The 72,089-nt window shown below is 43.6% G+C and overlaps 1 protein-coding gene across 13 annotated transcripts; it reads left to right on the top strand.

Annotated features, from left to right (window-relative positions):
* The first annotated feature begins 13,581 nt into the window (after positions 1–13,581).
* Positions 13,582–18,592, top strand: LOC148033113 (uncharacterized). Of its 13 annotated transcripts, none has more exons than XM_087680832.1 (8): positions 13,583–14,450; positions 14,926–14,969; positions 15,135–15,298; positions 15,380–15,485; positions 15,558–15,727; positions 15,825–16,092; positions 16,328–16,413; positions 17,231–18,499. In XM_087680832.1, exons 1-7 carry the CDS (start codon positions 13,921–13,923, stop codon positions 16,375–16,377), a joined length of 1,332 nt encoding a protein of 443 aa, XP_087536958.1. In that variant the 5' UTR covers positions 13,583–13,920; the 3' UTR covers positions 16,378–16,413; positions 17,231–18,499. The 13 variants fall into 13 exon arrangements, 10 of the variants coding, with proteins under 10 accessions (XP_087536965.1, XP_087536964.1, XP_087536966.1 ...); XM_087680835.1 differs by lacking the exon at positions 16,328–16,413 and having other exon boundaries at positions 17,231–17,321; positions 17,462–17,731; XM_087680834.1 differs by lacking the exon at positions 16,328–16,413 and having other exon boundaries at positions 17,231–17,321; positions 17,404–17,731.
* Positions 18,593–72,089: the final 53,497 nt, after the last annotated feature.

Genomic DNA, 72,089 nt, shown 5'->3' with positions numbered 1-72,089 from the left:
AGTGGAAGTGACATACTAAAGCATGAAAGGGAGCTCAGAATGAAAATCTAGGTGAGGGTAAGCTTGGATCATCTATTAAAAGATTGCTAAAGGCAATCCAAAGTTTAAGGTTGTGAAGGAGAAGGTGATTGAGTCCACATTAGAAGATATGTCAAACGAGTTCTCAGCTGTGGATGCACAATTCATTTGTGGCAGGCCGGTATTAGTACAATGACTTGCTCAAAAATATTCAAGGGTGTGAAGGTTGGTTTGGTTGTGTATTGAAGAAAAATAGAATCATACCTCTTTCTAGGCCTTCAAAGTTAATAGAGACCCAACATCAACTTAATGCAAGGGTTTTGGAGTTGATAGGAGATCCCATGCATGTTCAAGGCGTGGAAACACTAAAGGTTGGGACCAAAAATGCATATGAGCTAAAGTTCGTTGATCTCAACAATTATTATATAGATCTATACAAGGTGCAAACGATAAGAGTAATATACTATAATATGTCTATTGAGGAATGTAATGGTAAACTGTAGTTTGTCATAAAATTAGATGAAAGTGAGGTCATCAAAGGAGTAAAGCATGAAGGAGTTAGTGTAACTTTGATTAACATAACTTTACAATTTGACAATAACAACTAGGAAACTTTATTGTTTAATCAGAGCACATGTATGGTGGCTCACTGCATTTGAGGTTCCTAAGGAAACGTTTAAGCTGCTACAAGTGTTCTTTATGCACACAAGCATTCCAAACATCATCCATTGTTAAGAACATGGCAAGATGCTCTCAATTGAAGGATATGGTCAATACTTGGTGGAATGGCATCTTGTAAGAGACTTAAAAACTTTAAAATGCATGTTTGAAATCTCCAATGGTGCAAATGCAAAGTATACATGCCTATATTGCTTGATAGAGAGGGTGGAAGGAAAGGACAAGAAGAAGAACTAGCAAAGGGTAACAACTATTACACTGATATGAAATAAAGAAGATCCCACTTGGAAGCCCACCTTCAGTATTCCATTAGATTACATTCATATTTTTTGTTGCATGCTTTTGTCACAATTATAGAGAAAATTGTGTATCAGTATATTTGCTTTGCTTATAGGATGCAACCGAAAAAGGAAGCTATTGCAAAGTGTAGGAATGTGGAGCAAGTACTATAAGAAATTTGGCTATACTTCTTTCAACACCCATCAATGAGGAAGGGAATGTCACAATTCACAGTATATGGGAGGTACCCTACTCGAGGCTTGGCTCTCCTTGGTGGCGACATGGCATGGGGCTGTTGCACGTCACGCTTGGGCATGGTTAAGTGGCTGGGGCATCCCATCGGAAAATATAGGAGGGAAGGTGAGTGACTTGAGTGAAAAGTGAGAGGGGGGGTTTAGTTTCTTCTTGGGTTGAGAGGTGAGGGGGTTATAGGGAAGGGCCGGGGTTTCCACCCTTGGCTCTTGCGTGAGCACCAAAAACTTTCGTGTTACCTTCAAAAAGGCTCCTTGCACGTTTGGGGGAGTTTGAAAAGCTTGTCTTTTGGCTCGAAGTTGAGTTGTGAGCTTGTTCCATCTTAACACTTGGTATCAGAGCATACCTCATGAGAAGCAAATTTCATCACACATGAGGGCGGCAAGATGCTGAAGGTCCGGGACCGAGATAGAGAAAAAGGAAAGGAAGTGGAAGGGACGTCAAGACCGTATGATGATGAGGAAGTAGAACAGAAACCACCATACTTGGATGCACCTACGGATGATGAAGATGATGAAGGAAGCATGGCGGGTGGAATAGGATTGACAAACATGGATTTTCAAGTTGCGTTTGTGCAAATGACCCAATTGTTGATGAATATGAACCGAGAGCAACAAAGGAAGAGTAAAGGGAAGAAAAAAGAGGTAAGATATGAAACTGAAGATTCAGACTCAGAATATGGAAAATACAAATCAACGCCTCTAGAGAAGTATAAAGGGGAAAGAGATTCTTTGGTTCTTGAGAGATGGTTGAACCTCATGCAACAATACATGAACATTCTAAAAGTGCCTACAAGAAGACGGGGGGAAGTGGCATCTCAACATTTAGGCGATCAAGCATATGATTGGTGGCTGGCAAAGGAAAAAGATAGAATAGAGCAAGGAAAAACACGGGTGATGGGTTGGGAAGAGTTAGGTACAGAACTCAGAAATTACTTTATCCCCAAGAATGAAAAATTCAAAGTGAGAGATGAGTGGCGTGCTTTGAGGCAACAAACGGGTAAGATGAGGGAGTACATAGTGAAATATAGAGCATACATGCTTCAACTACAGGATATGGACGCAGTGACCAAGTTACATGGATTTTTGTATGGATTGCAAGAGTGGGCTCGCAGAGAGATAGAAAAGCACGTAACTCCATGTCTGCCAACCTCTCCGTCATCTCAAAAGCCGCCTTGATGCATCATTCAACATGGCAAATCAAGCTCATGCCAATTCGTGGAGAACACCATCAGTGGGTCGAGGTGGAGAAATGAATCGAGGCGCAGAAAGTGTAGCTTCATCACCATTAGTGTATAGGCCTCCCAACATGCAGTATCCAAGACTGGGGAGTATTTCATCACAATGGAATAATGAAAGGAGTGGGTTTAATCAAGGAAGAGGCTTCTCAAACTGGAATGCAGCACCAAGGGGATGTTTTACATGTGGGGGATCGCATTTTGCTAGAGAATGTCCGCAGATGCAAGGAATGGGCAGAATGAGGGTGGCAGCAACTAGTGCAATGGATCAAGACTATAGGAGTGCATCAAATCAGGGAGTGAGAATCACAAAAGTAGAAGAGGACGAGTCTAAGGGGTCAGGAGGAGAGGCAGAGTGCCCCAAAGTGGGAGTGCTACAAGTTCAAGCAAGTTTATTGGCAGCTAAGTTACCAGCAATACAACATTTATATGTGGATGGGATAGTGAATGCTCACAAGCAAAGATTGATGATAGACACAGGGGCAACTCATAATTTCATGATGCTATAGTTGGCAAAGAAGGTTGGGGTAGAGAAGTGGTCAAATCTGGAGATTTGCACTGTAAGTTTTGGACAAGGAAAAGATTCAAATGTACGCATAGTCTATGGAGTATTGATACAGTTAGGAGATTGGAAAGCCAAGATGGACTTTGTGATTATGTCGATGGATGAGTTTGAGGCAATTTTGGGGTTGACATGGTATGACAAGTATGTTTTGGCTATGTTTGGGAAGGGATCAAATCAGATTGTACTAGACATGAATGGGTCGACAGTGATGATAAACTACTATAAACCAAAACCGCAGTTGAATTCAAAGCGAGTAGAGGCAACAAGTGGAGAAAAAGGGAAGATGGCACAGATGGAGGCTAAAACAACTAAGGGGGAGAGTAGTGGGAGCAAGCAGAATGTCAGTAGTGGGAGCAAGCAGAATGTCATGACTACACTAGTGGAGACAAACAAGGACAAAGGCAAGATGCCACAATGGTGCAGTGCTAAGCAAGTAAAGAAGGAGTTGAAGAGAGGAAGTTCAGTGCACCTATGCATCATGAGAGCAACGGATCAATTAGAAGATGAAGAAAAAGAACCTGTAGTAGGAGATGACAGGGTTAGGGAACTTTTGGAGGAGTTCAAGGATGTCATGCCGAAGAAGTTACCTCCGGGGTTACCCCCGAAACGCTCAGTAGATCACAGGATAGAATTGGTGCCGGGGGCTACCCCGTCGGCGCGCCCACCTTATCATATGACAAATGAAGAATTGGTGGAGTTGAAAAGGCAACTCAATGAACTATTGGAAGCAGGGTTTATTAGGAGAAGTCGTTCACCCTATGGGGCACCAGTGTTGTTCGTTAGGAAGAAGGATGGGATGATGAGGCTGTGTGTGGATTACCGTACACTCAACAAGATCACCATTCGCAACAGGTATCCGATGCCTCTAGTAGATGATTTGTTGGATAGGCTGGTTGGAGCAAAATACTTCACGAAGATTTATCTATGCTCCGGGTATCACCAAATACGCATAGCAGATGGAGATATTGAGAAGACAGCTTTCCGTACTCGTTATGGCAGTTTTGAGTGGCTAGTGTTGGGATTTGGAACGACCAATGCACTGCTGACATTTTGCACATTGGTAGATAACTCGTTTGGTGATTTTCTGGATGTGTTTCTTGTGGTATACATTGACGACCTCTTGATTTTTAGCAAGACCCTCGAAGAGCATAAGGAGCATGTGAGGAAAGTACTGGAAAGACTTCAAGAACACAAGCTATATGCCAAACCAGAAAAGTGTGAATTTGCAATGAAAGCGGTGGAGTTTCTAGGCTTCATTGTAAAGGAGGGAAAAGTAGCCATGGATCCCAAAAAGGTAGAGGCAATATAGAATTTTCAGCCACCGACAACACCGCGGCAAGTCAGAGAGTTCTTGGGTTTCACAGTCTTCTGCTGCAAGTTTATCAAAGGGTATAGTGGAATCACTTGGCCATTGGCGGCACTGATGGGAAGCAACACTAAGTTCTCATGGGGAGAGAGAGAGTAAGAGGCTTTCGAGACACTCAAGAGGGCTATGAGCTCAACGCCAACGCTGAAGATGCCAGATTTTACCAAACCATTTGAAATTCATACGGATGCTTCAAATTATGCTGTGGGAGGAGTCTTGATTCAGGATGGTCACCCTGTATGCTATGAGTCCAAAAAGTTTACTCCCATTGAGCGAAGATGGTCTACCCATGAAAAGGAAATGTTGGCAGTGGTTCATTGCTTACGGAAGTGGAGGTACTATGTACAGGATAAGCACACCAAGGTGCACACTGATAATATCTCTTTGAAATATTTTCAGACACAGCCAAAGTTGTCACCCAAGCAAGCTAGGTGGCAAGATTTCTTGGCTGACTTTGATGTGGAAATCTTGCACAAACCGGGCTGGGCCAACAAGATGGCGGATGCATTAAGCCGGAAGGCTGAGCTACAAGTGATGACTTTCTCAACACGCAGTGAATTCTTAACTGCAGCAGTAAAGTAGTCCACTCAAGCTGATAATGAGATGCAGAAGCTAATGGAAGATGTGCTTGAGGGCAAAACACCGTGGGGAATGTATGAGATCAAGGATGGATTGCTATATACACATGAGAGACTCTACATTCCAGATGACATTGAGCTCAAAAAGACTTTGCTTAAAGAAGCGCATGATTGTAAGCTGGCAGGGCACACAAGATAGACAAGAACACTAGAAAGATTACAACGACATCTGTTCTGGCCAAAGATGCGGAAGGAGGTGATAGAATATGTTAGAACATGCCCAACTTGCCAGCTAGTGAAGGTGCAATGGTTGAAACCGGCCGGTCTACTACAACCTATGCCAGTACCGTCACGCCCATGGGATGTGATCAATATGGACTTCATCTTGGAGTTGCCAAAGTCCCATGGGCACAATGTGATTTTCGTTGTAGTGGATTACTTCTCGAAGCAAGCCCATTTTGTGCCCACATCCATTCCACTCACAGCAGCAACAGTGGCACAGCTCTTCTTCAGTCGGGTCTTCAAATATCACGGGTTGCCTCTCGCCATAGTCTCTGACTGGGATGTTCGGTTCATGAGCAACATGTGGAAGGAGTTGTTCAAATTGTTAGACACTCAACTTAGGTTCTCCTCCGCATATCACCCGCAGACCAATGGGCAAATGGAGCGGGTGAATCAGGGTCTGGAAGATTATATCCGCGCCTATGTTTGTGCTGATCAAAAGGATTGGGCCTTGTTCCTAGATGTGTTGGAGTATCATTACAACTCCTCACTTCATAGTGCAACAGGTTTCACACCCTTTGAGCTCGCGACTGGGAAGGAGGTAATCACACCCTTGGCACTGGCAACGGAACAAGTTCCATGCGTGGAAGACCCGGATGCAGAAGAGTTTTTGAACAGGTGGAGGGATAGGCTGAAGGTGGCCCAAGAAAGCCTAAAGGGAAGCAAGGTCATCATGGCAAGACGTTTCAACATGAAACGGCATCAACTTGAGTTCTTCCCATGCAACTTGGTGCTAGTGAGCTCACAAAATATGGCTCTACCCAAAAACCTAACACCGAAGTTCAATCACAGATATTACGGGCCGTATAAGGTGGTGGAGCAACTCAATGATGTCACTTAGAAGCTCCAGCTACCTAGAGGAGTATGCATTCACGATGCATTTCATGTCTCTCTGTTGAGGCACTTTCATGGTGATACAAAGTTTGGACGGCAACTTCCCCTTCTTGCTTCGCATGCCAACTTGCCCTTTGAAGCTGAGGCAATCCTCCAATCCAGGTTTGTCTCCAGGTGGCCTGAATTTCTAGTTAAGTGGAAGGGCAGACCCCTGAAAGAGGTGACATGGGTCAAGGAACCGAATGTGTTGGAGAAGGCGTGGGATTTGCTGCTCGAATTTTTCAACAGAGATTGATGACACGCTCCTTGGCCCGTTTGTACAAAATGTACATACCTTTGAGAGCATAACTAAGTAGGGGCATTCTTATATGTATATTCAACTTCCTTCAAATTTTGCTAAGAGTATGGGGAATACGAGTGTAAATATTATCAATCCTTAGCCCACCAACTCAAAGTGGGCTTCGAGTTTTTTGTAGGGGGGGAGTGTATATGGGAGGTATCCTACTCGAGGCTTGGCTCTCCTTGGTGGCGACAAGGCACGGGGCTGTTGCACGTCACGCTTGTGCATGGTTAAGTGGCTGGGGCATCCCATCGGAAAATATAGGAGGGAAGGTGAGTGACTTGAGTGAAAAGTGAGAGGGGGGGTTTAGTTTCTTCTTGGGTTGAGAGGTGAGGGGGTTATAGGGAAGGGCCGGGGTTTCCACCCTTGGCTCTTGCGTGAGCACCAAAAACTTTCGTGTTACCTTCAAAAAGGCTCCTTGCACATTTGGGGGAGTTTGAAAAGCTTGTCTTTTGGCCCGAAGTTGAGTTGTGAGCTTGTTCCATCTTAACACACAGGCTGCAAGATTACAATGGGTAAAAAAATTTACATTGTGTCGTTTTTAATCAATTTAATGGAGGTAAACTAAGGTTTACGAAATTAGTCTCAATAAATTGACTCCCTTACTTTGAAAGATGGTGTTTGACAATAGAGATAAGTAAAAGCTTATCAATGTTGTGTATAGCTTCTATGAAAACATGGTGGAAGCATGGGGCAAAAGTTCTATCACGCATCACATGGTGTATACTAAGTTAATATTTTAAAAGTGTATGAATTATATAAATTGTTAAGCATATATTTACTTGTGTGTTACATGTGCCTTTGTATCATATCCTTGAGGCCCATGGGGCATAATCTATAGAAAAGGGAAGCATTGGAGTTTCCTCCACACAAAGGGTGGAAAATTCACATGGGATAGTGCGTGGTGCATACCAAAGAAAAATCGATCATGGTGGAGGGGTGAATGGCAGCAAACCAATGATCCAATTGCTATCTTGGTGATAGATGATCATAGTAGCAGATGAAGCTCAACTCTTGTAGAAGAGAGCAAGTGAAAATATTGATGAATCAGTTGTAGATGTGATTGAATCACTTTCTGTTACTAAAAGAATGTGTTATAATGCCTCAAGTTCCAAAGAAAACCATGCCAGGTGGCTAGAGGCAAGGCTTTGAGAAGGCAGCAAATGGGTTCAAAAATAGCTAAGATAATAAGATAAAGAATATATCTAGTATGAAATCAGTTCATTGTTTAAGAGAGAAAGAGAGAGTGTATCTATGCGAATGAGTCTTAAAGTTTAAGCACCATATAAGAGGGTTTCACTTTCTATCTTATTCATTGAGATTTCAAGTTTCTTGCTATGTAGGAAATATGGCTAGGTCTAAGGTAGCCACGAAGAAGCTTCCCCTCAAAGCCCCATATCATGTTCATCTCTATGGAGTATTTACTAACTTAGATATAGTCTTAGACAATGACACTTTATAGTCTATGAACGGACCACCCCCTTCTCAACCTAACCCAGCTTTCTCAAGCTACTCGAGAGGGGTCCTCCTTAGCATCCCCACAAGAAATGCGAGTGGAAGCTAGGTACAATGGCCCTGAGAGAAATTAAGAACGATCAATACTCTTTTGATCTCATCATTTGAAGGCAAGTTTCTCAAGACATGTTTCCAAGATTGTGCAAGACTTCTACCACATAGAAAGCACGATGTGGTTTTTGGCACAGGGTCAGGATATACCTAATTGGTTCATAAAAGAATGTATTCATGCTCTGTAGTGTTCTAAAGAGGCCTTTTTGGTAAACTTGATAATGACTGATGCTTAATGTTGTGCAATATATATGAAGCACATCACTATAACTCCCAAGGACTTTCAACTTGTAAGAAATTTTCAAGTAGTGAGGCATGCGTTTGTTCCAATGGAATGTATATAGTTTGTAATGCTTTCTTTTTTGAATACTTTTCTCCTTGTACATTAGACACGTGACTATATCCCAATGCAAAACTATTGTACTCGCCTAAAAATATTAATTAAGTTTTTACTTTGATCTTTCACTCTCAACTTTACAGTTTTTGCTAGCAATGTCAATTTCAATAGGAAAAACATGTGAAAATTTGCTATTTCTCATTGCATACTTTACTCTTGATACCTCTGTATAGTCTGTGTAATGCAAAGTTTCTAAGGGCTAGTAATCGCAATATTCATTTCTTGATTATCAATCCATCCATAATTTTGGTATAAGATAATTTTAAAAATACCAAAATATATCGAAATGTGACAAAAATTCACATGTACACTCGTAGATGGCCAAGAGCCCTCTTTTTTGGGCAAAAAATAAGCCAAGAGATCCCTTGTCCGAAGTTTGTCTGTAGCTAGCTATAATTCATTATTCTTCTCATTTTCACACATCTTGCTTTCATTACTTCCTCCATTCTCACATCCCCAATCTTTGTCTCTCCTCCATCCCGCTCTCCTCAAGCTTGCATGGCACACACCAAGCAAGCCGCTCATCGTTTGTCCGGAGATGAAGCCAACAAGAACTCCCATTCATTCCTTAGCTTTTTCATTGGCGAACACTAGGAACCAACTTCTATTAAAAATAAAAGTTCATTCTTTGCTTCAAAATTGATACGCTTTCCCTTCAGCTCTTCCTCCAAGAGAAGTAGATGTGACACTTTTGCAAGCTCACCTAATGTAACGAGCACAACATTGCTCCCCCATGTGCTTGGTCGAATAGGTAGAGAAGCTTTGATCACTTCACTAGGACCACCTTCTCCAAGCTAGATATCGAAGGTATTGCTTGAAAAGGTTCAAATTTGGTCAGGGCCCTAATTTTCATGATTATTTCCTCTTCTCATGGTGATCACTCCTTGTGGAACTCTAGCAAGTTGGCAACAATGCTGCCAATGTACTCATTTAGAGCTAAATCCTTATGTTGATTTGTATGCCTAGATCCTCCTTGCCTCAATGCAAAGTCATCTAAAACATAATATATTGAATGACGTGGGTAAATCAAACAACATGATTCATAATTGACCTAGAGTTATTGGAATGTGGCAATAGATATAAATGAGTATGTACTAAATCCTAAATAATAACCATCTTAGGTCTTGACAAGTGATCATCAATATGTTGTACAAATCAACATGGCATTAAGAGATGTTTATACTTTTGTAAACATACACAAACATTGATATCGAAACACATATAGGTATGTACATTGATAGAAAGATTTGCATTATAATAAATAGGAGTCTGATCTGACTCAATACACTACATAAAAATGTAAGTATTAAAGAGTAGTCAATACAAGGATGGCAACCACATGTCATGCAAATCTAAATAGGCACATTGGATTTACACCTAAGATATTCTATGACTTAGTATATTATGAATTATATAGATGATATGATACAAGAGTTTCATGGATCATAGCTAATTGGCATGGAGATTTAAATGGATACATTGGACCAACAAATCAAAGGATTTTTGAACCTCAAATTCCATCCATATCTTCCAACACAAAGGAACCACTCACCACAACAAAATAGTTGATTGAGAGTTATGTTTTTCACTTAAACCTTGCATAATACTTGCATGTCACAAAAACATAGCACTTTAATAACAACCAAAATAACTAATTATTCATGATTTCTTGCAATATAAAAGAGAATTTACCTATAAGGTAGAATATTTGCACTACTTTGTTGATTGCAATACCAACAATAGATTTGAACCTTATGATTATCAAAACTTGTTGAAATCATAGATATGAGAAAACTATCAGTAAATTATTCAATTGATGAATCCCTTTTTACAAAAAATATCTAAATAGTTGCACAAATAAAAGTAACACAAAATTGGGTGGATTTGCTTATAAGTTGATTTGTTAAAGATAAGATTGAATAATTACTAATCAAAACCTAGGGCTACAAAATCTTTGCTCTACCTTGTGTTAAGTATTGCAACAACAATCAATATGAAAGTTAGAAGTAGCACCAAACCCTATTGTAAAGATAATAGAAAATGAAAATATAGAGAGGAAGAAAGAGAGTGTGTATGAGTGAGTGGGAGAGAGAAAGTAATGAGCATCTATCCAATCTTGCCCAAATTGATATTTACAAAAAGACAATAGGAAGAGCTGGTATTTAATGAAGGTATACTAAAAAAATAGTAGAAAGAGGAAACACAGAGAGAGACAAAGAGAGAGGAAGAGAAAGATGAGAACTTATGCAAACTCATCCTTCATAGAGAGATCAACACCTTCATCTCTTGCTCCAAATGAACTCTATAAGGAAACAACAACAATTAGAACTAGTGTCAGACACTAGTCTCCAAATTGAACCATGGAAAAAAGATGGGAAAGTCCCCATGCACAGGCCCACCGCATGAGGATTGACATTAAGGTCTATTGAAAACACAATAGAAAAGAGAAACAGCACACACACACACACACACACACACACACACACACACACAGATGAGCATTTGTGCCTCCTGCCCAAAACAACAATAATAGTATGAAACGATATCAAACCCTATTGAAAAAATAGCAAATAAGAGAAAACTCAAAGAGAGATGGGTACTTGTGTTTTGCCTAGATTTTGGAGGTGCAAAAAGAAGAAAGTGTAAAGGTAAGTAGAACCCTCAAAATCCTAATTACTCTTGCTAGAGAGCTTTAATGGAGATGAAAATTCACCAAAATGGAGAAGAGAGAGAAAGTAGGCTATTGCAAAACTTTTGGGTATTGATTTTGTGAGAAGAAAAAAAAGAAAAATTGAAAGTTGAAAATTTTTTCAAAAAAGGGGGTGTGGGAGAATACAAGGTGAGAGAAACTCAAATTTTGTGTACTATTCATTTTCCCTTTTTAAAATCTCATGCTACCCCTTTTTTTAAATCAAAAACCTAAGATTTGGAGAGAGAAAATTCACCCTCCATGGATGTCAACGTCTAGCCTTCCTATCCAAAGGTCCACATCTTAAACTATGTTATTTTTAAGGGCTCATTTTTTAGTCTAAATTTTTCATAATGTAGGGGATATATTACTCCTCAGTAGCTCTTCGACTAGCTTATCATTAGAGAAAGATTCCTAAACTCTCAAATAAATCCCCCATACTATAGAGTGTTTCCCTAAATTTCCATAGTATATAGAAATTTCCAAATTTTCCATGTTATACAGAGTTGGTCATCATAGTCAATAGAGGCACACTGAGTTGTCACAACACTACATTTAGATATGCATTGTAAAGGCCTATCATATCATTGATCCTCCTTTGGTGATGATGGAATCCATCTATAGTGTCTCGCACTCTTCTACAAGTGATCACATCAAATATGGATAATGACAATATGCCCGATATTGGTCACTATTGTGGCCAACTATGTGTGTAGTATCTTACACTCTCTTATAGGTGATCATCAAACATGAATAAGGACAATGCAGTTGCCATTAATCATTGTTGTGGCTAATTATATGTGTAGATTCTTGCACCATCTTATAAATTTCCATGGCCAATATACGATAATTGAAGGCATTTGAAAAAGTGGTAAAGCTTCAATTGTAAACAAGGATGCTTACCATACGCATAGGATAGGAAGTTTTGGGGGGGGGGGGGGGGGGGGGGCGGGGGGGGAATGCGAAACACATGCCACCAACAATGAGCCAAAGTTCCCCATGCTCCACAATATATGGTGAAAAGATCAAACCCAACTACCCTATGTTTTGCAATAGTAAAATCTAAAGTCATTGTTTTAAGTGTCAATATGCCAAAGTTGTGCCTAGTACATTGAAAATGCTAGGTGATTAAAAGAAAATAAGTGATTTTGAACCTCAACTTGGATAAGGAGAAAAAGAACCTTAGAAAATGGGTGGACTGAAATAATCCCACAAATGTAAGGATTGTATGCATGTTGAAGATACACCCAAAGAAGAGATCATGCATGAGGAGCAAAAAGAATGAAGCAAAGAAGTTGAGATAATGAATAAGAGAAGAGAGGATGTAGTCAAAAGCTATTATGAGATGTGGCAAGGCAAGCGGGTATTGCAATGATTACTTCAAAATATAGCTAGAAGTCGGAACTTGGGAGGAGTTAGTTAGGATAACTTTCCCTTCTCTGAAAGCTTTTGGGCTTTTATTTGTGGTTGGGACAATGTGTGTGTGTGTGTGTGTGTGTGTGTGTGTGTGAGAGAGAGAGAGAGAGAGAGAGAGAGAGAGAGAGAGAGAGAGAGAGAGAGAGAGAGAGAGAGAGAGAGAGAGAGAGAGAGAGAGAGTCACTAGTTTGTCTTGAAACTAATATGGACACATGAGATTAGCTCACGTGAACTTTGTGAAAGATTTAATGTACAATATCATGTAGAGAGGGGTCTTTTTGGTAAGGCCCATCTTCACTAAAAGGCACCACAAGAACTGCAATGTATGTTATCTTCTTTTCCTTGCAATGAAAATAGAAGTTTTCACTTCTTCTTTATTGAATGTAGTATTGAATATTCAGCTTGTTATTGTATGCAATTCCCCAAAAAGGAACATAACATGCATGATACATGTCAACTATTGAAAGAAAGAAATAATGTAAGCAAAAAATAAGGGCATAATAACTAGTACTTACCTTGATTTGAATGTTTTGAGAAACTCTCAATATCTCTAACCATACTATAACATATGCCTTAAAATTGACCCATAGATTTTTATGATAGTGCAAGGCCTTCAAGAAAGATCAAACATGGATGGTTATTATGATAGATCAAGAGCCTCCTGCCAATAGAGGAGAACATGTCATTGATAGGCCCAACATGCTTTGCTTTGTTCTTAAATTGGGGAAGTCCTAAAACAAACTAACATCACTCAAAAGGGGCCAATCTCTTTTTCAGCCCCCTTACCCTAGTAGGTGGGTGGGGTGGAAGGGTTGGAGCGACAAGCAGTACATAGGCATGGACATGGTGAGTTACTAGTAGGTAGGCATTGGTATTGTGGGTAGGTTGGAGGTGTTAGTGTGGTAGGTGTAGGCAACACTGTGTGGGTGTGGTGGGTTGACAATGGTTGCAAATGGATGACTAACAGACACAAATGAGTGGGTGGCCTAGGTGACAGATGTGCGTGTGCACACACACACACAAAATTGGGAGAGTGAAAAAGGGGAGGGGGAATCCTAACATCTTAAACTCCAATTTGCGGGGAAGGAAGAAGCAAGAGTGGCTTGATAACCTTCATTCTCTTAGCAGCTTTCATGCGTCTATGGAGGAAGTACAGCCTTCAAACATCCAACCGGATAAGGCTCTCCGAAAGCTTAATCGTGACATTTTTGTTCGTTTGGTTTAAAAACCTTCTTTTGAAGTAGGTGAGACCGCGTTGAACCTCGTATCACGCAAGGTGCGACGGGTCTCCAACGTTCCCCAAATCTAAGGCGTGGCGGGCTAAGTATGGTGTGAACGGACGAATGAATCATTGTGAATTGGCAGACCACAGCGCACACTACAGAACAGAGCGTATCGAGCGTCTCTTTTGATCGAAAAAATCATGTCCCCCGCAACGCGCAGGACAAGAAAGGCTGCGGCTGAGGCGGCCGCCGCTAACAAGCAGGAAGAGGAGGAGAAGCAGCCCTTAGTAGCAGCAACTCCTACTGGTATGATGGATGCAAACATCCCACAGGAAGCACACCATCAGGTCGATTCTGACGATAAGAACGGCGCACAGGAAGAGTTAGAAGCAGCAATAGGCATGGAAACAGAGGCGGATGCGGTTCAGTTGGACCTCGAAGAAGAAGATGATGACGAAGAAGGAGGAGGAGGAGGAGAAGAGGACGAAGAAGAAGAAGAAAAAGAAGAAGTAGAAAAACAGGACGAGGAACAAAAGCTAGACGAAGATGCAATGGAAGTCCAAGCAGCCGCAGCATCAGGAGAAGAACTAGAGCACGAAGAAGAAAGGCAGGAAGGTGGACCCAACGTCAATTCTGGTACAGAGGCGCAGGCGGAACTTGGGAACGAGACAGAGGCAGTTGGAGGCAAGGATGAAAGGACTGGAGATATGGCTGCAACGAGCCCCACTGGGTCAGTCTTTGTGTGTGTGTGTGTGATATATGTATATATATATACACACGTATTTAAAGAGGCCAAAATGGCCTGTGAAACCCAACGGATACATTGTGATGATTCTAATATATACGCCACCTAGTTGGAGCTAAAATGCTCAAACCGATAAAACCATGCTGGACTACTCTAGATCTACAATCGTGATAGTCAATTTGCCAGGTACATGCACAAATAACTCAGGAGAGAGCATGACTGCTTTTTTTTTTTGTGTGCGTGTTTTTTTGGCTAGCGGGTGCATGCGTTAATATTTGGGTAGATAGATTTTACCGATGCTCATCAGATGGGAGTGATTGTTGAGAAGCACTTGGGAGTTCTATCCCACTGTTTTTAACTCTGGTCTCTACACTTGGGTGCTAAGTTTATAAATTCAGTCTATCAAATTGACTCTGGTTTCATTAAAAGTTGGTGTGACAGAAACTAACTTTTCTCTCAGGGGCAAGATTTTTATTGGTGGTCTTACATGGGACACTACCACAGGTATACCTTGAGGCTTTTTGTTAGTTTCTTTTGTGTTATGGTTTTCCCTGTCACCAATGCATCTACACAATTCCATACAAACCCAAACTTGAGTAATTGGCCATGTATATGGATTGTCCAAATTTTAGTCCAGTGATTCAAGTGCTTCTATTTCTACTACTTTAGAGATGCTTCTGGATCACTTCAAGAAGTATGGAGATATTACTGATTCGGTAATAATGAAGAATCGGAAGACTGGTCATCCGAGGGGCTTTGGCTTTGTTACATTTGCAGACCCGTCTGTCTGCGACCAGGTCTTGGCAGATACCCATGTCATTGATGGTAGGACGGTAAGAACATCTGCAAGGTTATAACTTTACAAGCTGGAAGAGTTGTATATCATTTGGCTTGTTGCTGAGTATGTGTAGCAGGTCGAGGCCAAGCAAACTGTACCCCGAGAGAACATGCCTGCAGTTAGCAAGGGTCCAAAGACCAAGAAAATCTTTGTTGGAGGTCTGACAACCTCAATGACAGAAGGTAAGTCTTATTTAGTGGTATCTGAGCTGGTCAAATCATATGTATAAATCCTGTTGTTGTGATATTGTACAGAGGAGCTCAAAGGTTATTTCTCCAAGTTTGGAAAGGTTATTGAACACCAGATAATGCAAGATCACAGCACAGGACGCTCTCGAGGCTTTGGGTTTGTGACCTTTGAGAGTGAGCAAGTCGTTGAAGGAATTTTGACAGAAGGGCATATGCATGAGCTCGGTGGGAAGCAGGTATTGTATTATTGGGTTGCTAGGTTGAGATTGTGTCTGCTTAAGTTGGACATGAGAAATTCTTGTAAAATGCCATGAATTGTGCTTTTATGTTCAGGTTGAGATTGAAAAAGCAGAACCCAAAAGGGCCACTCAGGAACCTCTCACTCGGCGGGGTGTTAAGGGTAATAGTGGCTATTCCTTTGGCAGAGGAGATGGTTATAGCCCCAACATGGGCTTTTATGGGTCTTTTAATGGAGGCTATAACAGCAGGGCTGGTGGTAGGGCTGGAGGCTATCCCTACAGTGGTGCATATAGTTATGGTGGTGTGTATGCGGGAGGCCCATATGGCTATGGCGACTTTGATGATGCTTATGGTCGTTCAGGTTATGGTTACCCCAGCTATGATTCCAGTTATGGTTATGGTTATGCTAGCAGCTATGGTAGTGCTAGTGGTCGAGGTTATGGCGGTAGTAGTGTTCGTTATCATCCATATGGAAGATAATCTGTTTAGAGTCTCTTTGCACATTCCATCTGTGCCTTGTATGAGAGACGAGTGAATGGAGTTCTTTCAAGTTTAGGTCTTCAATAGCTTCAAAACACTTGGTCTTCTTTTTGCAGCAAATGTGTTTCAAGAGCGATTATGTCAAGTTGGGCAAGTTGGGCAGTAATGAGATTTTACACACATCTAGTGTTCTACTTATCAGGTGGGTAGAGTTGTAGTTACTAAAACTCATGGAGTACTCATTTATAGAGGTTCGTTTCATATCATCTTAATGTGGATTGTTGGCTAGGGTTGATTGTTTCATATGTTGGAGCTTGAGATATTAGTCAGGTCATTAAGCTCAGAGTACCATGGAACTGTTTGTGGATGAATTTAACCTGGTTCAATTCTTTCCAAAATTCAGCGGTTTTAAGTCCTTACGAACTGCTGAGTAGTAGGTATAAAGGAGTAGAGTACATTGTACCACTATATTGGTGGTGGTTGTAATTCCGATGGTGTTTGAAGCTTGAAAGTTTAGGCTCTATGACATCATTTATTTAGAGTCCCGTTTGTAGCATTTTGTTTTTTTGGAAATTGGTGTTGCCAAGTGCATGGCCTCCTGTAGCAGTTTTCATACTTCAAACAATTTGGGTGAGATTTGGTTGGTTGAGAGAGAGTTTCAGCTTGTAGTGAGTGTGTGTTTTCAAGCAGTCCTTTTCTTGGGTTCTTTCATATCATGGAATGTGTATGGTTGTTATTATGGTCAGAAAATGTACCCCCCTTGGCTTGATACACGTAACTAGCAACTATATTGCCAACTCCCACCAGATAGAGCTACCCTTGAAAGTGGCATCATCAGGTAATTTGTGAACCAAACTTTGTCATTTGAATGTGGCAAAATCTTGCATTTTTAAACTTAATTAGTTTCAAGCAGTTATGCTTTTTTAAAAATCACTTAGCCAGGATCATGATACTTGACATTTGTAAACAGATAACTTTACATGGTACTTGTTCGCATTCATGACCAATTTGTTAAACAGGTAGTTGGGAACTGCACGCATTATTGGTTGGCATTCCTGATTGATCAAGATGGTTGATGTCCTCTGAAGTCAGAGCCATCCATTAACCAAGGTAAAGTACTTATTTGGGGATTTGTTTTGAAGGAATTATTTAGACGTATGAGCAAAAGAGGTGACATGCCATAAATTTACAGATGTGGAATTTGTAGAATTTATTCTCACTGGCCTACATAGTTATGGGTGTAGCTGCAGACTCCTGCCTTGGGTACCCAGATATTCCTGTCATTTGAGAAGTGATAGAAGCATTATCTCAGCTTTAGCTAGTTCATGAAGTTCGCCATTCCTCTTGCTAGCCGAATGTGTTCTCTAATCAATGTAAAGACTTTTGCTGTAAGCTTGGAACCCATGCATGAAGCTACTGCTAGTTCATGCATCTAGCGTCCGGGCTTCAATTTACTATAGCATGCTCTCCTTAAAGCTTCTATCATTGATGTGTGGTTTTAGATCTGTTGATAAGTCATCAAAGTAAAAGACTGTCCAGTTTTGTTGTCATTAAAACTAAGTTTGGGTGTGTATATTCAGATTCAGAAACAGTGAAATGAATTAAAAGTAGTATGTTTGTTGAGGTGCACGAAAGGCTCTGCAAAATGAGGGTTACTTGGAAGATATATTAAGTTGGCAGTGGTAGGACGGCTGATTTATAATGTATGGGTTGTCAGACATACCGATACGTGTGTAGTGCTGCTGTGCATGGACGCTAGTAGTAGTGTTTAAGCATAGTGAGAGAAGAGCATGTGGTATGTGGTGTCCAGGCATCCCAGTACTTATGGTGCTGTTGCATAATGGAGGCAAGTAGTAATGTTGAGGTATACTGAGAGGAGAGAGTATGCTGCTAGTTGTCAAGGCTGTGAATTGTGCTGTTGTAGCTATGCGAGGATGAACTGCAGCGGCAGTTCAGCTGAAAGATAATGCAATCAAACTGACCTTAACTTCTTATAGCCTTTTTCTGATTGTGTTTTGAGATACCTGATTGCTGATCTTTGGTTGTGTTTTAATCGTTGTGGGAGAAAAGCTTGGTGATAGTAACCAAGGTTGTAGTATTTCTAGATGAAGGTGATGTACTTCTGTAGAGACAATGCCTGAAGCATTTTTAGCAGATTCCAAGGCGTTTTCAATGAAAATTGAATATTTAAATCTTCAAAGTGGTTGCTTGTGCAAAGTATTCAAGGCACAAGATATGGAATATGTGAAAGTAAGAGGTGTAATGGAGGGCTTACTCAAGTTTACAAGGAGTGTAAAAGGGTAGCTATCAGTTGCTCATCCTTTTCATGTATTTGAGGTGCCATTTTAAGCTTCAAGACCTTAATTAATGTGGGAACATGGAATAGGGATATGTTTTTGGCCAAAAAAGGTTTCAAAATCATGAGGGCATGTCCAATTTGAATGGGCACTTGTGGTAGGGTTAAAAGGGGTGCTTTTTAACAATGTCTTCTCATTACAAAGAGAGAAAGAAAAGAAAAAAACATAGAGAGGATGAAGAATGCCTTTATAGGGTTCTTGTGATGATCTCCTTCTCTTGAATCATCACCAGATACTTTTGATTATATATTCAGGGTCTACTCTCCTTTCTCTTTGTGATGATACTATTCACGTGGGTTGTTTTGAAGGAATGAGAAATTAACAAATTTAGGCTCTCTTTCCTCTCATGTCCCACATACATAATGTTAATTCTTATGAGAGAAGGGGAAAGGGGAGTAAGGGTGAGATAGGGAAGTGATGCGACAAAGGATGATTGCGAGTCGATGTTGGAGCATTGTGGAGTTCTATGAAGTGCGTTAGTAGTCATTGTAGGTGGTAGTGGTATTGGTATGCACACAAGGCGACAAGTAGGTCACGATATATAAACGATTTTTAGATAAGGTTGTTAGTTTTCATAGCAAATGAAATGAAATTGAAAAGTTTTAGGAGAAATAGGAATATGGATACTTAATTTTTAGTACATTATATTTGTTTTTCATTTTTGAACTTTTATTGAATAAATGGTAAAAATTTAAGAAAAATGAAACAAAGAAAAATAAAAAATAAAAGTATAAAAAATAAAATGAAAATGAAAATATAATAGTATTTTATATATGAAACAAAAAATTATTAAAACAAGCATTTGCGTGCTTAAAGAAGGCATTTTGATGGTACATGAGTAGTTTTGTTGTTGTTCGTAGTAGTATGTTAAAGAAATTTGTGTTAAAAATCAAAGGATAGTTATTGAAAGCATTGATTCTTTGTTGCATATCATGAATAGGTTGATCTTATGTCATCATTTTCGTGTATTTAAGGTGTCATTTTATGTTTCAAGTCCTTAATTTATGTGGAAATTTGGAATAGGGATATGTTTATGGCCAAAAAAGGTTTCAAAATCATGAGAATATTTCAATTTGAATGGGCACTTGTGGTAGGGTTAAAAGGGGTGCTTTTTAAAAATGTGTCTTATCGCTATAAAGAGGGAGAGAAAAGAAAAAAACATATAAAAGATGAAAAATGCCTTTATAGGCTTCTTATGATGATCGCCTCTTGAATCATCATAATCAGACACTTTTGATCATATATTCAGAGTCTACTCTCCTTTCTCTTCGTGATGATACTATTCACGTGGGTGGTTTTGAAGAAATGAGAAATCAAAAAATTTAGGCTCTCTCTCCTAGTGTCCCACCTACATAATTCTTATGAGAGAAGGGGAAAGGGGAGTAAGGGTGAGACATGGAAGTAATGTGATAAAGGATGATTGTGAAGCGATGGAGGAGCATTGTGGAGTTCTATTAAGTGCACTAGCAGTCATTGATGCACACGAGGCAACAAGTAGGTCATGATATATAAGCGATTTTTAGATAATGTCATTACTTTTTATAGCAAATGAAATGAAATTGAAAAATTGTTTTAGGAGAAAAAAAAATATGAAAACTTAATTTTATATTTGTTGTTTTTTACTTTTTAAAATTTTACTAAATAAATGGTAAAAGCTTAAAAAAAATATGATTAAAAAATAAAAATAAAAACATAATCATATTTTAAATATGAATTTGAAAATTATAAAACCAAGCATCTTTGTGTTTAGAGAAGGAAAATTTGGTAGGATGGGAGTAGTTTTTATGTCATTCGTAGTGTGTTAAAGAAATTTGTGTTAAAAATTAGAGAATAGTTGTTGAAAGCATTGATTCTTTGTTGCATATCATGAATAGGTTGATCTTATGTCGTCATTTTCATGTATTTAAGGTGGCATTTTATGCTTCAATACCTTAATTTATGTGGGAATACGAAATATGGATATGTTTTTGGCCAAAAAAGGTTTCAAAATCATTAGGGTATGTCCAATTTGAATGGGTACTTGTGGTAGGGTTAAAATTGTGTCTTTTAAAAATTTAGGCTCTCTTTTCCCTCTTGTCCCACATACATTATGTTAATTCTTATGAGAGAAGGGAAAAGGGAAGTAAGGGTGAGAGATGGATGTGATGCAACAAAGGATGATTGCAAGGTGATGTTGCAGCATTGTGGAGTCTTATCAAGTGCGTTAGCGGTCATTGGAGGTATCAATGGTATTAGTATGCACATGAGGCGACAAGTAGGTCATGATATATAAGCGATTTTTAGATAAGGTCATTAATTTTCATAACAAATAAAATGAAATTGAAAAGTTATTTTAGGAGAAAAAGGAATATGAATTCTTAATTTTTAGTGTTTATATTTGTTGTTTTTTAAAAATAAATGGTAAAAATTTAAGAAAAAGAAAAAATGATAAAAAATAAAATATTATAAATAACTAAAAAACTAAAAATAACTATATTTTAAATATGAATTTAAAAATTATAAAAATAAGCATCTTAGTGTCTAAAGAAGGCATTTTGATAGCACGGGAGTAGTTTTATTGATGTTCGTAGTGTGTTAAAAGTCAGAGAATAGTTGTTGAAAGCATTAATTCTTTTGTTGCATATCATGAATAGGTTGATCTTATGTCAACTATGTTCTCAAAAGTAGTATGAGTCAGGGCTCAACGTCTTTAGGGTGTAACTAGCAATGGTGTGATGAGTAGAAAATTCATGAGATATAAATATATATTTATTGTATATGCACATCTTGTTTACTAATTAAATATGGTTGTGCACGTTCATCCATACTTTGCATTCAAGTATGTACTCCACACATCAATGCATAACATATGATTTTTCCATGATTGAGTATATGAGATAATAATCCCATTCCATGATTGAGTATATGAGATAGTAAACCCATTCCATTGTGGAGTGTATGTAGTAGTATATTGATGTGCAATGCCTTTTTGCTTCAAAAAATTATTTAGCAAAGAAGACATGTATTCCTCCCTTCGATCCCAATCGGAGAGTCTTAGTCTTATGGTCAGATTGATTTTTTTAAAGTGCATTGAAATACAAAAATGCATCATACACTTCCAATCTTTTCACCAACGAATAGACCTAACAAAAGCGTGTAAAGTCATCAATGAAGGTGATAAAATAATAACATCCATTCAATGACTCTGTCTGCATAGGTCTATATATATTTGAATGCACAGTTTGCAACCTAACCGTTGCCTTAAAAGCAACATCACAAGGAAAACAAAACTAATGCATTTTTTCCAAAATGCATCCCTCACAAATATGCTTAGGAGGTTTCTTCACCAACATAGGTAAACCATCCAATATTTAAGTGTGTTGCATAAGCATCAAACTACCATCGTTAACATGTCTTATACAAACATGTCATAACTCAACTTGTGACATAGCAGGAGTAATAGTAGATCTCAAATAGACTGACTAATCAATCAAATGAGCATCTAAATCATAGAGTCCATGATATAATGTGCCACTCAATACCAAAGTTAAGAATTTCTTATCTTTGACCATGCATATGTCATCATCAAATTTGACTTGCATTTTATATTTTGTTAAAGAAGAAATGAACAACAAATTCTTCTTTATCCTTGGTACATATAATGCATCCTGCAAACGGAGAGGAAAGCCATCAATGGCTTTGAAGACAATCTCTCCAACATCTCTAATAGGATAAGATGCATTGTTGGCACATTACATAGATTTACCAAATAGGAGCTGTAACAATAAAGATAAACAAATCCCTGTGGGATGTAATGTGCTTAGAAGCACCACTATCAAAGAACCAAGTGCTAGCATCCTTAGTAGAGCTTAATGCTCTATCTTCCCAAGAAGAATCATAACTACAAATGTAAAAATAACAATCACGGTCAACAACAAACAACGTAGACTCTATAAGAGCAGTAGTAGAAGGTGCATTGGAAACAAACATCCCAAGCTCCTTTTTCTCCTTGGCAATGCGTTTCTTGTATTCTGTGATATAGTGACCTGATGTTTTACAATAATGGCACTTATCCTTGGCTTGCATGGCCCCTTTGATTGTGTGATGTAGTGACTTGGCTTTTTACAATAATGACACTTGCCTCTAACCACATTCTCCTCAGGGTGGAGTTGCAGGAGCCGCAACTTTAGGATGGACTTCGTCACCACTAACATACTCCCAAAGATTTTTAGCAATGAGCACATTCTTCATTGTGAAGGATCATAGAGAATAGCAAGGATCATAGAGAATTTTTAACAACATTGTCTTTGATTGACCATGATAAATGTCACTCTTCCAAAAGGCACAAGAGTAATAACCAAAGCTGGAATATCCTAGAAATTTGTATTCTAGAAATTACAGTAAGCACCAAGTTGTAATTAACAAAAGTGTATCACATTTGATCTCACTACTGTCCCAATGTGCTAAAATTTCCATGGATTTTAGCAAATAGCATGCGTTGTTCAATGCACAAACAATACTCAACGATTTAAAAAATATGCAAAAGTCCTAAAATTTATTTGTCCAATGTGTAAAATTTTAGTCAATTTTAGACTAAATCCTTAGTACACGTGCCATTGTTTTCCAAACATATAAAAAATTCACTTTTTTGACTCGAATTTCAAGAAATTCTTGCAATTTGTATCCAAAAGCACTTACTAAAGCAAAACTTGCATCTTTCTTTATTGCAATTTTGATTTTTCAAATAAAATAATGAGATATACCTATGATTGTAAAAAATAAGCCAAATATGAGCTAAACATGAGTTGTTATTATAAAAAATATAGGTAAGATTGTTCGATCTGGCAGGCAACGACCTGGATGAGCTGAAAGAGCTAGTAGTAGACTAGTGAACAGGTGACAGGTTGGCAAATAAGGCATCTAAAGCTATTGGTGGAGGTAGAGGAGGTGCTACACAAGTAGCACAACAACATAGGTAAAGTAAGGAGTAGCGATGTTGGACATGAAGGTGGTGGTTGTTGGGTGGTGCGGCCACTGCAAGACAACGGCCACATGGCAGGTGTGGCACAACACTGTTGACTAGTTGGGGGGAGGGGGGGTAGTAGCACTAGTTGAGGGTGTTATGGGAGCGCTAGATTGTACGTGAGAGACTAAACTAGATGCGAGATTTTTTACACACATTCTAATTACAAGATAATCCCACATTGGGGCACAAGGTACAATGACAACTTAGCAAGATACGAAAAATCCCACAACTCAGGACTGTAGGAATAGACATTGTAGGAATAGACAATGAGACTTGATAGGATATGAAAGAACCCACAACCTAGGAAGGTATGTATGGATACAAGATATCAGAATTACAAGATCTCCCTCAACGGGGATGAACAAGATGCAAGACAGTACAAGACAAGATCTTGTACTATGAGATTACAAGCTAACGAGACAATAGGAGTATAAAGACAAGACTAGATACCATGACTAGACAAGAATTAGAACTGGAACTCAAAGTTACTTACTTGGAGGTCTCAACTCCTTGAGCTCCCAAGATTGGCAGCAAGACTGAGGAGCTCTATGGTGAGCCCTCCTTTTATAGGTATTGGAGGGAACCTAAAGATATTCTAGAATCTTCCATGATCATATCATCGATGATGCAAGCAATGACATGGCATATCTTCCAGAAGGTTCTAGATGACATGGTAAGCGTGCATTCGCATGGGGTGTCGATTCATATCTACTAGAAGGTTCTATGATGGCATGGTAAGGGTGCATTCGCATGGGATGTGGATTTATATGGCATGAGCAAGAATTAATCCGTACACTTGATCATGGCATGTTTGTGACATCACCCCCTCCTCTAGCGACGCGTTGTTCCACGAGGAGCATCTTGGTGGTTTGGTCCAAGTTTCATTGGATTCCTCTTGTGAAGTTCTTTTAACTTTGAGAGGTGCTCTTTAGAGATATTATGTAAATTCCCGAGTGCGATCATTGATGCCATATCTTTTCTAGTGAATAAGGTATTCCAATCGACCCTTGAGGGATCCTTGAGTCTAAGACATGCTCGACCTTAGATTCTTCATGATCTTCAATCTGGATAGGTAGTGGGGGATTAGATCTCTCTCTCCTTAGCGGTGAGCTATGGTACGGCTCGAGCAAGGAAACATGGAAGACTAGGTGGATCTTTATGGTGCTAAGGAGTTGGATTCGGTAAGTGTTAGCTATGATCAGTCCCTGACCGTGCAGGCAGCCGCCACATGGCAGTCTGGTCAGACTGTACCAGTCGGCCAGCCACGTGGCAATATAGTCAGACTGTGATGCACCTGCCTTTTCTGATCACATTATTTTTGGCTATTTATAGCCGACATTCTGCACAGTCTTCCACAGTTCTGTTTTGCAGATTTCAGGCTGGAGATTTGTGCAGACTACATCGTACTTCGAGGTGAACAGCAGGTTGCATCGTCGAGGTGGAGACACGCAGTCTTGCGCACTGCGCCCGTGTACATATCTGCATATCTTTGTATACAGCACACTTTATACTGCAGATCTTCATCTTCCACTGTCTCTTTCTCTCTCTCTCTCTTCTCTCTGCGTTAGGCATTGCAGAAGGAAGGCTCTTGGAATGTGCAAGTTGGGACAACATTTGTGGATGTGTAGTTTCAGGAGGAGGTGAAAAGTGGGAAACTTTCTTCATTGAAGGTGGTCTCTCTGACATTCAACAAGTCTATCGAGGGGGCTTTTTCCCCGTGAGGTGACATGCCACTCGAGCTCCATAACGTGGAGCTTCTAATCAGCCAGGCTATCAAGGAGGCGAAGAAAGATTTCAAGAAAGATGCGGATAATGCCTTGAACCAAGAAACCCGCCGGCTCCATGAGAGGATCCGGCGACTGGAGGAGATGGTGAAGACACTCACGGAAGAGAAGAGGGATCTCAAAACCGACCTGGACAAGCTACAAACAGAAGTGTCACATCTATGGGAGGCAAGAGAGGACGTGGATTTCAAAGCGGACCTCCGAGAGGCTATCACGAAGGAATGCCGAGAGGACCTCCAGGTATGCATTAAAACCGAAGTTGAGGCTTCGAGAGAGGGATGGGAGGAAATAATCAAAGCAAACAAGAAGGAAGAATTAGAAGGGAATAATGAGGGGTGGATTGAGGTAGTGAAGAAGAACATTAAGAAGGAGGTCCATGAAGAAAATAAAAAGGAGGAGGTAGTCCGGGCTCAGGAGACCTTAGAGGAGGAGAGGCTGAGGAACGCGCGTAGATTGAACGTGCGTATTACCAGGCTCCCCGAAGGGGCCTCTCTGGAGGAGGACGCACGCGGGCTATGCACCCGACTAGGGTATACAAGCATGCCCTTTACTCAGGTATGGCGTGCAGGACGAGATACTACCAGGGTCAGAGCTCTGATATTACATATGAGCACACTGGAGGACAGAGCCGCTTTCTTTCGAAAGCGGATTTCGCTCCGAGGGATGACTGGGGCTCCCATCTTCATGGATGAGGACCTGACTCAGATGCAGATTGCACACAGAGCATGCATGCCACAGATACTCCAAGCACGTAGAGAAGGCCGTAAGGCCTTCTATCGAGATGGTCGGATTTTTATAGATGGACGCCCCACCAAATAGGGGTGTGTGGCCTATGAGACGAGGCAGAGGACTGTACAGGAGACCCCGATACGTGTGGCAGTTTGGAACTGCAACGGCTCCCTATGGTCACGACCGGACAGACTTGAGGAGATTTTACCCGACCATGATATTATATGCCTCACAGAGACACATGAGAGCCCAGAGAGAGGGCTTCCACACATTACAGGATTTGAGTGGGTATCTGCATACCGGGCTACTACTAGGCAGAGCACATCTAGGGGCTCAGGAGGGGTGGCAGTTCTATTCCGTCAGGGGATACAGATACATATCCAATTAGTGAGACGAGATGAGGAGACCAGTTACATATGGATCAGAGTGCAGATATCAGATGAGAGATGGATCTATATGGCAGTATGCTACTTTTCACCACGAGGGTCCAGATATGCTACTATGCAGGGTGATATTCAGGCCAGAGATTCCCACTTTCCTTATTCACAACTCTCAGACGACATTATTCCCTATTCTAGTTTGGGTGAGGTCTTCCTTATGGGGGACTTCAACGGGCGCACACAGAGCCGACAGTGTGAGAGTTTTGATATGGAGCAGCTAGAGATCATGAGAGCATTAGACCCTGAGGAGTTGGGGATCAGTAGGGAGTCAGCAGATACTGGGCCAGACGCCACAGGGTATGGAGGGCATTTACTTGAGCTTGGTACTAACAGGATGGCATGATGGCCATATTCAGGAGGTCTTACATGCTTCCCACATGGGGGGAGGCGAGAGTACTGTAGATTATCTGCTCGGACCGATCGATGGGATGCATACTATCGAGTCCTTCGGCCTTGGGAGACTTCCACTTGGTGCCGATCACACCTTTCTCAGTTTCTCACTCCTCACCTCATTACCATCACCACCTGTGCAGATATCATACCCCACATGCATACTACCATACACTTCACTCATGAGCTCTCACATGTTTACTCACAACATCTGGAGGAGCCAATCACGTCACTTGATCCATACGCACCCCTTGATACACTGACCATTGATGTCACACGCATTCTGCATGATTCTGCTACACTCAGTTTTCCACATCACACATACACCCACCCCCCTCGGACCGGTACCATGCCACAGAATAGGTGGTATGATGATGAGTGCAGAGATCTACGTCGACAGCTACGCGATTTGGAGGCCAGAGGAGAGATCACACACAGACAGACGCAGAGACGCATGCACCGCTTGACCCGCCGTAAAAAGTGGGAATGGGAGGAGGAGAGATATTGGGATATATACCACCTTCTTATGAGCAGAGATTGTGCAGAGGCATGGAGGCAGATCAGAGAACCATGCTTACCCACACCGATACATGACCCTGCAGTATGGCATGGATACGCACAGAGTTTATATCATGTACCTGCACAGCCGCTGATACCCACACCATGTACACCGAGACCGGGTATTTCATCATTTTTCACCACTAGTATGGTGAAACATGCTATCTCACGGTTACAGCATGGCCGCGCTCGAGACCAGTTTGATCTTCAGGCAGAGCATATTATATATGGCAGAGACACATTGGCTCCACTCATTGCTCACCTCTTCAACCGTGCATTGTCTGAGGGGTTCCCTGACTCGTGGACAGAGCACACCATTGTACCTATCCACAAGTCAGGGGATCCTATGGATCCTAACACATATAGGACCATCATGATTGGGCTAGTTTTGTCCAAACTTTATGGCACGGTGATGGAGGAGGAGCTCAGCACGCTGGCAGAGAGAGAGTGCATGCGCACACCCGGACAGGCAGGGTTCAGACGTGCATTTTCTACCATAGACCACATCTTCACTCTCCGTTGTCTGATCGACCAGACACGAGTGAAGAAACAAAGATTGTACTGTTGCTTTGTGGATTTCCGCAAAGCCTTTGACACGGTTCCGAGAGAGAGGCTTTTCAGACGCCTACTTGATGTGGGGGTGGATGATGACATGATGTGGGGTATTTATGCACTATATGAGCGGGTTACTGGCAGAGTTAGATGTCCGGGAGGTATATCAGATCCCCTTGTGAGCACCATTGGTGTGAAGCAAGGATGCCCACTCTCACCAACTCTATTTGGGCTATACATTGATGAGATAGCAGAGTTTATTCAACAGCGAGCCAATGGAGGTATAGATCTCAGTGGAGCCACAGTTCATATCTTACTATATGCAGATGACATTGTGTTGGTCTCAGACTCAGCTCAGGGATTACAGCAGCATTTATTAGCATTGGATGATTTTTGCATACAGAGAGGCATGACAGTGAACCTTGGTAAAACCAAGGTTCTTATATTCCATACATCAGCTCAGATACGCAGACAGAGTATTTTCATGGCAGCAGGAGGGAGTATTGAGGTCACTGGATCATATGTATATTTGGGAGTCACCTTTACAGCAGCTCGTGACCGCCTCACTAGAGGATACTCAGCATTGGCTCTTATGGAGCGAAAGTGTCATCAGGCACATTTCTAGGAGCCCCGCACCAAGGGGTGGCTCTTTGATACTCTAGTCACTCCAGCACTGATGTATAGAGCACCTATATGGGGGCCAAGACTTGCCGATTATGTATGGACATTGATGGAGAGACCTCAGGTGATCATGATATCTAGATTGATTCGCAGCAAGGCCTCAGTCCCACATGACATTGTGCGAGCAGAGCTTGCCACACCGCCCATGCTAGTCGAGGCATTATTTCAGACAGTCTGCTTCCTACACAGATTTCAGGATATGGACAGAGATCGCATTGCATATAGAGCATATATAGCATCTTAGGAGATGGCTCGAGCGGGGGATACCACATCATGGTATGCACAGACTAGAGCTTGGTTTGACAGACATGGGCTGGACATTGATAGACTCCCACCTCTTCTATATGATACTCAGGCTCCCACTTACACCCTCTCTCTCTCTAAGAGGAACAGAGTCATCACATAGGAGATATGGCATATTTATATACAGAGGACATGGGTCAGCCCTGCACAACCATTGCCATCGAAGATGGCACGTTATTATACACAGTTCTTGAGTATATCAGAGCAGGGATTCATAGAGATTCCGAGATATATGCAGATCTATATGCCACATCGATTGAGAGTTCTTATTGGACAGCTCAGGGTATCATCACATCAGCTTATGATTGAGAGTGGCAGAGCTAGTGGCATCCCACGGGAGGAGAGGATATGCCCCCTTTGCAGATCAGAGATGGAGAGTGAGGAGCATTTTGTTCTCAGATGCTCGGCATACTCAAAGTTGAGATCTAGATACACATTGAGCAGCTCACTTCAGGGATGTATGACTGATATGGATCAGAGATCATTTGGCCGTTTTCTGGGAGAGGCATGGCACATCAGAGAGCAGAGCACACAGCGGGTCCCAGTCAGAGAGGGGCCCACCCAGACGACTATTACACAGTTCTTTCAGACAGATAAAGTGAGAGCTACTGTACCAGCTGTTAGAAGATGGGCATAGAAACCCACTATAAGCAAGGGAGTATAAGGGTAGATGGGTGTGAATAGCCCTAAGGGCAGGGGAAACCCTAACCCTAGCTGGAAAAGGGCTATATAACAGCCTATGGGTCACTATCACTTGTGAGAGAGTGTACCCAAGTTGTACTCTAAGCAACTTAGTAAGCAAGATTTCATTCTTGTACTTTGAGCTCTTCTCTCCCTCTTGTGCACACATTCTACTGCTGCAAACTCTGATTTTCCACATGGTATCAGAGCCATCTCTGATCTCCTCAGCTTCCCTCAGCATCAGTCATCACTAAGTGCACACTAGCTGTCATTTTTCTTCACTCTATCCTTCTTTCCTCCATAGCTGCCTGCAACCTACCTCCATTGGAGGACTTGAGGAGGACAAAGGAGGCCATATCAGCCTGAGATTTCTTCTGGAGACTTCTTCCCCACATCAGGGCGTAGCTCTCTGTAAGCTCAAGCACTGACATAGTCCACGCGTGAGGCCAGCATTGCCAACATTGGAAAAACGGCGCAGTTTTTGACAGCGCAGAATTCGGGCTGCTGTACACGCAGCAGGCGGCGCAATCCATACGGCTATCTTGGGGCTTTGATAGCCCCCCAAGTGGGCTACCCTCAGCTAAGAGGGCTCTGAGAAATTCTCCCTGTGCTGGCTGCTACAAGCCAAACCCTAACTGTGTTTTTTGGGCAGCCATAGCCAACAAGCTCCAAGCTTGACATTTTGGGATTTTTACACTCTGAGCTTCATTAACAGTGATTCTAATCACTGAAGCAGAGTCTCTGAATCCTATTCCAGAGTCGAAAGCTCTTGGGCATGATTAACGGACATCACCAAGCATCGAGAAGCCGACTTCAAACCGGGTTCCATTCAAGCACTTCACTAAGCTTGACAATAGTGGTCTCTTAACACTAATCATAAATCATCAGTTGAATAGCTTGCTGGACATTCACTAAAACCAGTGAGTTTTTTTATTCCTCTTCATACATTGTTGTAAGGTTATGTGTAAAATAAACACATAAACCATTATGCACAAGAAGTGTATTGCATACCGTAAGTGACATTGTCTCAAGTACTTTAGTCAGTAAAATCAATAGCATGAGTGTTATCATACTCTCCTCAGAGTCATCAGCAACAAGCATTGAGATCATAGACAAACCGTGTCCAACACAAGCCTCATCCACTAAGCCGTACCACAAGGAGGAGCCTGAAGTCCAGTCTAGGTTTACTTCATTAAAACCTAAAAAGACTATTAAACCACGGAAGAAGTTTGCACATAAGAAAGGACCACCAAAGTCATACCTGGAAATATTACACTTATATGATTTTCAGCCTTTCTCTTCATTACAACTTTGACTTCACTTTGTCTAAATTGCTTCCGCATTCAGTAAAAGGTTTGTAAGGGACTAGACACTGCCCTTGTCCCAACAAGTGGTAAGACCTTCCCAATGACTACAACATATGCTGATGTCCGTCCTCAAATTCGAAAGTTCGATGGTAAGGATTTCCATCCATGGCAAGTACTTATAAAATACAAAATGATGGAGAGAGGGTATTGGCCTCTTATTCAAGGCAATAGAGTTGTAAACTCTGCAAATATGATTGATATAGAGGATGACCAACGGGCTCAAGCAATCATAATGCTACACTTAGATGAATCCTTGATTCATCATGTTGATCAACTAAACACTGCTAAAGAAAAATGGGATGAGCTTGAAAAGCTCTATGGAGCCACTGGGAAGAATACTAAAATCTTCCTTAAAATTGAATTCTTCAGCTTGGAATACCGTTCAGGAGAAGATTTGGGAAAATTCATTTCTCATATGAAGGGACTTATGGCACAACTTGCTTCTGTACAAGCTCCAATACTTGAAGAAGATGCTATTGCTATTCTCCTAAAAGCTGTAAAACAGGTGTTCCCTACTCTTGTAACCACTCTCACAAACATTCCAGATCCTACTTTGGCAAGTACCATTCAATCCTGTTTGGATGAAGAAAAGAGGAACCACAAAGAAAGCAGCAACAGTCAGGCAACTTCAAATTCCCGTGAACAAGTATTGGTTAATACAGTTCTCACTAAATGTTCTTTCTGCAAGAAAAAAGGACATCTTGTAAACAACTGCTGGAAGAAGTATCCCGAGAAGATGAAATGTAACAAATGCAAGAAGACAGGGGATATAACAAGTAAATGCCCCAACACTCCTGAAATACCCAAAGAATTGGTGGCCAACTATGTCTCCAATTCATCTGAAGATCGACTGTTTTGACTATTTAAATCATCTATCTAGAACAACCTTGTAAGCCTGATTTATAAAGGCATCCAAAAAGGGGGGGATCTTTTACATGTCTTGTAATCCAATGCCACCCTGGCATTGAGGGGGGGTGTTAGAAGATGGGCATAGAAACCCACTGTAAGCAAGGGAGTATAAGGGTAGATGGGTGTGAATAGCCCTAAGGGCAGGGGAAACCCTAACCCTAGCTGGAAAAGGGCTATATAACAGCCTATGGGTCACTATCACTTGTGAGAGAGTGTACCCAAGTTGTACTCTAAGCAACTTAGTAAGCAAGATTTCATTCTTGTACTTTGAGCTCTTCTCTCCCTCTTGTGCATACATTCTACTGCTGCAAACTCTGATTTTCCACACCAGCCTCCAGCCAGACCCCCGGGCTCACACTACAGCAGACTGAGGACCAACGTACCCGATGCCGCACGAGGATCCGTGGGTTTCGGACCCCACAGCCACACCGACAGGAAATCCGGAGGATTCTTGATCTACATCGATAGCAGACCGAGATCCGACGACACTCGACACATTGGATCTCAGATATTCAATTTGCTCTTTCTCCACCGCCGATGTACCACATCCTGCATCCTGGAGGGATCACCTGCTATTAGCGACTTCGACGACTGCTACTGCATCCCAGGATAGTATATCTCCCTGCATCTGTTACATATACAAATCGCACCACTTTATCACAGCCGACAGTTATTCCCCTATCACAACCGACATTTGTTCCCCTTTTGTAGCCATTATCTGGAGTACCAGAGCTACATACGCACATACACATACACGACACTTATCACACTCACAGCACCGTATTTTCAGTTTCCAGTTTTTAGCTTTTCGTTCAGCACTTTTATTTTGGATAGCTGGACCTCATCAGTTGTATCACAGTTTGTCTCATAGGCCAGTTTTGGTCTTTAGATAATATAACTTTCTTTCTTTCTTTCTTTTCTCTCAGTCTTGGTCCATGCTTCCGCATCATTGCACTCTGACATGGTATCAGAGCAGTGAAGAAGGGCTGACTGAGTGAAGAACCTGCCTGTAGAGGAGATTCCATCGCGACACAAGGTTGCGTTTCCAGCGTTTGAGGGCGAGCGGGAGGGCTGCACATCAGAACAAGGCTGAAGCGAGCATGGGCGCGCGGGAAAGGAGTCTAGTTGGTGGATTTGCTGCTGTTTGCTGCTGTTTGAAGAGGAGGAAGGCTGTATTTTCAGCTTTCAAGTGTAGGTTTTACTTTTTCATCACCTCCGGCGGGTGAAGAAGGTTCAAGATGCGGAAGAAAGAGCCCTAACATGCTGCGTTTTCACACTCAGAGGGGGACTGCTTTTGCCTTTGTGCAGGCATTACAGGTGAAGATATATACAGAGATTGACTTGGAGTTCAAGACGATCATGGATCGGAAGGTGCTTGTCTTATCGGCTCTTCCCTCAGATCAAAAGCTCGATGGCGACAATTACCGCATCTGGCGTGTGATGATGTTGGCCATCCTTGAGTCTTACGATTTGGCAGAGCTTGTACAAGAGGAGATCGATCGGTCCTCGGTGAGAGATGAGTCCAAACTCTCTTCCGATGCTCATGCGAAGTTGGCCAAGGTACAGTCTCATTGGGACAAACTGAATGCTCGGATTCGTTCTTTTCTTTTTCTGCCTTGTACTACAGCCGTGATAGCCCACATCGAGCACTTGACGGTGGCTCGGGAGATATGGCTAGAGCTTGACTAGATGTATAACCGGATGACCCTTATGAAGAGGGTTTCTTTGGAGGTGCAGATGCAGACCTTGTCCGTGAACAAGTCTTCTTCGTTGCGAGAGCACATCAACAAGCTTAGACAGCTTTAGATGCAAGTTCAGAATGCGGGGAAGCCGATTTCCTCCGAAGACATGGCGATCACACTTCTGTCCCAGTTGCTACCATGATTCGGTGCTTTTTACTACGCCTTTATTGCTTCGGGGCATGAGTCTACTCTTCGGTGGGAAGAGTTGGTTCCTATGGTCTTGGACCGAGAGGAACAACTGAAGGGACAGCATGCTTCCAAGTCCGAAGCTTTGACAGGTCAAGCCTCTCAGAAGAAGGGGAAGGACCAAAAGAAGAAGAAGGAGGACAACAAGTCAAAGAAGGACAAGGACAAAGAATCCACATGCCATATTTGTGGTAAGACCGGCCATTGGAAGAAGGATTGCCTCGACAAGGACAAGAAGGACACCAACAAGAACTCGAAGGATTCTGGAGCGGTGGCTGCACCCTCATCAGCTGCGTTTCTTCATCTAGCAGTCATTAAGGACTCTACATCGACGGCTTCTGATGCTGCAATGACAGCTCTCCAGGCTCGAGAGTGGATCGTTGACAGTGGTGCCTCCCGGCACATGACTCCTTCATCAGTTGGTGTTGCCCAGTTGCGACCTTCGCATGGGCAGATTCTCATTGGAGATAGCTCTTCGATGTCTATTGCAGGACGGGGTGAGATGTAGCTTATTCCAAATGGACTTGGTGGTACTCATACCTCGGAGGTCTTGCATGTGCCATGTCTAGGGTATCATCTACTTTTGGTTCATAAGATTTGTTCACTTGGACTTTTGGTGGAGTTTGATAGTCATTCGGTGCGAGTCCTTGATCGAGGGTCAAGGAAGGTTCTCTCATCAGGATATGAGGAGAACGGCATCTACAAATTGACATCCTCTACCACTCTCCCTACTCTTCTTCTTACCTCTCAGACACAATCAAAGCTATGGCATGCTCGATTTGGTCACCTAAACTATGATTATCTTCGGAGGGCGTCACGTGGACAGCTTGTTCGAGGGTTGCCGGACATAGTGGTGAGCCAACAGCCATGCGTCTCCTGCATTCGTGGGAAGCAACATAGGGATGCGATTCCTAAGAAAGCTTCACGGCGTTTGACTTCACCGATGGAGCTTGTATCTACGGATCTTTGTGGCCCTATGCGGAACGAGTCATTGAAAGGGAGCTCGTACTTCATGTTGATCGTAGATGACTACAACAGGATGACTTGGGCCTACTTCTTGGCGTTGAAGTCGGAGGCTTTCTCCCACTTCAAGGATTGGCTTCTCTTTGAGGAGAACCAATCGGGCCGGCGATTGAAGACCTTGTGATTCGACAAGGGTGGTGAATTTGTTTCTAATGAGTTTGCTCGTTTTTGTGCAGATAAAGGCATTCACCAGGAGTTTGCTAACAGCAACACTCCTCAAGAAAATGGCATTCTTGAATGGAAGAACCGAAGTGTGATCGAGATGGTGTGCACCATGATGGAGCACCGACAGACACCTCAATTTCTGTGGGCCGAGGCTGTGGCTATTGCAGTTCACATCCTCAATCGATCCCCCACTTCGACTGTTGATGGGATGACACCTTTTGAGGCTTACTTTGGGACTAAGTCCGATGTTTCTTATTTTAGGGTTTTTGGGTGTGATGCCTATGTTCACATTCCCAAGAATCATCGTGATAAATTTGAAGCGGCTTCCCGAAGACAGGTGTTCGTTGGCTACAGCTCTCAGTCCCAAAGCTATCGGTTTTATGATCTCGTAAAGCGGGATGTGTACACCAGTCGAGGTGTGCGGTTCATGGAGGTTACGGCCATAGCAACGGGTGAGGAGCATCCCGTTCTTGGAGATCCAAGGGAGAGTTGGGCTCCCGAGACAGTTCCTTTGGATCCCGTGCCTTTTGATTCCGATTCTATTTCCGATACAGAGTCTACTGTTCCACCGGTCACCCTTGAGGACTTACCACCGGTGGATATCCCAGAGTCTTCAGCTGATGGAGAACAACAAGGAGAGGTCCGGCCTCCTCCTCGTTGGGCCCGTGACACACTTCGAGATTCAGGGATCGAGGGGGTCCTTGAGGAGTGGGGACCGCAGGATGGCCCGCAGCTGTCACGGAGGCACCATGCACATTCTACGGAGCTTGTTTGCTCTAACTATTGTTTGATGACTCGTGTTATGCAGGATCGAGAGCCCACCTCCGTGAAGGAGGCTTTACAATTCGCACCATGGAAGAAAGCTATGGAAGCCGAGTTGGAGGCTATTGAGAGGAATGGCACTTGGTCCCTCGTGCCTCGCCCCTCTCATAAGAAGGTGATTGGCGTCAAATGGGTCTTCAAGACCAAGTACCTTAGCGATGGTTCTTTGGACAAGCACAAGGCTCGCCTTGTTGCTAAAGGTTTTGCACAGCACCCAGGGATTGAGTGTCACGATACTTTTGCCCCCACTGCTCGTATGGCAACTATTTGAGCTGTTCTTGCCTTGGTTGGCCATAGGAGATGGCCTGTCTACCAGTTGGATGTGAAGTCGACCTTCCTCAATGGTGATTTGAAGGACAAGATCTATGTAGAGCAGCCTCCTAGCTTTGGATATTCAGATAGGCAAGTCTACAGGTTAAAGAAGGCCTTGTATGGCCTCAAGCAGGCTCCGCGTGCATGGAACGAGAAGATTGACTCGTTTCTTCAGTCACAGTTGGGATATCGGCGTTCCAAGGCTGATCCGCAGCTTTATGCACATACTTCTAAGGCTGGTTGTGTGCTTTTTGTGTTGTATGTTGACGATTTGATTGTCATAGGTGATCATGCATAGAAGGTCAACGAGACGAAGGCAGCTTTACATCAGACATTCGAGATGACGGACTTGGGTCTACTCCACTTCTTCTTGGGCCATGAGATTTATCAGTCTCAGAGGGGGATTTTCATCTCTCAGCAGAGATATGTACAGGAGCTCTTGGTTTCTTTTGCGATGGAGAATTGTCGGACCATTTCTACTCCTATGGATCTGAACTGGAAGACCATTTCACATTCAGATTCTCCCTTGGCGGATGCTTCCCGCTACCGTCAGTTGATTGGCTCATTGATTTGGCTCCTCAACACTCGTGTTGACCTTTGTTTTACTGTTGGTCTCCTGGCAGGGTTCATGAGTGAACCTCAGATGGTGCATTGGCAGGTTGCTCAGCGGATACTTCGGTATTTGAGGGGGACCTTTGACTTAGGGATTCATTATCGAGCAGGCACAGGTGGTTCAGATCTTGTACTTGCAAGTTGGAGTGACTCGGATTGGGCTGGCGATGTGGACCACAGGCGGTCTACTATAGGCCTACTGTTTTACCTTGGGTGCAGGTGTTATCTCATGGAGTAGCAAGAAGCAACCCACGGTAGCCCTTTCGTCTACTGAGGTGGAGTATCGGGCCGCATCTTCCACCACATGTGAGGCTGTGTGGCTTTGGAGATTGTTGGAGGAGCTTGGATACCCCCAGACTCGTCCTACTTTTCTGTGATGCGACAATGAGAGTTGCATTGCCTTGGCACGGAATCCTGTTTTCCATGCCCGGATGAAGCACATTGAGATCCAGTACCACTTCATCAGGGAGAAACTTTTGGATGAGACCATAGCTGTGGAGTATTGCAAGACGGAGGACAATCTTGCAGATTTGTTCACGAAGGCACTTCCCCAGGCTCTACTTCAGAGACATGCCCCGATCCCTCAGGCTTTTGCCCCGTCCAGGCTCTGAGAGGGGGTATTAGCTATGATCAGTCCTTGGCCGTGCAGGCAGCCGCCACGTGGCAATTTGGTCGGACTATACCAGTCGGCCAGCCACGTGGCAGTACAGTCAGACTGTACCAGTCGGCTGCATTTAATGCAGCCGACCTGCCTTTTCTGATAACATTATTTTTAGCTATTTATAGCCGACATTCTGCACAATCTTCCACAGTTTTGTTTTGCAGATTTTAGGTTGGAGATTTGTGCAGACTGTAGCGTACTTCGAGGTGAACAGCAGGTTGCATCGTCGAGGTGGAGACACGCAGTCCTATGCATTGCGCCCGTGTACATATCTACATATCTTTGTATACAGCACACTTTATACTGCAGATCTTCATCTTCCACTGTCTCTTTCTCTGTCTCTCTCCTCTCTGCGTTCACTCTCTCTCTCAGTCTTGGTCCCACGCTTCCGCATCGCTGCACTCTGACAGTAAGCAACTAGGTTGATCTAGGCTATGATAGTGAAGGGCCGGTGATCTAGCTTGGTGGAGGGCCTTGTTGTGTAGAGGTTATGCTTGAGTAACCATTCTATCACTGACTTTGTATGCTAGATGTTGAAGACAATGCTGATCCACATAGTGCTTGTACTGATTCTGAGTCTTTTGGATTTATTGCTTGAGTTCTTGGTGTATATCTGCTAGGTATTGACCTTTATCTTGGGCGATAGGGTTCTTTACTTGACTGGAGAGATGTATATCCATCCTTGGATGCTAGCCATAGTGTACAAAGAAATGAGTTTTCTTGGTAGATGCACGGATATTATTATTATAAGCAAACTTTGCAAAGCACAAGAGCTCGAACCAATCACTCTGATGGTAGTTGAAAACATATTTGAGGAAGAGTCTAGTGGTAGTTGTGCCTATGATGGTCTTGGTGGTAGGGATGAAACCTGTCTACTACCACAACAAGAATAGTGTTATATTTTTCTAGGGTCATGCTAGAATGGGCAAGGGTTGCAAGAGGCCATGTAGTTTGTGATGAGATACCTTGGCCATGTTGCAAGTATCACATGATTTTTTCTTAACTTTTTCCATATCTGGGGCCACTAAAAATCTCTTGAAATAAGCTCTAATGTCTTATTAACTCCAAAGTGTCTTGTTACTAGGGTGCCATGGTGTTGTTGGATGTACCTGGAGTCTTGGCTTTCTTGGAGGGATGTAAAGTAGATCCTTATAGTATAACAATCAATTAGTTTCTTGAAACTCACAAACTTCATTTCCTTTTCCCTCTTGATTTTTTCTCTTAACATTGTTGGCCAAATCATCATGCGGCATGGCTTCATGGATTAATTGGATCAAGATAGGGTTATCTTGGTGATAATTGGAGATGTTTGCTAGCTAGAGGTGATCTAGATTGAGTAGTATTGCTCGTTGATCAAAAGCTTCTTTTCCCTTCTTAGATGCCAGGTAGGATCTTCTTGATAATGCGTCTGATTGGCATTGTTGGTGTCCTGGGCGATAGGTGATGACAAAGTCAAACCTAGATAAGAAGTTACTCCAACAGGATTGTCTTCGATTGAGGATGTAGGTTGTCATAAAATATTCTAGATTTTTGTGATATGTATAGATGATAACTTTATTGGCTGCACCCTCTAGATGATGATGCTAAGTATCAAAGGCACCTACAATGGCAATGAATTCTTTGTCTTGATCTCACAGTTTATCTCTAGAGAGGAGAACTTCCTTGAGTGGAATGCCACTAGATGCATATGAGCATCATCTCCATGCTGGGAGAAGATGGCTCCTAAGGCATAAACTAATGCATCGGTCTCCAATTAAAATGGCTTGGTAGGATCTAGGTGGACCAAGTTTGAGGCAATGTCGAAAGCGGTCTTCAGGGTTTGGAAGGCCTTCTCAGCTTCTAGTGGCCATGAGAACTTTGAGTTTCCTGTGAGTTTGGAGAGTAGTGGTGACTATCTTTGGATAATCCTTGATAAATATCTTGTAGAAGTTGGCAAAGCCAAGGAAACATTGGACATTGAGGATACATGTGGGTATTTGCCAATTAAGAATAGTCTTGATCTTCTTGGGGTCCATGAAGATTCCTCTCTGGGAGACATTGTACCCCAAGAATTTCACTTCTATCTCATGGAAAAAATACTTCTCAAGTTTTTCATATATTCCTTTTTGTCTGAGATTTTCTAAAACTAATTTTACATGGTGCTCATGCTCCTTTGGATCTTTTGAGAATATCAAGATATCATTCAAGTATATAACTACGAAATTATCTAGATGCTCTCTCAAAAGATATCATTCATCATATGTTGAAACACTACAAGAGTATTGGTGAGACTGAATGACATAACAACATACTCGAAGTGACCATACCTTGTGCAAGAGGTTGTCTTCCATTTGTCTCCTTCTTTGTTCTGTACAAGATTGTAAGCCTCTCATAGATCAATCTTTGTGAAGGCCTTGGCTTTTTCAAGGCATTCCAAGAGCTGTAGTAATGGCAAAGGGTGCCGATTCTTAATTGTTATATTGTTGAATCCTCGATAATCCACACACATTCAAAGTAACCCGTCTTTCTTCTTCATAAACAGAATTGGGGCTCTAGCAGGAGACTTCGAGCATCTGATGAACTAGTGCGTAGATCGGGTACATTATACACACGTAGTGAATGTCGGAAGGTTCGCAAGAACAAAGAACTCTACAATTCTTCATAAAAGCTAAAAGAGAATTTGCATGACATGAGACAAAAATACAAATTGCCCATAATCTCCCCCCATGCCTTGTGTGAGCGCTTCATAAGGCATGTATTTATAGATTTATTAATCTCCAAGCTAAAAAATAGCCCACTTTACAATTAGCATGCTTTTTGTTTGCTTTTGCCCAAATATAAAGTAAGGTGTTTGGGCGTCCGAAAGTCGGGCTGTGCCCAAATACAAATACCAAATAATGGAATATTTAACCAAGCACCTATACGCATACAAAACAATGAATGTTTGTTAAGCACTTTAATAAATAAGTGCGCTTAAATAAATATTGGCACCATGCCTTAAGTGATAAGGCACGCACCCATCAAGAATAGTAATGCTTCTAGGCATTTTAAATTCACGCCATCAATCACTGCTACCTAGTAGCCGCCTACTCTGCACGTCAACTGAAGCATTCACAATTGTTAGAAAATAATAAGATAAAATCCACAAAAGTGAATACCTAGTAGTCTTTAGCTACAAAATAATTAAATAGGTTGGAACTCTGTTGTCCTAACCTTAATTTAATTCGAGTGTGTACTCTAAACTCATAAATGCCCATTAATTTGATATGTATTTTATGAACTCACCCGATGTGGAATCACCCATGTGCACATTAAATTAATCTAATAGCCGAAAAGGACAGGTGTCCCCATCAACTTCTCGCACAAGGAATCCACCTTGTGTGTATGAGCCCCACTAAATAAATATAGTTTTACAAAATCCAACGAAAAGACCTCACAGAACCCGCCATGGAATAAAAATCTCCTGGAATCCACCCTGGTATGCAGATCGGGTGTTGTATGCGCATGTAGTAAATGCTGGAAGGTCCCCAAGAACAAATAACTCTACAAAAGCTTCATAAAATCAAAAAGAGAATATGCATGATATGAGACAAAAAGATAAATTGGGTGCAATCTCCCCCCATGCCTTGTGTGAGCGCTTCACAAGGCATGTATTTATAGATTTATTAATCTCCAAGCTAAAAAATGTTGGGGGTAAAGGCGCCTCCGCCTAGCCGCCCGTGTATTACTACACTGACAATCACCGCCACTGCACACTGCAGGTGGTGGGCGCCCGTCATTGTCACTTTATTTTTTATTCTTTTAGTGACAGTTTGAATAAAGGAAGGCCCGGTCACACATTGTGACTGTTAGAGTTCCCATTTCTTGTCTCCCTCTTTCTTGCTCTTGCTCTCCCACTATAGCTCTCGCGTGCAAGCTTCGATCCTTCTCACCTTTCAACTGGTATCACAACTCGGTTTCCCGACTCTTGAACTTGGCTCGTGGCATTCTCAGCTTTCCATCGACTCCCCACTCACATTGGGTCTCCTTCTAGGCAGCCATATTCGACTCCTTCGAGCTCTCGTCATCACTCCCCGGCTTCCTGAGCACTTTCCCGGCCCATTTGGGCATCCTCAAGGCATTCACACAGAGGTATCGCTTCACTCTTTACAGGGTTTACCTTAGTTTTTAGGTCTCTTGAAATAGGGGCAGCCATAGCCCAAAACCCTTGAAGCTTCTTTGCTTCATATCTTGGCATAGACCTCTTATGGCTACTTGAGGCTTCTTGTGTGCCTTCCACAGGCCCTCCTTGAGCTCTCTTTGGCCTCAATCTACAAAATGTTGATCAGCATGAAGCCCTTTTAACATCAATAAATTTGCACCAGTTTTGGCTAGTTTTGGAATGCACACACACTCCAACAATCTACCACTTCTTGGGTAGCCATTGGCACGTGGAAAGGCTCCACTTCAGGCATATGAACATGCTTTGATGCTTGGTTTTGATGGTTGATGTGTTGACATAGCATTTGGACTGATTTAACACTGTTTTGGGACTGTTATAACAGTCCACAGGCAGTTTATGACAGTGTTACACTGACATTTGATGCTACAGCTTGTTTGGCATTGTCATTTGATGCCCGGTTGGTCCTGTTTGATGCCCGAATGTTAGGGGAATGTATGCCTATTGTTTGACAACCATTTGGAGCTGATTTTGGTGCTGAAATTCTCAGTTTTGAATAGTAAATCACTGCTGTACACAGTTGAGCTGAAGTCATTTCACTCATGTATACTTATGCCTATGCTTTTCGGGCTATGTTTTGGGCATATATGGTGATGTATTGACACTTGGGGCTCGACATAGAGCTTGGTTTTGATTCGGGATCATTGGTTGAGCTTGAGCTTGCTTTGCAAAGCATTTGGATTCTCCGTCTTGGATGTACTTATGGCATGCATGTTGCTTATGTCTGACCGGTCTTGACATGCTTAGCCTATGCCATTACTACATGCTAGTTACATTGTTTGGAGCCTATTGCTACTCTGGAGCTTGATCTTGGCTTGACCTTGGATTCTCGGAGCTTACATGAGCTATTTATTGGCTTGCCAGAGTTGTATCTTGGGATGTACTTGATGTCTTACATGCTTATGGATGCTACATACGGATGCTCTACTACCTATATGTCCGGGATGTACCATTGATACCTAATCTTGGACACTGGTCACTGGTGCCTGTACATGCTTTGTTCGAGCTTTGTTGCTTGATATTTACGGCTTTTGTGCCAGTGGGAGCGTCTTTGGATTGAGCAGGCTGTCTATGCACTTTGAGCTTTTGAGACTATTTGGAATCTTTTACCCTTCAGGATGATGCATGGTTCACATGTCTTGGATCCTCTGATGCTTATGAGCTGACTCTTTGCTTTGGGTCCCTCTCTTTGTGAGATGATACCTACTTGTGTTGGTAGTGGCAGGAACACTTTGCCCCGTTGACTGGAGGGTGTGCCTACTCACTGTCAGATGTTTGTATGACATGTTTGGGTATTGGATTCATGCTTATCGACTGTCATATACCTATGTTATGCCCGCATGATGTTGGCTTTGGTCTTGGCAGTATCTGATTGACATGGGATCCAATTTTGGTACTGTTAGCTTTCATTTACTAAAATCTGTAATTTATTACATCAAGCATATATGTATGGATTGACATAGACTTTTCATGCTGAAATATTCTAAAATGATGTACTTTCACTAGTACTTGGTGGGTAGCAGCTTTGGTTACACTTTTCTCACCATTTTCTCTCGATTTTGGTGACTTTTTGGTCATTTTCTCAGTAAACAGCAAGCAATTTTGAATTGTCTACAATTTTCTAGCCTGCATTATGGCGAGTTCGTCCACTGAACATGCTATTTTCAACATCACTAAGCTTGATGGTACGAATTACTCTTATTGGAAGAGCCAGATTTGGCAGGTGTTGGTGCAGAAATCGTAGATCAAACCTTTGAGGTTGAGCGGGCATCCGCCTACAACTATGCCAGATGAGGAATGGCTTGAGCTTGATGAGTTATACAAGTCCACTATTGTATTATCTCTCACAGAACAGGTTCATTACAATGTATTTGAGTGTAGAGGGAGCTCATGCTCAACTGCCAAGACCCATGGACCGCTTATTGCTTCAAGAGTTTCAAGTGAGCTCTAATGGCTATCTCTCACCTAGCCGATGCGCCGTCGATTCTACGAGTGTAGTGAGCTTACCTTGATGTCGATGTGAGTAGCCTCCTCCCTCACACACCTTGGTAGCTCCATGATTCTTGATGCAAGCTCAAGCATCCTCAAGCCTCCTCCATCGCTAAGCTCCATCCTCCATAGCCATGCGCGCGAGAAAAGAGAAGAGAAGAAGAGAAGAGGAGATGGTGAAGAGCTTCACCCTCTTGATCCCTCACTCCCACACACTCACTCTCTCACACTCACACTCCCTCTCTCAAGAGCACACACAAGCAAGAAGGAAGAGAAGAAGAGAAGAGCTCTTGTTAGCCACACATCAAAGAATGAGCTTCCATTCATTTTTTTGAACTTTATATACAAGCCCTAAAATCCCATGGGCACCCATCCCCTTTTTTACATGACCGGCCATTGTGGCAAGGTCCTTTTTTCATTTTACTCTTCTAGCATTATGCCTTTAGCCTACATCCGTCTAATATTTTACAATTGGCATAGGAGGGAGCCTGGCGCTCTTTTACAAGAGTTTTTCAAGTTTTTGAGGTGCCTTTCATTTAAAATTGCGCTTTTTGTCCCGGCTTAGCTTTAGTGATCGCCTGCGTGTCTTTGCTCCTTTTCAGTGCTTTTTCTGCTTTTTCCTTCATTTTCCACCATCTTGACTCGGGGTTAACATTACCCCCTTCTAGACGGGTACCAGTCCCATGGCACTTCTGTGCTGTTGCAGAGTGGTGGGTAGTTGGACAAATGATGATGTAAAGGGGAGGGCCACGTGGAGATTCAGGTGCTCGTGAAAGCTGAGGAATGATGGTTGTCGGAGAAGTTAAATGGATAGCGAGTGGTTGACGAGGCCTCCGAAGTTGGTGGTTTATTGCTTTCTGTGATGCCTGACAGGAGAAGGTGCTGTGCTCTACCTAAGGGGAGTGTCTACCGTACCGTGTTAGTGTACTGTGTTTGTGTTAGTGGAATGGGGAGGTGGGTCCTAACTGCAAGCAAGCGTGGGTGATGTCCCATACTTGAGGACCCTATTTGTGCCAAGGGAGGTACGGTGCAAGTGGCTTAGGGTGACAGGTCTAACCATAGGCGAGTGTTACCTCCCTAGGTATGTCCTGCCCTTGATGTGCCCTAAGGGTGAAGTGGGGGAGCAAAAGGGGCTAGGGGGTTAGGAGCGGAGCCGGCCGACCGAAGCCATTGGGAACGCCTAACTTGAGAACCCCTAGGTGCAGTGATAGTGCTTATGTGGTGATTGAGTGCTTCTACAAGTGAGTGCTTGTGTTGTCATGCTTTCTGCTTTGCCTTTCTTTCTTAGCTTTTCTCTTTTTGTACGTTCTTTGCTTTTCTTTTCTTTTCTTCTCTTTTTTTTGGTTGTTGTTAATAAGGGAAGAAGTTATTGTTGAGATATCGAGCTCCACTCGTGATATGCCAGGGTGACCGTTGTGTATTTATGTCACCGACTTGTCAGTTGCAGACGCGGTTGGTACACCGCCCATGAATAATAGCTACATGACAACTATCCTTATCTACTCTAGTTCGTGGCTCAGTTAGTATGCCACCTTAGTTAGTTGAGTTTGGTTTAAGACCCATATATAGGGTTCTTCTATTTCTTTGTATGAGAGTTCTTTTTGGCTTACACAACTAAGAGAAGAGGAAAATTGTTTTCAGCCTCCACCCTTGTGTGTCTTCCCCCATTGTGCAAGCAAGAAAGGTACAAGTGAGACTCCTTCCTTCTCTCCCACAATCTTGACATGGTATCAGAGCCTTGTTCGTGGTAAGGAGCTCAAGAAAGCAAGCCAAGCTCACAGTGTTCTGGTTGAGATGCCCTTCGTGGTGAAGCAAGAGGGTAGTATATGCTGCGAGAGGGGTTTAGCCCTTGGCGACCTTGTTTTTTTGATTTGAGGCCATTTCGGGGCTTGTTTTGGAGGCGGAAGTTTTCTGCACGCACTCAGGAAAAGGCCCAGTTTTATGCTGTGCAGCCACTGTTCTACAGGTCGGTGAAAAGTTACTGTAGAAATTGCATCGTATGCTTGTGCGCAGAGACATTGGGAGTTACAGAATCATCCCTGTTGCCTGTTGATGAAAAATCATCACTAGGAAGTGACTGTGTGGTCAAATACCACTTTCGTTAGTTTTGCAGATTTGCCTTTGTGAGGCTGAAGCTGTGTTCTTTGCAGTGACAAAATTTTTTGCAGTGTTATGTAATGGCGTCTGATTCTCTCTCACAGATTGTCACTGAAAAGCTTGACAAGAACAACTTCCAAGCATGGAAGTTTAGAATGACGAATTTCCTTATGGGAAAAGGATATTGGGAATTTGTTGCAGGAAATGAAGAAGAACTAGTTCTTCCTGATGTTCCCAATCAACAGCAAATGCAGGCATTTAAAGCATGGCATGAGAGAGACAGGAAAGTTATGTACTGGCTATCTATCAACATTTCAGACTCTATGATTGTGCATATTCAGGATGCAAGTACGCCAAAGGAGGCATGGGATACTTTGTCAAAAATGTATAGCACAAATACGCAAGCCAGGAAAATGCAGCTCAAGCAAGAGTTGCACAATGTGCAAAGAGAAAGTATGAGCATCAATGACTACCACATGAAGGTGAAGAAGATTGCAGATGCACTTGCTTCCATTGGGTCTCCAGTGGAAGATGATGATTTAGTTTATGTGACCTTGAATGGTCTAGGAAAGGATTATTCACAGTTTCGGACATCCATTTCAGTTCGTGAAAGATTTCCTGATTTTGAGGAGTTGATTGCTCTTCTAATTTCTGAGGAGCAGAGAAATGGTGGTGCATCTTCTTCAGGAGGAACTTCAAAAGAAGCTGTCTTCTACTCAAATGCTGGAAGAGGTAGAGGCAGAGGTAGAGGAGGCCGATTTGGAGGCCATGGTAGAAATCAGAATATGCAGCAAACTCAAGAAAACCAGTCCTATGGAGGAGGACGTGGTAACTCTAGAGGCAGGGGGAGCCAAAGAGGTCGTGGTGGATGGCAAAGAGGCCAAAATGCAAACAGTAATGTTGAATGCTACTACTGTGGTAAAATGGCTCATATGGCTAAAGACTGCTATAAAAAGTAGAATGACATCATGAATGGGAAATTGCAACAAGGGAATTATGCATCTTCTAGTAGACAGGGTGATGACAAAAATGAGCATCTGTTTATGGTGCAGCACATGAACAATTCTGTGACAAGTGCAGAAGAAAGCAATGATGTATGGTATGTTGACTCAGGTGCATCAAACCACATGACAGGTCATGCAGAATGGATGGAGGATGCAAGAAAAATGAAAAAACCAGGATTTGTGGAGACTGGTGATGATACTGCACATCCTATTGTGCAGATTGGAAAAATTCCTTTGTCTATGCAGGATGGGAAAAAGAAATACCTGTCCGATGTATTTCATGTTCCCAATATCACCAAGAATCTGGTTTCTGTTAGTCAAATGGTTAAGCAGGGCTTGCAGGTCAGATTTAATCCTCATGGATGCTTTGTTGAGGATATGAAAAATAAAGGTCACTTGATAGCAAAAGGAAAGAAGAAGGGTAGAATGTTTACATTGGATGCAGACATGTCTGAATTGAGTGCAGCAATGTTTGCACATGGGACCGGTGTAGTTGCAGATATTGATATCTGACATAAATGCATTGGTCATGTTAATGTACAGTGGCTTAAATCAATGCAGGCCCAAAATATTGTTGCAGGTTTGCCTAAATTCAAGGTTGTAGAAATGCATAAGGTTTGTGAAGCTTGTCAGTTTGGAAAATAGGCAAGGAAACCATTTCCTAGACATGTTCAAGAGAGTGAGAAGCCATTGGAATTAATCCACTCTGATGTGTGGACTACTAAAGCTGCATCTCTTGGAGGCTCTCATTAATTTGTCACTTTTATTGATGACTATAGCAGAAAAGTTTGGGTGCATTTTATGAAAAAGAAAAGTGAAGTTTTTGGGCATTTCAAAACTCTTAAAGCTATGGTTGAAAAAGAAACAGATCTACAGATAAAATGCCTAAGGTCAGATGGAGGGGGAGAGTACCTCTCAAATGAGTTTGCAAGGTTTCTGCAGGAGCATGGCATAAAGCAGCAATATTCATGCAGTCATACCCCACAACAAAATGGAATTGTAGAAAGAAAAACAGGCATATTGGAGAGGTATCTCGTGCCATGCTCAACAAAAAAGACTTGCAAGATTTTTACTGGGCTGAAGCAGTTGCTACAGCAGTCTATATAATGAAGAGGACTCCCACTGCAGCAATACATGGGATGACTCTAGAGGAGAGGTATACTGGTAGGAAACCAGATATCTCTCATTTGAAGATTTTTTGTTTGCATTGCCTATGTTCATGTGCCAGATGAGTTGAGATCCAAGTTGGATCCAAAAGCTGAGAAGTGCATCTTTATTGGTTACTCTCTGCAGCAAAAAGGGTATAGATGCTATAACCCTTCTACTCGTAAGTTTATAGTGAGCAGAGATGTTGTTTTTGATGAGATGAGTAGCTGGTATAAACCAGTAAATGTGATTGATGATGTAGATGCACAAAATGGTAATGCTGCACAGAATTCACAGCAGTAGTCACAAAATATTAGTGGACCTGGAGCGTCCTCTAGCAGTGGTTCACATTCTTCGCCATGGACACGCAGACTGAGATCAGGAGAATCTTCTCAAAGCAATGCAGATAGTGGTATGTAGGTATCACAAAAAGGAAAAGAGAAGGTTGATTAGCCCATGTTTGATGTGAATACAGGTCACTCTTATGTTGATGGTGAATCCAGTGGCTCAGAACAGAGCATTGATGATGAGTTGGGTATTCCTTCTATTGTTACACCTGGAGTAAGGAAGACCAAGGATGTTTTGAGAGCACCTGGGAGTGAATCTACTTTGCGCAGGTCTACGAGAGCTAGGTATCCTGTGGATACGCTGAAATATGATGGATTTACAGCCATTCACTATGCATATATGGTTAAAGTGATACATGAACAAGAACCCACTTCTTTTGAGGAAGCCATGGGAAAAGAAAAATGGGAGAAAGCCACGGATGAAGAAATGGATGCCTTGGAAGCAAATGCTACATGGGAATTGATACCTTTGCCTAAAGGTAAAAATGTAATTGGCTGTAAGTGGGTTTATAAGGTGAAGCACAATGCAGATGGTTGTGTGAACAGATACAAGGCAAGATTAGTAGTCAAGGGGTATGCACAAACATATGGTATTGACTATGAAGAAACATTCAGTCCGGTTGCAAGGATGGCAACCGTAAGAGCAGTCATTGCTATGGCTGCATCAAAGGGATGGTCTTTACATCAGATGGATGTAAAGAATGCCTTCTTGCATGGTGATTTGCAAGAAGAGGTCTATATGGAGCAGCCACCAGGTTATGTGCATGCTGTTCATCCTGAGTTTGTTTGCAGGTTGAAGAAAGCCTTGTATGGCTTGAAACAAGCACTTAGAGCATGGTCACAAGATAGGACAGTATCTTGTCACTATTGGCTTTCAGATTTCCAAGGCAGATTTCTCACTTTATGTGAGAAAAACAGAGAAGGATATTATGCTACTTGTCATTTATGTTGATGATTTGATTATGACAGGTGACAGTGATGAATATATCCTTCATGTGAAAATGCTATTGAAGTAGAAGTTTGAGATGAAGGATTTGGGAGAGCTGCGTTATTTCTTGGGCATTGAGGTGATTAGATCACCAAGTGGGATACAGCTCTTGCAGAGGTAGTATGGATTGGACATGCTGTCCAAATATGGGATGATAGGCTATAAGCCTATTTCAGTTCCTTTGTAGCAGAATGTGAAGCTGAGCACAGATGCAGGTGAGCTTCTAGAAGACCCTACTATGTACAGACGCATAGTAGGAAGCTTGATTTATATGACTATTACCAGGCCAGATTTGAGCTATGTTGTTGGATTGATAAGTCAGTTTATGCAGGCTCCAAGGAAACCACATTTGGATGCGGCTAGATGCATACTCAGATATGTGAAGTCCACATTGCAGTATGGACTATTTTATGAGACTGGGGTTCAGATACAGTTGCATGGATACACTGATGCTGATTGGGCTAGTAGTATTTCTGATAGACGATCTACCAGTGGATATGTGTTCTCTTCTGGGAGTGCTGCAGTCACTTGGAGTAGCAAGAAACAGCCTACAGTTGCCTTGTCGAGCACAGAGGCTGAGTACAGGGGTGCAGCAATGGCTGCATGTGAGGTAGCTTGGTTGCATAAGCTACTTTATGATATGCATAAGTCTACAGATGGGCGAGTTGTTATTTATTGTGACAACATGAGTAGTATACACTTGGCAAATAACCCAGTCTATCATGCTAGAACAAAGCACATTGAGGTGCATTATCACTATGTGCGAGAGAGGGTTTTACTAGGTCTTATTGATCTAGTTTATGTCAGCACAGAGGATCAGGTAGCTGACATATTGACGAAGGCATTGGGCGCAGAGAAGTTGCGCAAGTTCAGAGACCTGCTTGGTGTGCAGGAATTGGGATTGAGCTCGAGGGGGAGTGTTGAGATATCGAGCTCCACTCGTGATATGCCAGGGTGACCGTTGTGTATTTATGTCACCGACTTGTCAGTTGCAAATGCGGTTGGTACACCGCCCATGAATAATAGCTACATGACAGCTATCCTTATCTACTCTAGTTCGTGGCTCAGTGAGTATGCCACCTTAGTTAGTTGAGTTTGGTTTAAGACCCATATATAGGGTTCTTCTATTTCTTTGTATGAGAGTTCTTTTTGGCTTACACAACTAAGAGAAGAGGAAAACTGTTTTCAGCCTCCACCCTTGTGTGTCTTCCCCCATTGTGCAAGCAAGAAAGGTACAAGTGAGACTCCTTCCTTCTCTCCCACAATCTTGACAGTTATAGAGGAGGATATGGCTACTGTTACTCACTCTGATCATGTTGGGAAGGAGGTTGGGGTTTGCGGGATCTATTAAGGAAGGGTCGGCTTTGCAGATACCTACATAGATCGAGGCAGGTTTGGAGTGTGGTGGTGGAGAGGAAGGGATGATTACAAGTTGAAAATCGGCTGTCGCTCATATCCTTTAAAAGGGCTAGGCAAAACGAGGGTAGGAGCGTGGCTCGCATCATGAGACGGCCATGGCACAGCTATCAATCATGTTAGGATCGAAGAAGAGAGGGGGTAAGTTGCGCTTTTGCAGAGTGGGATCTATCCTAAGGAGAATTCTAAGTAGGCGAAGGTAATTACAAGTGGTGATAAATGCTGGGTCAGGGCAAGAGGAGAATGTGTCTAGGCAGTGTACAATGGCATTACATAGATCGCTAGGGGTGAAGATAAGAGCATCCTCGTAATTTGTACAACTAGGGTTGTAGATGATTGGGAAATCATACCTTCCATGGACACTTGGGTCAGGCATGTGAGTGGGATCATTAGGCTCGGAGGGGAGTGCGTTGCAAAATGTCATCCAAGTGTCCATATTCATCAGATATAGCCTTCTCCTCCATAGAGGCTGGCTTTTGAATCCTGGCACAGATCTTGGCGGTTTGAATACCTTGTTTTGCCAGTATTCGCTGTCTACATTGCTCCATGCAGTCGGATGCTGCTCTCTTTCTAGCAACCACCTGTCTCTTAGCCTTCCAGTGACACCTATGACTTCGTCCACCACTTTAATGGGTAAAACTCTTCTTAAGTTTGTGGGGAAGTTGAAAGCGAAGTCATAGGGTTGTCTATTCAGCTCCTGCTGCTCCCAGGCGATGATGTCTGCTTGGCGGAATTGGCACTGCAGCCGCTATCACTGGCCGAGCCCTGACCTCTTCAATAAGCTTTCTCTGCCTTTCTTCTTGAGCGGTTGCTCTCTTTGCGGATGGGTCAGTGGGCGGCTCGTCTTCTGGTGGTGGCAAAGGGGGTGGACGGACCAACTCCTCCTCTTGAGGCCCCATTTCGAAATTGAAGTCGGTCTCATCCCCCTCTTGCCGTTGCTCTTGCTGCACTGCCTCTGTTGTGAAGCCCAATGAGTCTATCTCTTGGGGAGATAGCCCTGCCTCTAGTAGTGAATTACGCTGTTCTTCTAGGCTTGGGTTGGCTCTTGTCATTCGAGCTGGCAGTTATAGTCCTGCTTTTAGTGCTCTGTGTGCCATGCCTAGTTTCTTGCAGGCTATTTCCACGGTCTCGTTGTCTTTTGGCACTGTTACGTCTAGCAAGGTGGTCATGAAAGCACGTTCTTGAGCATTGAAGCTCATGGAGATGGCACCTTCATTGTTTTCCACCATCAGTTTATCTTTCTCCAGCTGTCCTAGGCGTTGGGCGAGAGTTTTCACCCGCCTTTCATTGTGAGTGGCCCACTCCTCGGCCCTCTTTCTCATATCCTCCAGACTCTTGCCTTGCCTTTGAGCCAACACTGTCAGTCGCTGCTCTTGGTCTTGCATGTCCTTCTTCAGCTGTACCAGTTTTTCTTGCTCCGCACTCAGCTCCTGTTTTAACTTTTCTATCTCTTGCTCATACCTACGAGCTCTCTCTTCTCGTACCACTTCCAGGTCATTCGCAGCCTTCTGGATCTTCTCCCCCCTGGGCATGCAGATCCTCGCAAAATCCTACAAGTTCATCATTTTGCTGTCTTAAAGATGCCATGACCTCGGCGTCTTCACCGGCCTTGGTCTCATACTCGGCTTCCGCATCCTCCTTTTCCTGGAGCTTCCCTTTTAGCTCATGTAGTTCTCTCTGAGTTGCGGCTAGCTGCCTCGTTGTTTCCACCTGGAAGGCAGCTCTAGCCTCTTTCTCAGCTTCCAGCTCAGCAGCTTGCTTTCTTCTCTTCCTTCGCCTTTTCCAGCTGAGCTAGTAGCTGCTTCACGTATTCATCATATTCTTGTGCTGGCATGCCTGTTGTGGGGACGGAGGTGGTGGAAGTTTCTGTTTTTTGTCTCTTTGGGTCCCTTTGTGACTCTACATCAGCACCTATAGGTCTCTTAGTTTCGGGTGCAGAGGGCGTGACCTCTCCTCCTCCTTGGCCCATCTGCTTGTCAACCAAAAACTGCAACCACTCCAAGACATTGCTGAGATCGACCTTGGAAGTGGAGCCTTGGGTGGTGGTGGTAATGGGCATTGTCGTGATAAGAGTGGCTGCTGTGGTAGGTACAAAGAGAGGGGGAATTGGCGCCATTGGTTCTTTGCCTTTTCCTTCTGCTCTGAGGGCAAGGGTCTGATTTTTGGCACACTGGTACTGGAACCAGGTGCTTCTGTTTTGCGTGGGCTCTTTGCGCCCTCCTCATCTCTTTTGTGCTGCTCCTCAATGGAGCAACGGGTGGCCAGCACTATTTCTTCCTCTTCCTTTCTTCTCAACTCCTCTTCAGTCTTCTTCCTCTCCTCCTCTGCCTTCTTTGATTCCATCTCAGCTAATCTTGCCTCCTCTTGCTTATTTTTTCTCTCCTCCTTATCCCTAAGCGACTCCCTTCAAGCCCTCTCCAAATGTTCTTTTTCTTTTTTCTTGTGCTCTTCTTTCCTCTTTCCATGCAGGGCTTTCGTTCTTTGTTCTGTATGCCTCTATGGGCTGCCCTGGGACTCTCCCTCTTCGTCTTTGTTAGTCTCTGTTTCATCTGAAGATCTGTGCTGTTCTTCTATGTGAGGTGGGGGTTGTGACGGTGACTCATCACTTCCTTCTTCGTCTCCCTTCTTATCTTTTTCTTCCCGTCCTTGCTCTAGTGCTTCTCGGATTATGGCAGTAAGGACACCTCCAAACCCTATGGTTGAGGCCTTGGAGGACGATGGCTTGCGTTTTGATCTGGACGATGGGGATTCTCCTCCAACGGCTCTTCCTTCCGTTGTCAGAGCCTTAGCTGAAGCCTCTATGGTTCTCCTTAGAAACCCGTTTAGGTTTACGTCATCTAGTGATTGTGCCGCAATGCTGTCGAGCAGAGGCAGTTGATCCGGCTCATTATGGTGTTGTACCTCTGGCTCAAGAACAAAGTGTGCACTATTTTTGCTTGCAGCTGGATATCTGGGTTTGGGATGTCTGCCAAGCTAATCCCATCATTGGTATGGACCTTCACCTTATCCATTCCCAACATGGCGTAGACGTCCCTCTTCGACTTTCTTTCCACTTTAGTTGGCAGCCCCAGTGTCCTCTCCACCAATTCCGGGGTTAGCTCAATTTGTACTTGCCGGGTGGCTTTATTCTCGCGCACCGTGATGGTGCCTCTGTTTTTGTTAAAGGTGCGCAAAAAGTCGGCGCACTGGGTGTAGTCCACCCCCTGGCCCACTGCTTCTAGGTATTTCTGTAGATGGCACTGGTCTATAATTTGGCGCACTGCCGGCTCTTAGATGGCCACATCTTCAAGGTTGAAGATGTGACGGAACTTCAACTGGCTAAAGGCTCTAGTCTCCACCGTGAGCCCGTACTTCGCTTGCTCCTCCTCCAAGAAGGAGAGCTTGCCAGCCTTGTCCTGGCTTGCCATGATAGATGCCTGCAAGTATAGCCATTTTCACTATTAGTGCTTTTTGACAAGTAACTTGCTGAAAGAAGAAGAGCGTAGCAGATTTTATTGATCTGAAATATTTTGAGTATAGCCTTAACTTTTCTTTTCCGACTTTTACCATTACATTTTACCATTGCATTTCAACTTTTATTGACATTTCATACTTGGTTCACTTTTTAAATTCCACCTTATTCCCTCCCCCTTTGGAACAAGAAGAATCCATCCCAAGATTGGAGGTTGAGAGGACAAGGGCATTCAGCATACAGAGCGTCAGTCTATTTGCGCAGGAGCCAAGCATAGAAGTTGGGGTTGTACTCTAGCTGAGCTTCACGGTCTAAATCGAATGGACGGATACCCACGTGTGTGATGTATATCAGAACATCGGTTAGGAGATCTCCAGAATTGACGTGACTAGCAATGTGGAGTTATTCCTCTGTTAAGAGGCGGTCAAGGTAGGGATGCCCCTTGATGTGCTCTTCCATGGGTCGGCCATGAAGAGTAGTTAATACTCGATACGAGGTTGGCGTGGCGTAAGTGGGATCGTACTCTGCTATTTTGATTGCGCGGCATTGCTCAGCGTTGGTCATTATGCGGCACCCTTCAACTTCCCATTGCAGCCTAAGAGTGTACCAATGCTTCAAAAACGTGGAGTCAGTATCAGCGAGCTTGGATAACTCTGTGATTTCCTGATCAGTGATAGTAGAAGTGGTTTGCTAATCGTAGGATGTCATGAGACGTTGTTTAATGGCTTGCTCTTTAGAGATCTCACTGTTGAGCAACTCAGCAGAGCCAGAAGATTTTGCAAATGCGAATTCAAAGGTCTCCCAAGAGCAAGACATATTGCGCAGTTCCATCGCCAAGGGTTCTTCTAATAGACCTAAGTCCAAGCGGTCATAGCTGAGGGCTAGCGACATGAAGGTGGCATCAAGTCGTTTAATACATTCCACCACGTCATCCCCGGTGTCCTCAGCGAGGTCGGTGGCCAGCGCTAAAAAGGACTTGCATTCATATGAGGGCATAAGGCCGACGGGTGGTTGAGGTTTGTTAGAACTAGAGGCCTTGACAATACAGAGTTGCGGTTGGGAGTTTCCTTGAGCTTGCAGTTGGGCTGTTTGGAATATGGGTGGATTAGGGTCAGCCACAACAGATGGACTGCTGCATTTAGATTTGCTTTGGGGAGTCGGATTGACTTGGTCGGATGATGCCTCCTGTGACGGTGGCTGTTGCTTGGGCCGATAGGCCTGTGCGACTCTCTTGGGCCGAAGCGTAGATGATTCGAATGGCTGGGGCTTTGGAGAGCACTGCCGCTTATGGTTTTGAGGTGTTATGGGACGTGGGCTGATCAAGCTTGAGGGTGGCGTATGAATAGTGCCTATGGCCGTGGGGGCCTTAGGGATCCACAACTAGGTATTTCCCTCGTAGTAGCCTTGCACATGCAAGAGGGCTTTAGGGACCCATCTTTGCTTGATCACGCGTCGCTTCCTGTGATTGCATCTTGGCCTCCTAGGTTTAGAGTTCTGGGTCTTATGAGGATAGGAGTGTCGACTCCTAGGCGGTTGTTGCGGTTGTTTAGGCACCCATTGAAGGCGAGGTTGTTGGGCCTTAGCTTTGGCTGTTGTGGGTTGCGGTTTATGGAAGTTGGGGAGTGGTGGCCGCACACTATCCCCTCCTTAGTCTTGCCTACGGATGTTTCTATTGGTGGCTTTGCAGAAGGTGATGGTGTTGCGCAGCCCTTGCTGAAAGCTGTAACAATGTGCATGTTGCCTATTGCTAGGTGGATGCGCTACGACTCATAATCAACATTGCAGCGAGTCTTCTTTTTGAAGGTTCGCCCCAGCAGTGACTCCGTGCCTGTGTTTGTAGCACTTGGCAATAAGTAAAAAAGCATTGGAACAGTCTCAGACCCGATAGAAACGGCGACTTTGCACTTGCCGAGAAGTATGTATGAGTGGGCCCCATATGGGTTTAATTTGACAGTTGTGGGTTGAAGTAGTGGTTTGCCAAGTTGGTTCCAATGACTGTGGGTTAAGACATTGAAGTCTGCTCCCTCGTCAATCAAGGCGTTGAAAGCGCATGTTTGCTTAGCAGTGACCGTGATATGGAGGTAAGCGGGTTCTATGGCTTCCTCATCCTCTTCGTTGATTTCAGTGATTGTAGCTACTTGTACTTTGACCGGTGGTTCTAACAATGGTGGCTCATGCAAAGGATGCGTGGGAGGATAGTACTTCTTGACACGACTGCCATTGAAGAAGCTTATTCCCTCATTGTCTAGTGTCTCAAGCTCGACATTGCCGGTTCGGTTGATTGCACGAACCTTGAAGGGTATGAGACCTCTGAATTTCATTTTTTTCTTATGCCCCTTAACTGAGTAAAGGAGCACTAAGTCACCCTATTCGAACTCGCGTTGCTTGACATGCTTGTCAAAACCAACTCTTGCGTCGGGCTTTCTCACAGACAAGCACATGGGTGGCTAGAAGACGAGTCTCTAATAGGCGTTCAAGCTCGACCAGGCATTGCATCCATACCTCCTTCCCTTCCCATCGTTCTTGAAGTGCTATTCCCAGGCTAGGAACAAAGAATTCTAATGGTAGAATTGCCTCAGTTCCATAGGTCAGCCTAAAGGGGGTTTGGCCGATAGCCGTTTTATAAGCTGTGCGGTAGGCCCACAAAGCTGCCATTAGCTTGTTGTCCCAATCACTGCGTGAGGCTGAGACTACTTTAGTTAGGACATTGACAAGAATCTTATTAGTTGATTCTGCCTGGCCAGTCGCTTGAGGATAGTATGGTGAGGATTTGCGATGGATAATGAGAAAGGTGGACAGGAGGTGCGCTATCATTTCATTGATGAAGTGCGTGCCTTGGTCAGTGACCAGTTCTATGGCGCAGCTGAATTGCGAGATCACTTGCTCCCATAAGAACTTGACACTCATCCTAGCATCGTTCTTACGTGTCGCTCTTGTCTCTACCCATTTTGTGAGGTAGTCCATGGGGCCACAATGATATATTTGGCTTGTGAATATTGTGCCGCAGGATTGATGGGTCCTATGAAGTCGATGCCCCATTTTTCGAATGGTTGTCGAGCAATAAATGGGGTCAACTCCATCTGATCCTTGCGAATCGGGACTTTTGTCCATTGACACTCGTCACAATGCTTGACGAATCGTGCTGCGTCGCGAAAAAGCGCAGGCCACCATAGTTGAGACTGCAGCACATTTCGTGCTGTCGTGTCCCCGTTAAAGTGTCCTCCCGCAATGCCGCTGTGTGCCTCTAAGAGCACATCGTGCATCTCGTGCTCGCATACGCATCTATGCAGCAATCCATCTTGCCCCAGCCGATAGAGTTGGCCTGCAATCAGCTGATAGGGCTGGATCTTAAGGATTAATCGCCTAAGTTGGGCTTTTTCTATTGGTCGCTCAGGCAGTCCGTGCTAAAGCACTTGGACTATGTCATCTGCCCAATATGGCATTAGATCAGCCTTGAATAACTCTCTCTCGCTAGACAGGTTAAATAGATGGGCATTGGGTAATTCATCAACGATACCTTGTCCAACGGCTTCTCCCATGGGGATGCCTGACATGTAATCAGCCATGTAATGCTGTTTTTCCTTTTGTACTACCACGGATAAATCGAACTCTAGAAGCAGAAGGAGCCATCGAGCTATGCGTCCTATAGCGCAAGGTTTGTTTACGAGATAGAGCAAGGCTTGACGGTCCACGAAGAAGATAAGGGTGTGGCCAAAAGATAATGCCGGAATTTCTTCACAGCGAACACTATGGCTAATCCCTCTCTTTCTATTGTTGAGTAGTTCATTTCCATCTTAGTGAGTTGTCTGCTAGCAAAGCTCACTGGATAATCTAAGTTGTGTTCGCCAGGTTGGCACAACACTGCCCCCATGGCAAACCGCCGATGTGCACGTGGAAGGTAATGGTCCAATTTGGGGCTCGTAGAATTGTGCTGTTGTTAGAGCCTTTTTCAATTCTTCGTACGCTTGTTGGTATGTCTCGGTCCATTTGAAGACAATCAGCAGCTTGTATAATGGTCTAGCGATTAACGCATAGTTCAGTACAAACCGCCGATAGTACCCCGTATGGCCTAAGAAGCATTAAACTCCCTTGTAGTTACTTGGGGGTGGAAGGTCAACAATAACCCTGACCTTCGAGAAGTTTGTGGCAATGCCGTTCTTCGACACCACGTGTCCTAAGATGCATCCATGCTTAACCCAAAACTGGCACTTTAAGGGATTCAAGGAGAGATGATACAAGCGACACCGCTCAAAGACTACGCGAAGTTTGTCTAAGTGTTCAATCCAGGTCGAGTGGACACAGAGATCATTAAAAAAAACTTCTAACTCCTTGTGAAGCATGTCCTTAAAGATGGTGCACATGAGACGTTGGAAAATGGTAGGGGCATTGGTCAACCTGAAGGGCATGACTATGTATGTAAAGATGCCCCACTCAGTGGCAAAGGCGGTCTTGTGCCTGTCTGCAGGATGCACTTGCACCTGGTTGTACCCTGAGAAGCCGTCCAAAAAACTGTAGGCTTCCTTGCCTGCCACCCTCTCAAGCATGTGCTTGGTGTATGGCAATGGATAGTTGTCCCTCTTCGTAGCAGCGTTCACCTTCTTGTAATTGACGCACACTCGGATTTTTCCATTCTTCTTCATCACAATGACTATGGGCAATACCCAGTCTGTGTGCTCAATTTCGTAAATGAATCCAGCTCTCATCAGCTTGTCAATTTCCTCTTTGACAGCATGAGCGTGTTTTGGATTCATAGGGTACGGTCGCTGCTTGACCGGCGTTGCATCTGGCGTCATGGGTATGTTGTGAGTCACGACACTCGGATCCACCCCCTTAAGCTCCTCTAAGGACCAGTCAAACATATCTATATACTCTTGCAAGAGAGCGACAAGACTCCTTTCTTCTTTATCAGTCAAGTCATCGGCAATGAATACTAGTCGAGGTGTTTCCCCTTCATGGGCTAAGTCTATCTCCTTGACTTTGGCTGGTCCCTCGATTGGTTCGCTCATTTGTCCTTGACGTTTGGCACCTAACAAAACTACTACCCTATTCCATTTTTTGAATTCCGTGAAGCGTTTAGAGAGGTCATGTGGCTTTCGCTGTTCTTCTGTTCATGTATCCCTGGGTTGCTTTGCCTTTTCCTGCCTTAACCGTCTGCGACTCAGGTGGATGGGTAGGTCCCCCTTGGTACATCTGGTCATGGGCGGCCTAGGGATCTCTGGATCACTATCCGAACTAACTTCTGATTCAAAGTCAAACCCTCCGTCTTCGCTAGAAGAGGTGGTCTCCCCTAGCGGCCACAGTTCAGATGGTGATTCAATCCTAAGTACTGATGTCGTTCCTGGCTGGACTAGGCCTGCTTGCTCAAGGTCTATGGCTCCTACGTGTTCCAACCAAGGGCGATCACATTCCATGCGCATGACTCCTCACTCTACCCTAAAGGTCTTCCTTTTCTGCGGCTTGGAGTCTGCTCGTATCTGCTTAATTTCTTGTCCTTCAGTGTCGTATTCTTCTGTATCTACTTTACCCTCGCTCTCATCACTGAAGGATTGGCAGTCTTCGTATTTGTTGCTAGAATCTTTGTCATCCGACTGCTCATTGTCTCCTAGGGTTTGGTATATCTCGTGTCATTGGTTAGGAACTAGGGCCCAGTTATACATGAGGTTTAAATCATGCACCCTGGTCCATTGCCACTTGGATTCCTCTAAGAGATCCTGGAGTGGTTTGAAGTTTGCAGTTGGATTGCCAGCTAGCTTGTCCGTTAAGTATTCCAGTATCCCCTAGAGTTCCCTTTTGCTGGATGGTACTTGGAAGGTGACAGGCTTAGGCTTTCCACGGAGGCTTCTTGCCATCATGCAGACTGGTATAGAGAGTGCTTCGTTAGACTTGCTGATCGTTTTGATGGCTTGCTCATACATCTGATGATCTAAGAATGGCAGGTCGATTGTAGCGAGAACGTGCATCCAATCCCGCTCATCCTTTGGGCATGGGATATACTTGGTCAAGGGCCCATAAGACTTCTTGACCTGAGTGTTACCCTTGAGCATAGTAGAGATGGCGTCTAGGTCGACTAATGAAGTCTTCCAAGTGTCCATCTCTATCCTTACGGCATCCGTTCTATTGCCAAGGAAGATCAAGCCGTTACCCCAATCTTCGATGACTCTAGCATTGCGCATCCAGGGTCGGCCTAGTAGGATATTGTAGTCCACTCCCTTCATGACTATAAAGTCAACTGAGAACTGGATACCTGCGATCTTCACTAGCCAATTCTTAAGTACCCCGAATGGCTTCACTCTCATACCATTTGCTAACTTGACATTAAACCTAGCAGTTTCGACGGGCGGGTTTCTCCAAGTCTGAAGCACTACGTGGCTAAGCACACTAAACCCAGCTCCTGTGTCTACGATTCCCTTTGTTGTTGTGTCACCTAGGGCTAAAACCGGCAAGACCGCATGCATCTCGGAACCTTCCCAGAAGGCATTGACGTGCAAGGATTTAGGCATAGAGTGCAACGTCAAGCTCGGTATTTGCGTTTCTGTGCCATTGTCTGTCTTGAGGGTCTGTCGTGACCTGCTCTCATGACCCTTCAACCCACTGCTTAAGATCTTGCCATAGGTTAGGATGCTGCCTAAGTAGATCTCCTAGGCAAAGTGTTACAGGGGTGGTCACTAGCGTGGTTAGGAGATCATTGTGTGCTCATCTCTCCCCTAACCCGGATTGTCTTGGCCAATGGCCGTGATTGATATGTGGCCTTGTAGCATCAAGGCTTGGTCTTAGCGACATTGCTTGTGGTGCAGTTTCATCTCTCGACCTTGGTTGAGGAGGTGATATTGGCGTGCTCACACTGGAGAGATCATCGATCTCGTCCTCTATGATGGGCTCAGTGTCCTTGAGATGCTCTTGAGCCTCCTTTACCCATTTCTTCACCTTTTCTATGGCCTCTAATTGTCGCTTCGGATGCGGGTATTCCCCTACCTTAGCACTTCTCTTCTCGGCCGTCTTAGGGGCTGAAGTCTCAGCCTCTGCGTCAGAGACCTTCTTTCCAATAGGCAGAGTTGTAGCACTCTCAGTTTTTAGTGCGACTTTAGCTTCCGATCTCTTCTTTTTCCACCTACGACTTTTCTTTCCTATTGAGGCTGCGTCAAGATTGCTAGGTCCTAGCAGAGAGATGCTGGCCTGCTTCGTTTGGGCTCGGGTCATGACCCGCAATGGGATAGGTGTGGCCTCCCCATCAAGGTTTTTGACACCAAACAGCCCAAATGGGACAGATGGTACGTTGACTGAGCTAGCAGATGGCTTTTTCTTTGAGCAATCAATGAAGAGATGGGTGATTCTGCACTCTGAACACCTTTGGTCCGCCTTGTCTCTATTTTGCTGCTCTCTTTCAGGGCAGCCTGATGAAACATGACCTGGGTGACCACAAGTCCAACAGATGATTGGATCCTGCGTCTGCCCCCTAGGCCTCTACCTCGTCCCCTTTCTAACGCCATCACCTACACGGGTCGATAATCCATGAGGACAGCGTTACCCTCGTCTCGTGCGAGACGTAAGGGTATATGTAGGTTTCATCCTCATTCGGCTCCTCCACGTAGTGGACTGTGGGTGGGTCACGTAAGGACCAGGCATTCTAGGAATGCCTGAAGGGTTTATGTACATTCTAAGGATGGCTGGTTTCATATCGTTAGGCGCGGGAAGAGCCAATGGGGCTCCCCTTCCGAAGAATGGCTGCGGCTTGTTCGCTAGGTAAGGCTGGCCGTAGGGTTGCGAGTACGGAAGTCTTCTTGGTAATCTACAATGCGCGACATCATGGCCGAACCTACCGCAGTTATCACAAGGTCTTGACCTAGGGTCTTGACACTCGGCCGGCAAGTGGTTTTCGCCACAGTACACGCATTGGATGTGCGGGCGCGTTGGTCGTCTCAACATGTCTTGCAACTTGGCTAATTCCATCTTGACATCAACCAAGCCTTGGTCTGTCTCAGTGGCTTTCCCCTTATCTTGGGATGATGGGATTGATCGCTCACTAGAGGCTGATGCTCTCTCTGAGCTTTCCGAGTTGGTCTCCTCTAGATTTGAGCTCTTAGAGTTCCGCTTCTTCAACTGATCATCGACTCTGATGGCTTCCTCAAACACTCTAGCTATTGCATCTCGCTGCAAGCTCGAATTGCCTGCCAAAGCCTTATATAACTCCTCATTCCGAATGCCGCTGATGAACACAGTCAAAATTGCTCTTTCAGTCGGTCGCTTGCCCATAGGGATTCTCTTGAAGAGGCTGCTCACATGGGTTACGTAGTCGTGGATGTCCTCCTCTTTCTGCTTGACATTCATCAAGCATACTAGTAGATTATCAGAGTATCCAGGCTCGACAAATCTCTTAATGAAGAGATCCTTGAGGCTATTGAAATTGGCACGCTCTGCAGCATCTAACCTCGTATACCACATCCTACCCTTGTCACCTAGGCAAAGCCCAAATGCTTGCGAGCATTGAGTTTGGTCATTGAGGCCGTTGGCTTCGCAGACTTGCTCAAACTGCTCAACAAAGCTGTATGGGTCATCATGAGGTTGGTACTTATCGAGTTGCTTGGCAACAATCAGTATTTTGGCCAGGCTCTTTGAGCCTTGGCTTGCCCCTATTCCTACGAGTGACGACATCGCTAGTGTGGTGGCACTCTGCTCTGCTGCTGTATTATCAAGCAGCCGCTTCATGAGAAGCTCGCTCAACGTCGTCTCCCTCTAATGCTCTCTCATGGACCGTTCGGTTTCGGCCAGCTAAGCTCAGCACTCGTTGCACCTCATGCAGCTCCATGCTTTGCCTTTAGCTCCTACCCTACTGATCCCTATTGTACTCGGCTATGCTCTACAATGCTTTGTGGGCTAGCCTTCTCTCCTCTTCTAGTTCTACGATGATTGCATCTGCTGTCCTTCCGCGGTGCTCGTACCAGGCGTGTGAGTCGTAATTGCTCACTAGCCTGCTGAATAGCATCTGGGAATACATTCAAATCAAGCTCCTCATTAGACCGATGGTCTGAGCTCTCTTCCGCCATGGTCGAGTTCTCACGCTCCACTAAGATATCGATCAGGTTGAATAGACTTGATAGATCCACGTTGTTGGCGCTCCTTGCTTGGTCCTACTCTGCGCTTTAATGGTTTGTCTATGTCTTGGTTCTCTCCTGCTGGTGGGTTCCTTGAGTGGTTTTATCTGAGTGAGTTCCTTGAGTTATTGAATACAATCCTCAATTTATGATCACTCAGTGTGTGTCGTTTCTCATGCACTTGTGGTCAATCAGGCTTTCAGCTTTCTTATGTGTACTTCACGTGCAAAATTCAATGTGAGTGCGGCAAACAATCTCTATATGCCTTACTCCCTCTTGTCTCGTCTCGGGCTTGATAAGCTTCGTCGCTCAAGTCCTGGCCATTCTAGTGGATTCTAGGGTCTGCGTTGCTTCTTGCTGTTCACTCGGGGGTCGATCACAGGTCCTACGATTGGATTTTCGTTCTCAACGCATTAGGTTGCTGGGGAGTGCTCCAACACTGTCTCCTTGCCCCTTGGTCATGACTCCTACGTGGGAATTGCCTACAAGGCATTCGCTATGTTGTCTTGGAGCGGGTTGCGCTTCTAGTCGATCATGGGGGTCAATTTTTGATGTTTTCTTTTTTCTGCCTAAGGGTGTGTCCAATTCTGAGAATCAGACGTCCGATTTACCAGTGGTCCGATTCTCAGAATGGGACCAGGTGGGTCCGATTTTGAGCTGTCCGATTCTCAGAATCGGACAGGGGTCAAGTGCCTGATTTTCAAAAATTGGAAAATTGGTCCGATCGGACCACGTGGGTGGTCTGATTGCTGACATGTCCTAATCCGTGGGTCCAATTCTGCGAATCGGACAGGGGTGGGTCCGATTGCCTTGATCGGACGAGGCGTCCGATCGGACAGGTGGTCTGATTTCCTATGGTTCAATTTCCAAAATCGGACGGGTTGGTCTGAGTGGTCCGATCGGATGGTTGTTCGAGCGTCTGATTTTGAGAATCGGACACTGGATCAGATGTCCGATCCCATTGACCCGAACACACTTTCGAGCATGTAATCATCAAAAATCTTAAGGTATTGATTATTACAAGCTACAAGATTCAACAGGAATGATGCTGGAGTGATGGGAAGAGATCTATATACCTGGGGATCGCCGATAGCAACGTAACTCCTCACACTGATCGATTGAAATGGGTCACCCAAGCTCTCTCTCTCACTCTCTCACTCTCAACTAGTTGCAAATGAGGATTTCCTTGCCCTCCAAGGGCTTATACCCCTGTTGGACATTACTCGGATGTTACCGATCACTCTCCTTGCGATTCCTACACATTCAAATGAGCATTTCCTCCATTTTTCACTTGTTTTCTCCGATTTTCTCCTTGTTTTACAGCAGCAAACCCTATGCCTCTCGGGTGCGATTTCCTAATGTTAGCTTACTCTAAACGCAACAAGAATCGAAAGCAAAAAATTGAAATAATTTCTCCATGTTTTCCAATCATCAAACACACAAAATGTCCCAAAATACTTACTTGTCTTTGAAGATAAAAAACACCCAAACTTCTTACCTATCTCAAGCTCCATTTCGGGGATGAATCCCCTACTTCGATGCTCGATATGAGGCGCGCAAGTGCTCAAGCTTGAATCCGTTGGTCCTGACAACGGAACCAAAATGTAGAGGAAGCTCACGCTCAACTGCCAAGACCCACGGACCGCTTATTGCTTTAAGCGTTTCAAGCGAGCTCTAATGGCTATCTCTCACCTACCTAACGCGCCGTCGATCCTACGAGTGTAGTGAGCTTACCTTGATGTTGATGTGAGTAGCCTCCTCCCTCACACACATCGGTAGCTCCATGATTCTTGATGCAAGCTCAAGCATCCTCAAGCCTCCTCTATCGCCAAGCTCCATCCTTCATAGCCGCGCATGCGAGAGAAGAGAAGAGAAGATAAGAGAAGAAGAGAAGAGATGGTGAGGAGCTTCACCCTCGATCCCTCACTCCCACACACTCACTCTCTCACACTTTCACACTTCCTCTCTCAAGAGCACACACAAGCAAGAAGGAAGAGAAGAAGAGAAGAAGATAAGAGCTCTTGTTAGCCACACACCAAACTATGAGCTTCCATTCATTTTTTTGAACTTTATATACAAGCCCTAAAATCCCATGGGCACCCATCCCCTTTTTTACATGACCGGCCATTGTGGCAAGGTCCTTTTTTCATTTTACTCTTCTAGTATTATTATGCCTTTAGCCTACACCCGTCTAATATTTTACAATTGGCACAGGAGGGAGCTTGGCTCTCTTTTACAAGATTTTTCCAAGTTTTTGAGGCGCATTTCGTTTAAAATTGTGCTTTTTGTATCGGCTTAGCTTTAGTGGTCGCCTGCGTGTCTTTGCTCTTTTTCTGTGCTTTTTTTGCTTTTTTCTTCATTTTTCGCCATCTTGACTCGGGGTTAACATTGATGAAGAACAGAGTGCATGGTAGTTGTGGGATAAAATCAAGAATCTCTATGACAAGAAAAGTCCAGCGAGTCAAATGTATTGGTTGAAGCAGCTTATGGATCTGCTTATGAAGGAGAATGTGACTATGTCTGCTCACTTGAGCGAGTTCCATGCTATACTCAAGAACTTGACTTCGCAGGACATCACTTTTGCAGAGGATGTCACTCCTCTTTTCTTGCTTTGTACTCTTAATGAGTCATGGCATGTATTCCACACTGCATTATGTGCCTCTACTGCTACCTTGAAATTATTTGATGTTGAGGCTCTTCTGCAGGAAGAGGTTAACCGTAAGAATTTGGATGCCTCTCGTATGTCACATGCTATGACAGTTAGAGGCAGAAATGATGGATATGAAAAGCATGGCAGTGGTAGTGGCAGTGGCTGTGGATGGGATTCTCAGAAATCTCGGTCCAAGTCTCGTGAGAAGTCACAATGGTAGGAATGCAGATGTTACTTGTCACCATTGTGGGAAAAAGGGCCATATTAGGCCACAATGCCATGAACTGTGCAATGAAAGACACAAAGATAAGGGGAAACACAAAGTGCAAGATAAGTCTTCTGATCGCAGCATAGTCCCTGCAAAGTCCAGTGTTAAAATTGAAGAGATCAATGTTATGCAGCCTGAGGATGTTGATAATGATGATTATATCTTTGCAGCTTTTTCTAGTGCTTCGCAAATGACAGAGATACACTCTATGTATGCACAGTGTTGGCTCTTGGACTCAGGTGTGTCCTTTTATGTGACACCTTGTCGAGAGTGGTTTCATTAATAAAGTACTATTTCAGGCTCTATGTGCTTGGGTGATGATAGCTCTCTTGATATTGTGGGCATTGGTGCTGTTAGACTGCAGTTTCTTTCTGGCAGCAGTTTTGCTATGCAAGATGTATGTCATGTACCTGCTTTGACACGCAGTCTCATGTCAGCTGGACAGCTTGATGATGCAGGTGATGATGTATCTTTTGGAGACTCTACATGGAAGATCACTCGTGGCGGTAGACTTGTGATTGTGAGAGGTGCCAAGGCTGGCAGCCTCTATCCCTTGATTGTATCAGCTTCTTCCCTTGATCATGTTTTGTCTGTGGGTTCTATCCCACATGTATCTCTTTGGCATGCCCGTTTGGGCCATATGTCTTTGAAGGGAATGAAAATGCTTTCTGGTTTGCAGTACTTATCGCCCCTTGATTATGCATGTTTTGATTCATGTGAGCATTGTCTTTATGGCAAGCAGACTAGGTCTACGCATAAGAAGTCTAGTAGGCCACGCATGAGTGAGCCCTTAGCATTGGTACATTTGGATGTCTGTGGGCCCATGCCTTGTCAGTCTATGGGTGGTGCCAAGTATTTTGTTACTTTCATAGATGATTTTTCACGGAAAGTTTGGGCTTATCCCATTAAGGTGAAATCCGATGTCTTGGCTGTGTTTCATAGATGGCTTGCATTGGGCTAAAAAGCCTAAGGACAGATAATGGGGGTGAGTATGTCTCATGTGCTTTTGAGCAATTATGTGATGAGAGGGGTACTAAGCGTCAGTTGACCGCCCCCTACATCCCCCCTAGAATGGTTTGACTGAGCGGATGAATAGAACCATCCAGGAGCGTGTATGTAGTATGCTTAGCCACGCATGCCTACCACATAGCTTTTGGGCTGAGGTAGTTAGTACAGCTGTGCATATCATAAACAGATCATCTTCTAGTGGTTTGGATTTCCAGGTTTCCGAGGAGGTATGGACTGGAAAACCTCCCTTTTATGCGCATCTCCGTGTCTTTGGATGTGAGGCATTTTGCCATGTGCCCAAGGAAAAGAGAAGTAAGCTGGATCCTAAAAGTGTCAGATACATTTTTCTTGGTTATGGGGATGTAGGCGAGATGGGTTACCGTCTCTGGGATCCGCAGGTGCGGAAAGTCATCCGCAGTCATGATGTAGTCTTCCATGAAGACAAGATGTATAGGAAGCCTAAGAGAGTTGTTGAGATCCGCAGGGTCATATTTCAGGAGGAGCCGAGAGCTCCCGCATAGCCAGTTGGATAGCCTACAGCTATAGTAGATGCTCATGGTCAGGGTGTTGGACAGGCAATTGGGCAGGCAGTAGAGCCTGCCGTGAGACGGTCTACTAGAGACAGATGTCCACTTGATAGATTTCAACCCTTGATGCATTATGTCTTGGTTACAGATGCAGGAGAGCCTTTCACTTATGATGAGGCTATGCGCAGGGGTGACAGTCACTTCTGGGAGAGGGCTATGTAGTCTGAGATAGACTCCTTGCATAAGAATGACACTTGGGATTTTGTTTCCTTGCCTACGGGCAAGAAGGCTTTGCCATGCAAGTGGGTGTACAAGCTGAAAAGTACCCCTGGACACCCCAAGCCGGCATACAAGACTAGATGGTAGCAAAGGGTTTTAAGCAAGATCATGGTGTGGACTTTGATGAGGTGTTTTCTCCTATGGTTATGACCACCCTGCGCTTAGTCTTGGATTTGGTTTCTCAGCTTGACTTGGATTTATACCAGATGGATGCCAAGACGGCTTTCTTACATGGGGACTTGCATGATGAGATTTATATGGATCAACCTAAGGGCTTTGCAGAGCCTGGCAGGGAGCACCTAGTGTGCAAATTGAAGAAAAGTCTTTATGGCTTGAAACAGGCACCTAGGGAGTGATATCGTAAGTTTGATGCCTTTATGAGCAGAGAGCCGAGATGGCCAAGATTCCCTCTGCATCCGCAGTGGGCAATCTTATGTATGCCATGATAGCCACTCATCCAGATATTGCCTTTGCAGTTGGTGTTGTGGCACGCTATATGGCTACACCTGGCAAGAAGCATTGGGATGCCATGAAGGGTATCATGAGGTACCTGAAGGGCACTGCAGATATGTGCATATGCTATGGCAGCTAGGATACAGGAATCGTGGGGTATACTAACTCTGATTATGCAGGACATGCAGATAGTAGGAAGTCCACTTTCAGCTATGTATTCACATATGCTGGAGGTGCTATTTCTTGGATGTCCAGAGTGCAGAAATGCACAGCCCTTTCTACTACAGAGGTTGAGTATGTTGCAAGCATTGAGGCTTGCAAGGAGGATATTTGGTTGGGTCGTTTGGTTGCTGACCTTGGTATTGATGCTATCCCTACACTGCATTCGGATTCTATGAGTGCTATTCAGTTAGCCAAGAATCCGGTCTTCCATGAGAAGACGAAACACATTGAGATGAGGTATCACTTCATATGCGGGGTCATTGAGGACAAGTCTGTTGATCTTGTCAAGATCTTGACTGACCAGAATCGTACAGATCTGCTCACAAAAAGCCTCTCTATAGAGCACTTTGCCTTCCTCAGGAGGTTGATGGGCGTGGGATGAGATGACATCTTTTCTCATCCTGTTGTACATGTGCACATGTTGTACTATCTTTTCTTTTTCTTTTCACTCCTCACTAGGGTAGATTCGCCTTTAAGTGGGAGGTTGTTGGGGGTAAAGGTGCCTCGGCCTAGCCACCCGCCGTGTATTACTACACTAACAGTCACCGCCACTGCACATTGCAGGTAGCGGACACCCATCACCGTCACTTTATTCTTTATTCTTTTAGTGACAGTTTGAATAAAGAAGGCCCGGTCACACATTGTGACTGTTGGAGTTCCCATTTCTTGTCTCTCTCTTTCTTGCTCTTTCTCTCCCGCCATAGCTCTCGCGTGCAAGCTTCGATTCTTCTCACCTTTCAAAAAATAGCCCACTTTACAATTAGCATGATTTTTGTTTGCTTTTGCCTAAATATAAAGTAAGGTGTTTGAGCATCCAAAAGTCGGGCTGTGCCTAAATACAAATACCAAATAATGGAATATTTAATTGAGCGCCTATGGGCATACAAAATAATGAATGCTTGTCAAGAGCATTAATAAATAAGTGTGCTTAAATAAATATTGGTGCCACGCCTTAAGTGATAAGGTGCGCCCATAAAAAAATAGTAATTATTCTAGGTATTTTGAATTCATGCCATCACCCAGTGGTGCTACCCAACGCCATTGCCGCCTAGTCTACACATCAATTGAAGCATTCACAATTGTTCGAAAATAATAAGATAAAACCCACAAAAGTGAATACCTAGCAGTCTTCAGCTACAAAATAATTAAATAGGTTGAAAATCTGTGTCGTCCTAACCTTAATTTAATTTGAGTGCGCACTCTAAACTCATAAACGTCCATTAATTTGGTATGTATTTTGCAGAATCACCAGCTATGGAACCACCCACGTGCATATTAAATTAATCTGATGTTCAAAAAGGACAGGCGTCCCCATCAACTTCTCGCGCAGGGAATCCACCTTGTGTACAGGCCCCGGTAAATAAATATAGTTTTACGAAATCCATCAAAAAAACCTCATAGAATCCACTGTGGAATAAAAACCTCACGGAATCCACCGTGGAATATACCTCATGGCATCATGAACCCCTTGGCTAAGTTCTCATCAATGTTCTTCCATAGTTCAACTAGTTCATTGGGGGATAGGCTATAGATGGGTCCAAAAGGTGGTTGAGTCCCTCATGGAGTTCTATTGCACAATCATATGGTTTGTGTTTGGGCAAGAGATCTGCATTCTTCTTTTCAAAGACATATTGGAATTCTTGATACTGGCTTGCTAGCTTGATTGACTCATCCTTACTAAATTCTTGAGTTGGTATATGATATATCATGTAGGTTAGTTCTTGCATTATTGTGTGCATAAAGGCTTTGGCTTCTAAATATACCAACTTTCCTTGATTTTCATGATGTGTAATCTTTTGGTTAACCCAATCAATTTCTAGGTTGCATTTCTTTAGCCAAGGCATCCCAAGGATGATTGGATTTATGGGATTTGATATGACATTAAAGCATATACAAGATTTGTGATCTCGCCATGAGTGGTTGGATTTCATTGGTAACATCTCTACATGCTAGAGGTATTCCATCCACCACAACTTCAATTGGTACAGGATTGGTCCTTTGGAGTAGTGGAATCTGGTATTCATTCACAAAGCCATCATTAATGAAACATGCGAAGGCTCTGGAGTCGATTAGGGCTTTGAGGGAAAGGGTATTTCTCGACAAGAGCATCTGGATTATGATGATGAAAGTTTTCATGGATGTGGCTGGGATCAAGAGACCCTTTCTTATATCAAGATTTGGGTGTATGGTCTCATTTACAATTGGACATCCTCACTTTCCTGCTCGAGGGTGGTTGTAGCAACTCTTGGGATTCTTGCCCTCTTATTTGGGCAATTTAGGGCGATGTGTCTAGGGTTTCCACAATATAGGCATAGATAATTCTCTCTTTGTCTTTACTTTGCTTGTGGGGTCGAGGACTGGAATTTGGTATTATCTATTTGCATTGGTTTGGGCTTGGTTTCTTCTCTAATTGGGGCTGGATTCCATTGGCAAGGCCTTAATTCATCTCTCTTTTCTTGCTTCCTTTGAACAATCTATTATCACACTGGATGGCTTGCATGATATAATCGTTGAGTATTTTTGCGTCAGACATAGTGAGAATAAGGTCCTTGGTATCATCTCAAAGACCCCATCTGAATTGGCTAATAAAATACTCCTGATTCCAAATGAGGTCACATATTAATTGCTTAAATTTAGATGCATAAGTAGTGTTGAGATATCGAGCTCCACTCGTGATATGCCAGGGTGACCGTTGTGCATTTATGTCACTGACTTGTTAGCTGTAGATGCGGTTGGTACACCGCCCATGAATAATAGCTAGATGACAACTATCCTTATCTACTCTAGTTCGTGGCTCAGTTAGTATGCCACCTTAGTTAGTTGAGTTTGGTTTGAGACCCATATATAGGGTTCTTCTATTTCTATGTACTTGAGTTCTTTTTAGCTTACACAACTAAGAAGAGGAAAAACTATTTTCAGCCTCTACCTGTGTGTGTATTCCCCCATTGTGCAAGCAGGAAAGCTACAAGTGAGACTCCTTCCTTCTCTCCCACAATCTTGACATGGTATCAGAGTCTTGTTCGTGGTAAGGAGCTCAAGAACGCAAACCAAGTTCGGGGTGTTCTGGTAAGAGGACTAGTGCTGCTTTCATTTTTCTATTTTGGGAGCAAGTCTCTATAGGTAGCACAGCCGGAAAGTGCAAGAGTGCATTGCCTCAGATTGAGACACCCTTCGCGGTGTAGCAAGAGGGCAGTATATGCTGCGAGAGAGGGCTTTAGCCTGTGGTTGCTCTGCTTTTTTTATTTGAGGCCATTTCGGGGCATGTTTTGGAGGCGGAAGTTTTCTGCACGCACTCAGAAAAAGGCCCTGTTTTATGCTGTGCGACCACTGTTCTATAGGTCGGTGAAAAGTTACTGTAGAAATTGCATCGTATGCCTGTGTGCAGAGACATTGGGAGTTACAGAATCATCCTTGTTGCCTATTGATGCAAAATCATCACTAGGAAGTGACTATGTGGTCAAATACCA

This window comes from Lygodium microphyllum, chromosome 7 (assembly GCF_053477565.2).
Source record: "Lygodium microphyllum isolate KBCC chromosome 7, Lygodium_microphyllum_v1.1.10, whole genome shotgun sequence".
Lineage (NCBI taxonomy): Eukaryota > Viridiplantae > Streptophyta > Polypodiopsida > Schizaeales > Lygodiaceae > Lygodium > Lygodium microphyllum.
This window is presented reverse-complemented; position numbering and strand designations above follow the sequence as displayed.

Coding starts and splice junctions, on each gene's coding strand:
- LOC148033113 (XM_087680830.1), top strand. CDS start 13,921: ATGTCCCCCGCAACGCGCAGGACAAGAAAGGCTGCGGCTGAGGCGGCC. Junction 15,299..15,379: donor ATGTCATTGATGGTAGGACG/GTAAGAACATCT, acceptor TATGTGTAGCAG/GTCGAGGCCAAGCAAACTGT. Junction 15,486..15,557: donor GACAACCTCAATGACAGAAG/GTAAGTCTTATT, acceptor GATATTGTACAG/AGGAGCTCAAAGGTTATTTC.